General features: G+C 47.7%; 1 protein-coding gene and 1 pseudogene across 1 annotated transcript; both read right to left on the reverse strand.

Annotated features, from left to right (window-relative positions):
- Positions 1-13,768: 13,768 nt before the first annotated feature.
- Positions 13,769-26,581, reverse strand: LOC136578734 (forkhead activin signal transducer 3-like; annotated as a pseudogene).
- Positions 26,582-43,060: 16,479 nt separating this feature from the next.
- LOC136578735 (lymphocyte antigen 6E-like) lies at positions 43,061-46,720 on the reverse strand. The gene is made up of 3 exons (XM_066578907.1): positions 46,669-46,720; positions 45,801-45,920; positions 43,061-43,321 (listed from the first exon to the last, which is right to left on the reverse strand). The coding sequence occupies exons 1-3, from the start codon at positions 46,718-46,720 to the stop codon at positions 43,113-43,115; spliced, it is 381 nt and encodes a 126-aa protein (XP_066435004.1). The 3' UTR covers positions 43,061-43,112.
- Positions 46,721-72,089: the final 25,369 nt, after the last annotated feature.

Below are 72,089 nucleotides of genomic sequence, written 5' to 3' on the forward strand. Positions count from 1 at the left end.
GCACAGGCCAAGCTCCTGATCCAGGTGTGTCGCAGCCGACTGCTGCGCGATTAGGAGAGAGGCACGTTTCTGGCGTCCCCACATTCATCGCCCAATTAATGGGTCCACGCGGGAGACGGTTATTAGAAAATGAGCAGTGTGAGCAGGTCCTGTCCTGGATGGCAGAAAGTGCTTCGAGCAACCTATCGTCTACCCGCAGTTCTGCGCCGTCCACTGCTGCCAATCCGAATCCTCTGTCTGCTGCTCCTCCTTCCTCCCAGCCTCCTCACTCCACTACAATAACACCTGCTCAGGAGCGGGAGCACTCCCAGGAACTGTTCTCGGGCCCCTGCTTAGATTGGGCAGCAGCGGTTCCTCTCCCACCAGAGGAGTTTATCGTCACTGATGCCCAACCATTCGAAAGTTCCCGGGGTCCGGGGGAAGAGGCTGGGGACTTCCGCCAACTGTCTCAACAACTTTCTGTGGGTGAGGAGGACGATGACGATCAGACACAGTTGTCTTGCAGTGAGGTAGTAGTAAGGGCAGTAAGTCCCAGGGAGCAGCGCACAGAGGATTCGGAGGAAGAGCAGCAGGACGATGAGGTGACTGACCCCACCTGGTGTGCAACGCTTACTCAGGAGGACAGGTCTTCAGAGGGGGAGTCAAGGGCATCAGCAGGGCAGGTTGCAAGAGGCAGTGCAGTGGCCAGGGGTAGAGGCAGGGCCAGACCGAATAATCCACCAAGTGTTTCCCAAAGCGCCCCCTCGCGCCATGCCACCCTGCGGAGGCCGAGGTGCTCTAAGGTCTGGCAGTTTTTCACAGAGACGCCTGACGACCAACGAACAGTGGTGTGCAACCTTTGTCGCGCAAAGCTCAGCCGGGGAGCCAACACCAACAGCCTCACCACCACCACCATGCGCAGACATATGATGGCCAAGCACCCCGCAAGGTGGGACAAAGGCCGTTCACCGCCTCCGGTTTGCACCCCTGCCTCTCCCCCTGTGCCCCAACCTGCCACTGAGATGCAACCCCCCTCTCAGGACACAGGCACTACCGCCTCATGGCCTGCACCCACACCCTCATCTCCGCTGTCCTCGGCCCCATCCAGCAGTGTAGTTCAGCGCACCGTTCAGCCGTCGCTTGCGCAAGTGTTCGAGCGCAAGCGCAAGTACGCCGCCACGCACCCGCACGCTCAAACGTTAACCGTCCGCATCGCAAAATTCATCAGCCTTGAGATGCTGCCGTATAGGGTTGTGGAAACGGAGTCCTTCAAAAGTATCATGGAGGCGGCGGCCCCGCGCTACTCAGTTCCCAGTCGCCACTACTTTTCCCGATGTGCCGTCCCAGCCCTGCACGACCACGTCTCCCGCAACATTGTACGCGCCCTCACCAACGCGGTTACTGCCACGGTCCACTTAACTACGGACACGTGGACAAGCACAGGCGGGCAGGGCCACTACATCTCCCTGACGGCACATTGGGTGAATTTAGTGGAGGCTGGGACAGAGTCAGAGCCTGGGACCGCTCACGTCCTACCCACCCCCAGAATTGCGGGCCCCAGCTCGGTGCTGGTATCTGCGGAGGTGTATGCTTCCTCCACTAAAGCACCCTCCTCCTCCTCCTCCTCCTCTGTCTCACAATCAAGATGTGTTAGCAGCAGCATGTCGCCAGCAGTCGGTGTCGCGCGGTGTGGCAGCACAGCGGTGGGCAAGCGTCAGCAGGCCGTGCTGAAACTACTCAGCTTAGGCGATAAGAGGCACACGGCCCACGAACTGCTGCAGGGTCTGACACAGCAGACCGACCGCTGGCTTGCGCCGCTGAGCCTCCAACCGGGCATGGTCGTGTGTGACAACGGCCGTAACCTGGTGGCGGCTCTGCAGCTCGGCAGCCTCACGCACGTGCCATGCCTGGCCCACGTCTTTAATTTGGTGGTTCAGCGCTTTCTGAAAAGCTACCCACGCTTGTCAGACCTGCTCGTAAAGGCGCGCCGGCTCTGCGCACATTTCCGCAAGTCCCACACGGACGCTGCCACCCTGCGCACCCTGCAACATCACTTTAAGCTGCCAGTGCACCGACTGCTGTGCGACGTGCCCACACGGTGGAACTCTACGCTCCACATGTTGGCCAGGCTCTATGAACAATGGAGAGCTATAGTCGAATACCAACTCCAACATGGGCGGCGCAGTGGGAGTCAGCCTCCTCAATTCCTTTCAGAAGAGTGGGCCTGGTTGGCAGACATCTGCCATGTCCTTGGTAATTTTGAGGAGTCTACCCAGGTGGTGAGCGGCGATGCTACAATCATTAGCGTCACCATTCCTCTGCTATGCATCTTGAGAAATTCCCTGCAAACCATAAAGGCAGCTGCTTTGCGCTCGGAAACGGGGGCGGGGGAAGACAGTATGCCGCTGGATAGTCAGGGCACCCTCCTGTCTATTTCTCAGCGCGTACAGGAGGAGGAGGAGGAGCATGAGGAGGATGAGGAGGAGGGGGAAGAGACAGCTTGGGCCGCTGCTGACGGTACACCGGCTGATTGCCTGTCATCCTTTCAGCGTGTATGGCCTGAGGAGGAGGAGGAGGAGGAGGATCCTGAAAGTGATCTTCCTAGTGAGGACAGCCATGTGTTGCGTACTGGTACCCTGGCACACATGGCTGACTTCATGTTAGGATGCCTTTCTCGTGACCCTCGCGTTGCACGCATTCTGGCCACGACGGATTACTGGGTGTACACACTGCTCGATCCACGGTATAAGGAGAACCTGCCCACTCTGATTCCCGAAGAGGAAAGGGGTTCGAGAGTGTTGCTATACCACAGGACCCTTGCGGACAAGCTGATGGTAAAATTCCCAGCCGACAGCGCTAGTGGCAGAAGGCGCAGTACCGAGGGCAAGGTAGCAGGGGATGTGCGTAGATCGAGCAGCATGTACATCCCAGGCAGTGCAACAGTCTTTAAGGGCCTGGCCAGCTTTATGGCTCCCCACCAAGACTGTGTCACCGCTCCCCAGTCACGGCTGAGTCGGCGGGAGCACTGTAAAAGGATGGTGAGGGAGTACGTAGCGGATCGCACGACCATCCTTGGTGACGCCTCTGCCCCCTACAACTACTGGGTGTCGAAGCTGGACACGTGGCCTGAACTCGCACTGTATGCCCTGGAGGTGCTTGCTTGTCCTGCGGCTAGCGTCTTGTCGGAAAGGGTGTTTAGTGCGGCTGGGGGAATCATCACAGATAAGCGTAGCCGCTTGTCAACCGACAGTGCCGACAGGCTAACACTCATCAAGATGAACAAAGGCTGGATTTCCCCAGACTTCTGTTCTCCACCAGCGGACAGCAGCGATACGTAAGCAATACGTAGGCTGCACCCGCGGATGGAAGCTACGTTCTCTCTCACCATCCAAAACGGGGACATTTCTGCTTCATCAATCTGTGTCTAATATTCCTCCTCCTCCTCCTGCTCCTCCTCCTGAAACCTCACGTAATCACGCTGAACGGGCAATTTTTCTTAGGGCCACAAGGCTCAGTCAAATAATTTTTCAGAACAATTTTTAAAAGTTTCAATGCGCTTAAAAGCATTGGAACTTTAACTTGAACCAATTTTTCGTTACACTGGGCTGCCTCCAGGCCTAGTTACCACTTAAGCCACATTAACCAAAGCGATTAATGTGTTTCACCTGCCCTCTTGGCTGGCCATGGCCAATTTTTGGGATGTACATTAGTACTGTTGATACAGCAATTTTTGTGGGCCCTCGCCTACAGTGTAATCAAATTAATTTTTAGCCCACCTGCATTACAGCTGACGTTACCTCAGCTGTGTTGGGCAATGCAATGGGATATTTTTGTGTACCGCCGGTGGGTTCCAGGGAGCCACCCATGCTGTAGGTGCACACGGAGTTTTTAATACATCTGTACACTTCTAAAGAACCCCAGTCTGACTGGGGCATGCAGTGTGGGCCGAAGCCCACCTGTATTACGCACAACATTACTACCTCAGCTGTGTTGGGCAATGCAATGGGATATTTCTATGTACCGCCGGTGGCTTCCTGGCACCCACCCAGGCAGTGGGTCCACAGGGAATTATAAATGCATCTGTTTCCACTTATAAAGAAACCCAGTCTGACTGGGGCATGCAGTGTGGGCCGAAACCCACCTGCATTAACCCTTTCCAGTCCACTGTGTGACCTGTGAAGACATTAGGGTTTAAGGCTGTACAGCTCCGTTGTTGGTAGACGTCCGTCGGGGTTCTCTTACTGTATATTGCCAGCCTCTCTGCTGTCGGAGCCTATCCTACGTGTCAGCTCATGCAGTACTGGCTTTAGCCAGCATATAGCGCCGTTGTATAACGGCAGAAAAAGAGTAAGCCCCCTAGGAAAACCATATACAAATTGGATTGGAAAGGGTTAAGCACAACATTACTACCTCAGCTGTGTTGGGCAATGCAATGGGATATTTCTATGTACCGCCGGTGGCTTCCTGGCACCCACCCATGCTGTAGGTGCACACGGAGTTTTTACTACATCTGTACACTTATAAAGAACCCCAGTCAGACTGGGGCATGCAGTGTGGGCCGAAGCCCACCTGCATTAAGCACGACATTACTACCTCAGCTGTGTTGGGCAATGCAATGGGATATTTCTGTGTACCACCGGTGGGTTCCAGGGAGCCACCCATGCTGTGGGTCGACAGGGACTTCACAATAGGGAGTTGTACCTGCCTGTGTCTATGAATTAAAAAGCCCGGTCTGACTGGGGCATGCAGACACCTTGACAGAATGAATAGTGTGTGGCACATAGGTTCCCCATTGCTATGCCCACGTGTGCAGCTCCTGATGGCGGTGGCACAGGATTCTATTTCTCATTGCTTCTGTACAGCATTGTGGGCTATCGCTCCGCCACTTTTAAAGAGGGTCGCTGCCTAGCCGTGCCAACCTCTGCAGTGTGTGCCTGCGGTCCCTCGTCATGGCAGACGCAATTCTAAATAGACATGAGCGTGGTGTGGCATGAGGGCAGCTGAAGGCTGCCCAGGGACACTTTGGTGTGCGCTGTGGGGGGGAGGGGGGGCGGTTGGTCAGCATGTAACCCAGGAGAAGTGTCAGTGGAGTGTCATGCAGGCAGTGATTGTGCTTTGTTGGAGGTAGTGTGGTGCTTAGCAAAGGTATGCCATGCTAATGAGCGCTTTTCAGAAGTAAAAGTTGTTGGGAGGGGGGGGGGGCCCACTCTTGCCGCTATTGTGGCTTAATAGTGGGACCTGTGAACTTAGGATGCAGCCCAACATGTAGCCCCTCGCCTGCCCTATCCGTCACTGTGTCATTCCCATCACTTTCCTGAATTGCCCAGATTTTCACACATGAAAACCTTAGCGAGCACCGGCGAAATACAAAAATGTTCTGGTCGCCCATTGACTTCAATGGGGTTCGTTGTTCGAAATGAACCCTCGAGCATCACGGGAAGTTCGTTACGAATAACGAACACCCGAACATTTTGGTGTTCGCTCATCTCTATTCAAAGATCTTTCCCAACATAAAAGTCAGGCTCACAAGCCTGTAGTTTCCTGGATCCACCTTCTTCCCTTTTTTGAAGATAGGGACAACATATGCCCCAATCTTCTGGGACTTCTCCTATTCTCCAGGAATTTTCAAAGATTATGGCGAGTGAATCAGCAATTACCTCAACTGCCTTATTTAGTATCCTAGAATGTAATTCATCTGGACCTTGAGACTTGAATTCATTTAAGTTAGCTAAGTGGTTCCTCAGCATCTCCCTGCTTATAGAAAGTCTGCATTATTTTACTGTCCCGATAGTACAGGGAAGATCAGTTGATGTTACATTTACTTTCTGAGAGAAAACAGATGCAAAATAGGAATCTAAATCTTCGGCTTTCTCAACGTTATTCTTAACCAATTCACCATTTTCATCCTCTAAGCATCCAGTAGCATCTTTGATTTTTCTTTTGCCTTTGACATACCCCAAAATCCTTTTTTATTGCTTTTGGCCTCTGTAATCAATTCATTATTTAGCTTTTCTGTGACTTGCCCCACAGTTTCTGCAAACCGCATTATATTCCTCTTTAGATATTCCCCCCTCTTTCCATTTGATAAACATATTTTTCTTCCTTTTCAACATGTGTGCAAGTTCTGTGTTCATCCATCCTCGTCTCTTTAAATGCTTCCCATTCTTCCTTCTTTTAGGGATTGGTAATGATTGTGCTTTGATAATCTCATTTCGTAATATTTCCCAACCTAACTGGACATTTCTGTCCTTAAGAACATTCAGCCATTGGATTCTTCCTATCCTCTTTCTAAATTCATTAAAATCTGCCTTTCTGAAATCCAACCTTGAGGTCTGAGTTTTCTCAGGTCTTCCTCCCCTTTTTATCCAAAATTCAAGGATAGCATGATCACTGCCTCCTAAGGTCCCAGCCACCCTTACTTCCTCAACCATTCCCTCCCTGTTGGTAAGAATTAGGTCCAAGATAGCAGATCCCCTTGTTTTCTCTTCTACCTTTAAGAAGATGAAGTTGTCAGCAAGAGCGGATAAGAATTTGTTGGATCCATTACTTTTACCTGAGAGAGATTCCCAACAAATGTCTGGATGGGTAAAATCTTTTTTTCCGAACTTGGCCAATTGGAGTGTAAGGGAATTACTTCTGCATTGTGAATGTGGGACAGGAGTATCAGGAAGGCCAATTCTGATATCTGCATGGGGTAGTACCTTGTGACATTTTAGAACAACAGCATGAGTTGCGTGATACTTTGTCAAGGAAGGCGAGGCAATCCTGCATGACAGTAGTGGTTCAGATAAAGGAGACAGTATTCATTTGGATTGTTGTTGCCTGAATGGGTCCTACAAAAGCCTTAGTACCATGCCTTTAAATGGTGGTGCTCAGTTAATGTATAACCAGCAGGGGTTAACCACTACTTCATTTCCACTTCAACACAGCTATTAATAATCTACCAGGTGGACAGTTAATTTTGATTGGTTGCCGGCAGATTGAACTCTGATTGGCTGCAAGCCAGTGGGGTGACAGTTGGGAGGCAGTTGATTGTGCAGATCTGGGGAATGAAGAGAGAGAGAGGTAGGAGAAGAGTCGTGTCGTAGTAATAGTGAGAAGATCGTCAGTCAGTGAGGTTTCCATCAGATCAGAACAGTAAAGTGTGCAGAGAGTTTGACAGTAAGTTGGCTGTTAAACAAGGGAACCATACAGTTAGTCAGTGTGACCATGTGTGTAGTTGAAAGGAGGTAGTCAGACAAGTGAGAGTTACATAGTGAAAACCTTCGGGCGTCCATCAGAGAAAGGGACAGTGTTACTGTGTATAGAGAGTGAGTTAGGATTATGAATTTTTGGAAGTGAATAAAACGTCGCAATTCTAGGATGAACTGGTAACAGGAAATTGTGTTCCGTTTTATCGATTATGTTATATAGTAAAGCTTTATCAAGGATGGTTTTCAAAGCTTTATGGAAAATGTCAGTGGGATCAGAAGGTAACAGTCTATAGGTTGATTGGTCCCCCAATAGATCTTCACTAGAGATGAGCGAACATGTCCGTTACGGACACATCCGCACCCGGACACCGGCTTTGCCGAACACTGCAGTGTTCGCGCGTAAAGGTCCGGGTGCCGCCGGGGGGCGGGGAGATGCGCGGCGGCGCGGGCGGCAGTAGCAGGGAACAGGGGGGAGCCCTCTCTCTCTCCCTCTCCCCCCCCACTCCCCGCCGCACCCCCCCCCCGCGCTGCCACGGCGGCCCCCGAACTTTTTCGCCCGAACACTGAAGTGTTCGCAAAGTTCGGTGTTCGGGCGAAAAAGGGGCGGGGCCGAACGTGTTCGCTCATCTCTAATCTTCACACATCCTTACATATCCTTCACGTGACAATACTACTATGTTACCCCCTTTATCGGAAGCTTTGATTATGATGCCAGGGTCTCTCTCCAGATTTTGAAGTGCCTTCAGTTCTTCCATTCCCAGATTGAGGCCCCTCCTGACAGGTAAATCTTTGATTTCCTGTATTATGATTTTCTTAAAGATGTCAATGAAGGGGGATTGACCTTGGGGGGCACTTTTTGTACTTTTTAGTCGCAGATCTGTGAATGGGCCCTCACCCTGGATTTTGGCATTATCCTGTTCAAGTGCTTCTAGCGCCCTCAACCCTTGTAAACTTGTTGCTTTCTGACGGTCCTGAATGGAATAAAATTTTCTCCATTTTATTTTGCGGATGAAGAGGGCCATGTCCCTTGTCCAGCCGAACCGGTTGAATTGGTTCGACGGGACAAAAGACAGGTCCCTCTCCAACACACTGAGTTCCCCTTTTGAGAGGGACCGGGATTAGAGATTGATAACTCTCATCCGATCGTCTTCCCTTGTTGAATTCTCCATTGCCGTATCTGGTTAGGTGAATGTCCTATTACCTGCTGTATTGATTGGATTGTGGGAGTCCTCTATAGGGGGTCCCTCCGATCCCTTAAGAAGTACTGGCCGATTGTTTTTTTAGAGCAACCCCTCTGATTGGGCTGAGTCCTTGCCCTCGCCCGGCCCCTAGTGATGTTTCTGCCTCTGTTTCTCTCGCGAAAAGGGTTATGTCTTGTCCTTGTCCCTAAATCGCTTTCTGAAAAGTCTCCCTCGGAAGAACTGAGGTCAGTATCTGATCTATTATTTGTGACCCTATATGCTTTATTTCTCCCGAGATCTCCAAGATTTTAAGGATAATAAAGATGCTTTCTTTCCTTAATATATAAGGTATATTTTTCAATATTTTCTTGTAGAGTCCTTTCTTTCCCTGTGAACTCGGGGTCAGTAGTAAAGGCTTTAATCTTTTCTATGGCTTCGTTTAGGGATTTAGTGTTTTTTCTAGAGTGAGCTTTTCCTCTTCTAGGAGCAACTGCATTAATTTGAGAGAACTCTCTGTGGCTTCTTGTTCCCACTTGATGAGGAATTCGGGGTTGCGGCACCGAGCTGATGGGAGTAAAGGGGAACGTAGTCCCCTCGGCACTATTCTGTACTCCAAGTATTTTTGTAAACCTTGTACCTCCCACCAGCTATGTCTGTATTCCCGATAAGTACTTGTTAGGTGTTTAAAGAAGGCCTTAATAGTGGTATATTGTGTTTGAGGGTTAAACTTCCTGTCCGAAAAAACTGTGTTGGCTTCAGCCAACCATTAATTAGTATCAATATCTGAAGACAAAAATCCTGCCATTTAGTAATCAGAAATCACAGCTGCAGGGGAATCATCTGTAAATCAGTAGAATCATCTGTAAATCATAATTAGTTTTTATGAGGCCCTCTTCCTTTGCATATTTTATGAAAGTATAATTAAAAGTCACAAAAGAGCAACAGTAATGCACATGGTCAGATGTAGCCCTAAGAAGGACCGTTGGGGTTCTTGAAGACAGGATCCTACTCTAACATTTTCCCTATATCAGCAGCAGCACTTTCCCTAACCTCTGCCAGCATGTGTCTGAGGCGAGCTGCCGGCGGGACCGCTTTAAGTACTCGGCGGTCACTTGATCTCACCAGCCACTCACTGCAGGGGGTGGTATAGGGCTGGAACGTCACAGCAGGAAGTGGTAATGCCTTCCCCACATGTCTATTGGCTAGGAAATGGAGCTAAACATGCCGGGAAGGAAATGCAACTGACTCGAGTACCGCGTGGTGCTCGTCTCGAGTAACCAGCATTTCGAGTACCCTAATGCTCGAACGAGCATCAAGCTGGGATGAGTGCGCTCGCTCATCTCTACTAAATACGCATCTCACGAAAATTGCAAGTTCTTGCGTTGCGATGAGATAAAAAGGAGGATCCGTACGGAAACATGGGAGATAAAAACAAAACGCAGAAAGATGAAAGAGTGAACCAATTGAAAACCATTGGTTTCATAATTCTGCATTTTCACTCACTCTAGCAGTGCGGCATTTTATAACAAGTGTAAAGGCAGCCTTACGTACGATTATCGCTTAAAATTCATTCAAACGAGCGACGATGAGAGAGGTGTTTTCTGTGTGAAACGGAAAAAGAATTGCTCGCTTGTCATTAGCGGTTGTTTTAATATGACTGTTCAGTCGGCTTAATGAGCCCCGTTAGCGCTCGCTGCCTTAAGGCTCTTTCTCACAAGCGCATAAACCGCATCAGTGCTTTTACATTTTCACGCCTGCTCCATATAAGCGCCTGAATGGGCATTTTTCCGCGAGTTCTCGTCCATTCACACGACCATGAGAGTTGTTTTTAAGGAAAAATATGCCGCATCCTGGAAAACCTTCGCTCTGCCAAAATCCTCGTGATGCCTTCAAGTGCCGATATAGAGGCACCTGTAAGCTTTTCACAGCGTTGGACGTTCCTTAAATGCCTCCCCCCTCTTTCCCTGCTTCCATAGGAGTCTATGGGACCCGCCGGTGTATATTGGCCAAAACATAGTTCCAGAACTATGTTTTGGCTGAGCGTATATGTGCCGGCCGCATATATGTTCTATTTTTCGTTCTGCCAGCGTATTTACGTACCGTATATTCGCCAGTGTGGACGTCTGCATTGGAAACCAATGCATCACATGGGTACTGTTTATGCGCCCGGTTGTGAAAACTTGGCGTATATGCGCTCATGGGAATAAAACCTTACTGTGTAAAATGCTCAGCGCTTCCCATAGGAGGTGAAGCGCTGAGTGAGAAGCGGACAAGAAGCCGCCGAGCCGCCGGCAGGACTTTTAGTTTGGATGCTTCGCACGAGTGCTGAAGACCTTAGCGGTGACATCACCATTCCTGCAGTCGCTAAAAAGACTGTCGGCCATGTAAAAGGGCCTTTATTAGCTGCTGATATGGACATCGGTATCGCGGCTGATAAGGTTAGAGGATTGTCTGACCCCTGAATATTCAGTATCAGCAGTAGATATGGCTTACAAGCTCAAGTAGAGAAATATTATGGGGACTATTTATAAGCTTATCATTAGAGATGAGCAAGCATACTCGCTAAGGGCAATTGTTCGAGCAAGCATTGCCCTTAGCGAGTACCTGCTCGCTCAAGAGACAAGGTTCAGGTGACGGCGTGGGGGAGCGGTGAGTTGCGGCAGTCAGCAGGGGGGGAGAGAGAGATCTCCCCTCTGTTCCTCCCCGCTCTCCCCCGCAGCTCCCTGCCCGGCACCTGAACCTTGTCTCCCGAGCGGGCAGGTACTCGCTAAGGGCAATGCTTGCTCGAACAATTGCCCTTAGCGAGTATGCTCACTCATCACTACTTATCATCCATCATTATGTTCTGTTTACACTATACATGTAATTGTATATCTTCTGTATAGTGGATTACTGCGGAGGGGTCACATTATTGTATATGTGGACAGACCAGGATCGCAGTGCAGGGATGTGATGGGTAGACATAGCGGTGCCTACAGTTAGCGGGGTCGGCTCTGATTTGGCTCCTATACTTGTCTCCTGCAAACAATGTTTCTCCCCTTGTGTTGGAGGTAACATTCCGTTTAGTGGTTAATTTATACTGAAGACTGAATCCCCCCCCACTCACTCTACTGGCAGACCTTCTATGGATAGTGTGATGTCAGCTTGATGTACGCCCACCTTGGTTCCTGATTGGCTGGGAAGGCAGTGTCTCCAGACCTGAGGAGGGCGGGGTTATGAACACATAAGCCGGGGCATTAGCTGGCGGCTCCACTATTACCTCCAGCTAGCGGCTGAACATCATGGCTGTACGGCTCTCCACCCATTAGGGAAATAATGTCTAAAACTCCTGATGGAATACTGTGGTTATGCCAGCTAGCCTGGGGCCATTGTAATAAGAGCTCACTGGAGTAGCTACCAGACTCTAGAAGCTTGTACCAGTGAGGTGGCTACAGCCGGGGCTCCTTCATTCACAGTCACTGGTTTACAATAACCACCATAATATCTCTATCCTTGAGCTCCCAAGCCGTCCTAATGCTGATATTTATCTACTCAGGGGTCGGACCGTCCTCTAACCTCATCAGCCGGGAGGCGGCACCACGGACAATAAGAATAGGCTGCTCTGCACAGGGTCATCACACTAGAAGCCGCTTCCATCCAGCAAGGTGGCCGGTCCACTTAGGGTTAATGCTAGACCCTCCTGCGGTGGGCCAGTGAGGGGCCATTACATTAGGAACAAGCTGCTCCGAGGGATTTCTGGGTTATACCGGCTCATTGCAGCAGTTTGCTGGTTCATCTAGTCCAGTGTTTCCCAAACTCCAGTCCTCAGGGACCTCCACAGGTGATGTAATTATCGTTAGTCCTCACACATTAGGCCACAGGTGTGATCCTCTGACGCGTATGAATCCCCTTCCTGGGAATCGTATTTTCACAGAAGCCATATGGGGTATTTTTGAATGAAAAATGTCTAGTATCAGCAGGTAAAACGCAGATTAGCAAGCCGACGTCAAGCAGATATTGCGCTCGCCTGTGAATCCGGCTTTAGGAATGAATTTTCAAGGGTAAACCAGTCTTTACCCCCGGCGTACGGCCGGCCTTACGTGTTTATACCAAATGTGCGCTGATGCCAGGTTAGTGAGACCCATCTGGGTACACGTTGGGCTTCATCTGACCAGGCCAGGGTTTTCCGCTACTCAGTGATACAAGTTATACACTCGTTTGACCGCTAGAACTGTCTGTCTGCAGTTATAGCCCATCCGTGATAAGGAACACCGATTTGCGTGTTCAGACATGTTAGTTGGAGCGCCAGCATTGTGTTCAGCTGCTCTTTACTTGCAGCGCCTGTTAGTCAGATTCCTGACATCCTCCTCTGACCCCTTTTCAGTGATGAGTTGTTTCTGTCTATTAGATTCCCTTTCGCTGGATGCTTTTTTTAGCGCACCATTTTTTATATACACTCCACATTGCTGCACTAGAAAACCCCAGATGGTTGGCAGTGAGATCCTGGCGCTGATGACCGCGCCTCGCTGGAGTCACGCAGATCGCTGGATGATTTACATCTAATGTGGATTCACACTGAAACGGAGCCCAAAACTGGAACCCACAGTATTCTTAGCCACGCCCCTTACCGTATTGTGAACGCATCCACAATGCAAACCGACTGGGAATATTAGCGCCACCATACAGCGTCTGCATGTGGCGCTCCCTAAGGGCTCATTCACACTGACGGATGCGGGTTTATTTATGGGCCAAAACACGCAGTATTAATCGTGCTAATATATTTATAAATATAAGAACAGTATAAAACATCCGTGCCCTCACCCCGGACCGGCCTTGTGAGATGCTTTGGAAAATGTCCAGTATGTTCACATGTAGGGAATTTGGTGCAGATTTGTCTCAGCAGAAAATCCACTCCAAAATCTGTGGTATTGGTGTAGATTGCGGATCCGCATCAGACTTCAACTGAAGGGGTGAAATCTGCAGCAGGTCGACACTAATATCCGCAGTGCAAGATATGCTGTGAACTCGGCTGTAGGATATGTTACACGTGGCAGATATTGGTTCCGCAGCAGAGTTCACGCGGTCGTAAGCAAATTCTTGTCATTCAAATACACTGTATGGTTGTGCAGCTGAGAAGTGCTTGCGAAAGCATATTTCGTCGCCTCTGGGATGAATGTGTGTAAACACCCCGTGTGTTTGCGCACACAAATATACACAAAATTAATGCAATTTTGTGTATATGTGCGGAGTGGATATGCTGGATTCCAAATTTACACAAGCACAGAAAGAGTGAGTTGATTTCATTGGGTTCTTGCAGTGCACAAATGTGAGTGCGTGAAAAAAATGTGCTTATGTGAATGGACACATTAAAAGGTATTATGTATCACAAATCAGGCCATGTGAACTGGCACTAAGAGCCTGAGAGGAGCTAAGGACTCAATGTAAAATCAGACCCAAAGATTGTACCTCCACGGATAGTAACCCACATGCCAGTATCCAGAATAGCCAGCGGCTGCCTGTATACCGGTTGTGGGGTGTATCCTTCACTGGTGAGAAATGAGACACTGGTGGAGGCCTTGGGGCAATGGGTAGTTGTGATTGTAGGGAGGAGGGGTAGGCCTCCCTCGGGTTTTGGTAAGGGTGATTAGGGCAAGGAGGCGACATTGATGCAAAGTTGGGGTAAAGCAGAAATGGATGGATACTAGGAGGGGCAACACAGTTTGTGTAAGACATGGGCATGTTTCATAGGATCATTGGGTAAGACTGCGGGGTCCGGGGCAGATGAGCTGGCTGCAGCAGCGGCTTCTGGTTGTTCTGCTGGAGGATCTGCCACATTTATCAGGAGAGCAGAGTATTGGCACCGTATAGGGCGGAAGGGATGTCCGTGGACAATGAAGGGGGCCAGGTCTTGTGGATAGATATTCTGTCTGGTGACCGCCGTGTTCTAAAGTTTCATGGCATCAGCCGGAATCTTACTGACATCCACTGTCCAGTAGTTTCCTTTCGCCTGCGGTTTGTGCGGATCTTTCAGGACCTGAAAACAAAATGAAAAATAATTCAGCTGATGGCTTACTGGACAATTCTGGTTTACATGAAAGGCGAATGACAGGAGTTTTATTAATGATGACATCACTAATTACAGGCTGGTTGAACTCCGTCTTAGATGAATACATCTGCCTTTAGTACATGCGGCCTGGTGGCATCTTGTACTGCTGAGATGAATGTATGTAATGAGCTTTCTCCTTTACGGCATGTAGATGGAGCGGGCTCAGAGCTGAGCCCATGCCACATGCAATGGGAGTCAGCTGTAGTTGACAGCCGGGGTCCTGCTACAATGACTGGGATGGCAAAGAAGTCTGATCCCCACTGTTAATTTCTTAGATGCCCCAATCAATGTTGATTATGACATGTACAAGTCTACTGTAATAGAGGGAGGGGCTTACTCTGCCATCCTATCATGAAATACCAATAATATACCATGGCTTCTAATGGCAAAATGATATAGGGAATACATTGCAGGTCAGAAGAACTGCTGTGTATTATCTGTGCGATCATAGGATTGCAGGTTCAAGTCACCTACAGGGACATAAAAAAGGAAGAAAGAAAAACAAATAGTCAAAAAAAAATCTCCACCTAACTTTTTTTCAGCATTTTCTTTTTTTGTTTATGAAACGTGAATTTAAAAAACAATATATGTTTGTTATTGCTGTACAATACATTGAACACATCCCGCTGGGCAAACAAATCAATGATACAAAATCTAATAGCAATGATAAAGTAATATGTACACCAAAATGGTACCAATAAAAACTACAGCACATTATGCAAAAATCCAGCCCTCACAGAGCTCCATCCATGGCAACGTTCTGTGTTTTTGAATACAGTGATGCCAAAAGCTATATCTTTTTGTTATGCGAAATATGAAAAACCTAATAGTTTTTGTGTCGTCGTATTGACCTGCAGAATGTTTTGTGTCCTTTAGGGTGCATTCAGACAAGCGTGTTTATGTGCGTACATACGTGCGCTGCAGCAATGCAGGGGGGAAACACACCTGGCCACGACCAAATGCTGAGCATCTTGTCTTTATTCAGGCTTGATGAACAAAACAAAAAGTACTGGCATTCTCCAGATAACAGAAAGTTCAAGGAAAGTCCTTTTAAATAAGCAGTCCAGCAACAGTAACACAAAAGTCTTTGTAAACTCCAATAGGGCAAAGTAAAGCAAACCTTCCCAGCAGCGTGGTGCAGTGTCTCCAGCTCAGCACTCCGGGAGCCTCTGCTGCTCACACAGGACACACACCTCCTTCACCCATTTATATATCTCACCTGTCTGGGCCAGGTGGAACTGAGTCCTGGAGTGAGAGACGGAGCGGGTTTACATCACAGATGCTAGTTGTCTCTGCGATAGGTACCGTCCGTCCCACACTTTACCTCTCACTCTACTACAGCGCCCATAACCATGCGTCTATTAGAACCATCGGTTCCCTGTGGTGTGTTCACATGTCCCTGTTTTACAGGCATGCAAACGCGTGCACCATAGGTCCATGTAAATATTCCCCACAGGGAGTCCCCTCATCATTGAACACTGACAGCACTGTCACAGTGTTCAGTGACAAGGGGACTCCCCGTGGGGAGTAAAGAATCCGCTACCCCAGGTGTGACAGCTGTGGCAGAGAATCGCATAGCTCTCATTGATTTCAATGGGGCTACTGCTCCAGGCGGCCCCATTGAAAGCAATAGGATGCCAGCACCCTGGCAGTGATTTTTCAGGAAAGGGCTTTAAATATAAGCCCTTCCCTGAAAAACAATCTTAGTTGTAGTAAAAAAATAAAGAAAAAAAAACTATACTTACCTCTCCACTGCTGCCAGGGCTCAAGTACGTCTAGCTGCTTGGTTCCGTCATTGTAATGAAGTTTTTTCAGCAGGCAGGAATTTAAAATCCCCACCTGCTGAAAGGGCTGTGTCTGATTGGCTGATCGCCCAGCCAATCACAGGCAGCGCTCAGCCATTCATTAAAGGACAGCTGAGCGCTGCTGTGATTGGTCACAGTGCTCAGCCAATCACAGGCAGCACTTGGCCATTCACTGAATTCAATATGTCCAATTCATCCTTACCGGACATCATGTGTAGAGGAAAAGTCAGGAGGCTCCCATGTACATACAACAGTCAACCACCAGTCGAAACTGAATTATTGGGTTCAGATGACATTTCTGCAATGCATATCGAGGACTTAAAGGAGTTTTGTGGATTTGGGAAAAAGCTGTTTCTGCAAACGTAGCAGACCCTTTATTCTAACTCTGGACAACTTCTTTAAGAAATGGTTGTATTTTTTAAAAGTAATAAATTAAAACCCGTATAAGGGTGCGTTCACACATGTAGCTGATTTACTGTGGATTTAAGTACATATGTGCAGCAGATTTCACCCCTTCAATTTGATTTCAAAATGTGTGCCAAAATCTACAGAAAATCAGCAACATATTAATGCACCCTAAGGCTGCATTCACACAGGGCGGATTTGCCGCGGTTCTGCCGCAGCAGATCCGCCCACGGCAAAACCGCCCGCGGCTGCTAATCTCGGGATTAGCCAGCCATGTGGATGAGGTTTCTCAGAAACCTTTTCCACATGGGACGGCTAATCCGCAGCGGTAAATCCTGTTGAAACCGCGGCCGCCGCAGCCGCGGTTTCCAAGGATTGAGCATGTCTGTTTACCTTCGTTTTTTTGTTTATTTATGTCACGGCCGCGCTCTCCTCTATGGGAGCGCCGGCCGCAACGGAAACGCATGCGGCCGAGCCGCTTCAAAGCCACCGCGGCTTAAACCGCGGCGGTTCTCCCGGCGGAAATCTCGCGGTTTTTGCTGCGGCCAAACCGAGATTTCCGACGGGAATCCGCCCTGTGTGAACCCTGCCTAAGGGCTTTTACCCATCAGCGGGTTTTTTTTTTTAACACTGCGATATAACAGTTTTTTTTCAATGGGACTTTCTAATGTTAAAATTGCATCGCACAAAAATCGGAAGTTTGTGCATTTGCGATTTTAACATTAGAATGTCCCATTAAAAAAAACACAGCAATATTGCAGCGAGAGAAAAAAACGCTAGTGTGTAAAAAAGCCCTAATGCCTCCTTCCCACGAACGGATTTCCGCCGCGTAATTCGCGGCGGAAATCTGCTGCGCTGCCCGCAGCTATTAGGTTCTATTGAACCTAACAGCTCAGTGCTCACGGTGTGGAATTCCACCGCGGAATTCCGCGCCGTGAATTCACCCGTCCTCACCCGCGGCATGCTCTATTTGCCGTGGGTGTACATGCGGACGGCTTCCATTGCAGTCAATGGAAGCCGTCCGTTCACGCTATCTCCCGCTGTAGCACAGCGGAAGATAGCGTGAAAACGCTTCCCCGCCCACCACCGCGTCATGTGACGCGGCCGGGCGTGTCATGTGATGTGGCGGAGCTGTGCAGGGAAGCGAAATGCGGGAGCGAGGACGCGGGATCCGCAGATAAGTATGGGGTCTCCTGGGGACGCCGTGACTGGCTCGGAATTTCGCGGCGGAGCCCATCACAGCCGTGTGCAGCAAGCCTAAATTTGGTATTGCCATATTTATACAAACCCACAGAATAAAGCTAACATGTTGATTTTGCTGCACTATGAATATTACACGGCGCAATTGAGCTTTTTTCTTTTTCATCCCTCTTAAAAATGTTTAAAGTTTTCAATGGTACATTAAAGAGACTTTTCAGGAGTAGGTGAGAGAGTCTATGAGCTGAAATTAGGTGATCGGCCGATCCCGGATGTGAAAGGCAGACAAAGGGAAGGGGCTCCTCTGTCATCCATAGGATCATTGTGATATGATTGTGGAGCCCCGATGGGTTGCCATGGCACCTGAAGGCTTGGGTATAGCCTTAGAGTCTGCCAGCTACGGTGGCCAATGAGGTTCATCTTCTGGCCTACCTCATACGCTTTCTAATGCTTGCTAAACTGAAGTATAGTAGTGTATTAGATGATTGATGAAATAGGGTGATATTCAAGTCCACTTGTAGGACAAAAATTAAAAGTTAGATAAAATAGTAAAGATAAATACATCAAAATCCCACTTTTCTCCCTTTTAGGGCTCATGTCCACGGGCAAAATGTGATTTAAAATCCGCAGCGGATCTCCCGCGCGCGGATCCGCACCCCATAAAGATGCACTGACCACCCGCGGGTAGATAAATACCCGCGGATCGTCAATAAAAGAGATTTAAAAAAAAATGGAGCATGAAAAAATCTGGACCATGCTCCATTTTCATGCGGGTCTCCCGCGGGGTCGGCTCCCGCGGGCTTCTATTGAAGCCTATGGAAGCCGTCCGGATCCGCGGGAGACCAAAAATAGGAATTTAAAAGAATTACTCACCCGGAGCGGACCGTGAAGCTCTGCTCTTCCTCACGGCCGCATCTCCCTTGCTTCGGCTCGGCGGATGTGCCCGGCACATGCGCGCGGCACGTCGACGATGTGCCGCCGGCGTCAGGAATTCATCCGCCGGCCGAAAATGAAGATCCGGCCGTGAGGAAGAGCCGCCCGCTACGGACAGGTAAATGCTTAAAATTGCTATTTTCAGCCCTCATGTCCGCGGGGCAGGAGGGACCCGCTGCAGATTCTACATGTAGAATCTGCAGCGGATCTGATTTTCCCCGTGGACATGAGGCCTAAGGGTGCCTACCCACTAGCGGTTTTTTTTTCTGCTGCGAATTCGCTGCCTTTTTCTTTTCCAACGCACCAAAAACGCAAGGTGCCGTTTTTGCGTTGTTGGTGCATTGTGTTAACATTAGAAAGTCCCATTAACAATTGGAAAAAATAGGCAGCGAATTCGCAGCTGAAAAAAAAAAAAAAAACGCTAGTGAGTAGGCACCCTAATATGGTGGTATCGCTGCAAACGTTGCAAAAAGGATAGAATTTCTTACTGAAAATTCTCTTTTTCCGAGTCATCATGACGGCAGTACCTGGAGGTTGCCCCTTGACCTTGTAGGGACAGGAAGCAAGAGACTTCAAAAGGCTCCTCCTGCTTCCCATTCTCCAGTGTCTTCCAAATTACTTACATGGACATACCATGGAGGGTACCTTATCCGAACCTTAACAGAGATGATATGCCATAATGTCGCATGTACATTATGTATAGTAGTCTCTGGATATACATATCTATATACACACACGGATATACACGCATATGTGTGCTTTTTTTTTTTTTTTTATATGGGAGGGAATAACGTGCCGTCATGATGACTCAGTAAAAAGGAAACTTCGGTAAGAAATTCTATCCTTTTCTCCGGCGTCATCATGACGGCAGTACCTGGAGTTATACCAAATTACTTTTAGGGGGGGGACTATTGCCTGCAAGACCTTCCTACCGAACAACAGGTCCGAGGAGAGGTCGGTGTTTAATCTATAGTGTTTTGTAAATGTGTGCAGGCTAGACCACGTGGCCGCCCTGCATATCTGATCCGGCGTAGCCATGGCCCTTTCTGCCCAAGAGCATGCTACTGCTCTCGTCGAGTGGGCCTTGAGTCTATCTGGAATCGGCCTGTTGCTGAAAGAATACGCCTGCTGGATTGCTGTTTTTATCCAGCGGCTAATGGACCTCTTAGAAGCCGCCCTTCCTCTGCCCGGCTCCAGAAATTGAAAAAAGAGATGGCCAGTCTTTCTAAAGGGGGGTGTTTGTTCCAAATAACACAGGATGGCTCTTTTTACGCCCAGACTGTGGTATTCTCTCTCTTTATCGTTTTTGGGGTCCTGACAGAAGGATGCAAGGACAATCTCCTGCTGCCTAGGGAACTTTCAGGCTACCCTGGGTAAAAAGAAGGTCCATTTTTAATATGATTTTATCGTCCAGGACTAGTAAATATGATGTCTTACATGAAAGGGCCTGCATCTCACTAACCCACCTTGCCGTCATAACTGCGACTAAGAATATTGTTTTGAGGGTTAGCGTTTTTATCGATGTTTGATCAATAGGCTCGAAGGGGGGCCTACAGAGGCCTTTGAGTACTAAGTTTAAGTCCCAGGGGGGTACTGTACTACGGGATACCGGTCTCATCCTCTCCGCTGCCTTCATGAATCTGCGGATTAACCTATGATCGGCTAACAGTTGGTCCAGCACGGCCGAAAAGGCCGAAACCTGAACTTTAAGGGTCTCTGGTCTTAAGTTTTTATCCAGACCCTCCTGGAGGAAGTCCAATATCTCCGCCACCGATGTGTCTAGGTTGGAGACTTCCAACCCTCTCCAGGAAGAGAACCTCTTTCATATCTTGTTATAGATGGCGGTAGTTACAGGTTTGCAACACTGGCGCAGAGTTGATATTACCCTGGCGGACAGACCTTGTCTTAGCAGCACCTGTTCCTCAACATCCATGCTGTCCATTTCAGCCTCTGTACGTTGGGGCACAGAACTGGGCCCTGCGATAGGAGATCCTCTCTGGCTGCGAGGCGGATAGGATCTGCAATGGCCAGTTTTAGGTGCAAGGGAAACCACGCCCGCTTTTCCCAGTACGGGGCGACAAGTATGACGGTCGTACGGCTTTGCCGAATCTTCTGTAAGACTCTTGGGATAAGGGGAATGGGAGGGAAGGCATAGGCCAGACCGATGTCCCAGCTCTGAGAGAGCGCGTCTATCCCCTTGGCCCTGTCCCTTGGATTGAGGAAAAACTAATCGGGGCATTTTGTGTTTGTGCTGCTCGCAAGGAGGTCCACTCGCGGCCTGCTCCAGATGTCTATAATATGCTGGAACTCCTCCTTGTTCATGGACCACTCCCCTGGGTCCATGCATCTTCAGCTGAGGTAATCAGCTGTTGCATTCTGGGACCCCTTGAGGTGGACTGCTGTCAGGGACCGCACCGTGGCTTCGGCCCACCGGAAAATCCGGGCTGTCAATTTCAGGAGATGGTAATTCCTGGTGCCTCCCTGGTGGCAAATAAGGGGGACCGCAGTCACGTTATCTGAGAAGACCCTGACGTGTTCCCAGATGGCCATGAGCTCCCTGAAATTTGAGGTTTGGTCTCTAGTCCTTGGGCCCCATTCCCCTTGTAACAGGCGCTGTCTTACTTGTGCTCCCCAGCCGAGTTGGTTCGCATCGGTGACCACGCAAATGAATGGTTCCGCCACCCACGGGGATTCTGCTTTTAAATTACGCGCTGACTGCCATCAGTGAAGGGACCGAGTCACCGATAGTGACAGGGGCATCCTGGCGTCTAATGAGGTCGCTGCTCCATCCCAGTTGCCCAGGACGGCCCTCTGCAATGTTCTTGAATGTGCCTGGGCCCATCGTATGATCTGGGCCTCATGACATTGTGCATTCAGGAGTCTCATTCCGTCCCATATCGATATCTGCCTCTTACCTATATCTGTGGATTGCCTGTATTAGGCTCTCCCTCCTAGGTGGCGGTGAGGATAGGGTCTGTGACTCTGAGTTTATCCGCACCCCCAGGAATGTTTTGTGAATTTCGGGAAGGAGGCTGGACTTCTGGAAGTTTATGATCCACCCCAGCCTCTGGAATAGGGTGATGGCCCAAGTGGTATCTTCCTTTAAGGCTTCTGCCGAGGGTCCTATTAGTAGGAAGTCATCCAGGTAGGGAATTATATTAACGCCCGATACGTGAAGGTGCGCGACCATCTCCACCACGATCTTTGAAAAGACTCTGGGTGCTGTGGATATGCCGAATGGTAGGCACTGGAATTGGAAGTGACACAGGCGGCTTTCTATCTCGACCGCAAAGCGCAAATACTTATGATGTTCCTGCAAGATCGGGACATGGTAGTACGCTTCCTTCAGGTCAATTGTGCACATGTAGTCCCCCCTTTTTACTAGGGTTACTACTGACCTAATGGTTTCCATTTTAAATTTTTTATAAATGATATGCCTATTCAGGCCCTTCAGATTGAGGATCATCCGGTGCACACCGTTCGTTTTTTTTAACGAGGAATAGGGGAGAGTAGTACCCTAGTCCCTGCTCTACCGAGGGAACCTGTACTATAACCCCCATATGCAGCAGATTAGCGATCTCCTTTCTAAGGACATCCTGGAGGGCGGAGGATTGCGTGGAGGTAATCGTGAAGTTGTTTGGGGGGGCCGGACGAAAAACTCTATCCTGTACCCCTGGGATATCAACCGGAGAACCCACGGGTTATCTGTAATGCGCCGCCACTCCGCCCCAAACTTTAGCAATCTACCCCCCACCTGGGAATCCTCTACTGGGGTAGTGATTTCTTTAGTCTTACCCCTGCCGCCCTTGGGGTAGGACCAGCGGCCCGTCTTCCCTTTCCCCCGATAGGGTCTGTAGGCTGGTTGTCGCCTGGGGGGTAACGTGGTTCTTGCCTGGTCTGGGAAGCCGTGGGTTCTGTCTGCCGCTTTCTTCAGGATTTCTTCCAGATCTGCCCCGAAGATATGCTGGCCGTGGAAGGGAATGTTGCAGAATTTACTTTTGGACGCGGCATCCCCTTTCCAGGTCTTCAGCCAGATCGCCCACCTAGCCATATTGGAAGCGTCTGCCAGGAAGCCTGTTGCTAGTTTCAGCAGGGGTATGCATTCATGTATCTCTTCCCTAGATGCTCTCCGCTTGACCTGGTCGTCCAGCTCCCCCAGCCAGAGGAACATAGATCTTGTGATGGACGTAGCTGCGACATTCAATTCCAGGGTATAGGCTGCCGTTTGCCCTGCCCGCTTCATTAAGATGTCCACTTTATTGTCCATGGGATCCCTTGGTGTGACGAGTCCTCAAAGGGAAGCGCTGTCTTCCTGGCCATCCTGGCCACCTGCGCGTCTACCTTTGGGACATCCTCATAAATCCGCACGTCGTCCTCCGCGAACCGGAGCCTCTCTTTGTATTCCCGTGGCAGATACAGATGTTTATCTGCGCAGGCCCACTCATCGGCGATTACCTTCTTCAAGGTGGGATTCACCGGGAACACGGTCTTGTTTCTCGCTCTGAGCCCGCCGAACATATCGTCCTAAACGGATCTCGGCTCGACCGTGTCTTCTATCTTCATGGTGTCTCTCACCGCCTTTACTAGTTGGTCGAGATCACCTGACGAAAAGTAATACTTTTTATTTTTGTCTTTAGCGTCGGGGGGAAAGTCGAATAACTCGCCTTTGGAAAATTCACTCAATGACTGCTCTGAGTCTGAGCTCATTAGCGGCGCATAACTGGGCCTCTTGGGGGCTCTTTTTTCCCGCTGGGCTGGGGGAAGGCTTGAAATAGATGCCCGGACTTCTTCCCTAACAAGGGACCTTCTGTCCTCCATGAACGCCGACTGTTCCTCTTTGAGGATTTTTGCCGTGCATTCTGGGCATAGTGCTTTTTTTTGTACGCCTAGTCTAGTTTTTTAAAACACAGGGAGCATTTCCTGTGCCTTTTCTTGGGATTCTGTTTCGTTTTGGCGGATTCCCTGTTCTGCAACGATACATGCATATGCGTAAAAAAAACCCCGTACGCTGCGCCCCATAAAACCAATTTTGTACATATTGCACCCTTTGGTTTTTAGATGGAACACTCACGGTGTGTAGGGCCTCCACATCGGTCTCTCTGGTTGTCATGATGCCGGGAGGGGAGCTTTAAGACAGACCTGTGCCTGGGTGCACCTTCTGTAAAGGTGTCCTGCAGTGGAGGCTTGCTGGGGGGATTTTTTGAATTTCCCAGGCTCTACTTCCGGGTTTGCCCAGCGTGTGACGTCACCGCGTCGTGCCGTCATTAGCCACGCCCCCTATCATCGCGCGCGGCCGCGCTGGAGTCTGTTGCCAGTAGGAGAGGGGTCTTGGAGCTTCTGGCCTGCCACTCTCCCCAGGCACGGTGGTGGTGAAGAGGGGGGGGGGACGGGACACAGTACCTGTGGTCCACCGACCCCCGGACCGCGATGGAAGAGAGGTCTTAGAGCCTCTGGCCCGCCGATCTCCTCGGTGCTGCGGTGGTGTATCGGGGAGGCAGAGCCTGAGGCCCACCATTCCCCTGGACCGCGGATAAGGAAAAAAGGAGGTAAGAATGGAGGTGAACCTGTGGTCCGCACTCCCCGTCAACTTTTCAGCTCCCTGGAGGGAGCTCTCTTGCATGTCCCTGTAGGGACAGGAAGCACTGGAGAATGGGAGGCAGGAGGAGCCTTTTCAAGTCTCTTGCTTCCTGTCCCTACAAGGTCAAGGGGCAACCTCCAGGTACTGCCGTCATGATGACGCTGGGGAAAAGAAGACCTATTTAAATTTGGTATTGATGTAATAGTCCTGGACTGCAGAATTAATTTACCATATCGATGCTGTGCGGTGAACAGTGTTAAAAATCAAGCAAGAATTGCAGATTTTATTAATTTTGCCTTTAGAAAAAATGGAATAAAAAGCAATCAAAATGTCAAAGGTTCCCAAAATTTGAATAAATGAAGCCAACGTTCATCCTGCAAAAAACAAGCCCTCCTAGGGCTAGTTCAACAGAAAGTGTATAGCGTTATGGCTCCTGTAATGAGACAATGAAAAATACTGAAAAAAAATTGATTGGTTATGATGGCGCAAACCGGCTTTGCCACTAAGAGGTTAATAAATCTCCCAACTAGATATGGAAAAGTCAGCATCACTTATAAGAGGTATATCACTCCCGTAAATTCTACCACCGCAGTCCATTATTGGGTCCTTTATCTTTTCTGAAGCATTCGTTAGAAGACAAGTTGTGTCTGGAGTCTTTCCATCCCTGGTAATCTCCCTTGAAGAAGGGAAATATGTTGCTGACCTATTGAAAAATCTAGAAAAAAAAAAAAACAACAAACATTCAGTCCTGGAGTCTGTTAATAAACTACGGTGCAGAAGTACTGCTATGTATTATCTGAATAGGATCACAGTTTTAAGTCCTTTACAGGGATATCAACAGCGATATGGTATCAAGTCATCTAAACAATAAATTGAACACACTATTTATCTCGCAAGGCAAATGCCCAATTGTGTTTTTTTTTTCATTTTGCCTCCCAAAAATGCAATAAAAGCGATCAATAAGGTATTACATGCTCCAGAATGTTACCAAGAAAAAAGACTACAGCTATCTCACACAAAAAAAGGCCTTAACAGCATCGTCTATGGAAAAATGAAGAAGTTTAGGGTTTTTAAATGCAGTAATGCCAAAAACAAATTTCCACAAAATGGTTCTTATTGTGCAAAAGAGTAAAATCCTAAGAAAAACCCCATCTAATTCTAGTATCACCATAATTGTATCGACCACCAGAAAAAAAATGTCATCATGTTATTTATATTGCATGGTGAATACCTTAAAAAAATGGCAGAATTGATGTGCTCTTTCACGCTGCCCCCTCCCAAATAATAAGGTATACATTATATGTACCCCAAAATCATACCACTAAAAACTACAACTCGCCATACGAAGAGCGATCCCTCATATGGCGTTGGCTGAAAAATGAGTTAATTACTTTTGAAAAGTGAAAAAGCAAAAAAACATCATTGCATGTTTAGGGTGCATTCCCACGAACGTATATCGGCTCGGTTTTCACGCCGAGCCGATATACGTTGTCCTCGTGTGCAGGGGGGGGGGGGAGGAGGATGAAAGAGCCAGGAGGAGGAACTGAGCTCCTGCCCCCTCTCTGCCTCCTCTCCGCCCCTCTGCACTATTTGCAATGGTGAGAGGCGGGGTGGGGCTAATTCTCGGCACGTAGCCCCGCCTCCACCCCTCCCCATTGCAAATAGTGTAGAGGGGCGGAGAGGAGGCAGAGAGGGGGCGGGAGCTCAGTTCCTGCTGCTGGATCTTCCATCCCCCCCCCATCCTGCACACGAGGACAACGTATATCGGATCGGCGTGAAAACCGAGCCGATATACGTTCGTCTGAATGCAGCCTTAGGTAGGCGTCCTTAAGGGCTTAACAAGAAGTTTTGAGTACTTTGTATCTGGATAATGGCTGCAGCTGTTGGTCAGTTCCTACTTGCCAATCACTCCCCTGCGTTTCCAGGTCATTAAGCTCTCTTACCTGGGACACCTTGAGCTTCTTTTCTGGAGAGCCTTGTATTACCAGTGCAATCATGGCCAGGTAGGAATATGGAGGCTTGGCGTATCGCTGGTAATTCTTTTTCTTCCCAGGGGTCTTCTCTATCTTCTTAGAAGCATCCATGGGGTCTGCATCATGCAGAAGACTTCTCCCTTCCCCTGAACTACTCTCCCTGTTGGAGTCCATCTGCAGCATCTGCTCCATGCTGGGCAGGTCAGTTGCCGGCACGTAGGTTGGATCCCAGGGATGGTATGGGTAGGACATGTCCCGCTCTTGTGTTCACCAAGGATGGAAAGCGAAGAGGTAGAGTCCACTGTGGTCTTCACTGGTCCCAATGCTATATCTGATGTGACACTGGGCCCCATTGAATAAAACCTCGATAAGTCATTTCACCCCAACTCCAGCATTGCTATGTAAATGCCTTCAAACCCATTGCTGGTTACCCCGCATTATTATTGTTATAGAAAAACCTCTATGCTTACAGACAATAATATTGAGTCTACACTTTAGTTTCAGTCCTTGGGTGTGATCCATCCATGTGTTGTGTGTGTGTGTATGTATTATATATATATATATATATATATATATATATATATATATATAAAAATAAATATGGATGGGGCTACTCCATTGTCAAGTGATGAGATGTTGGATGGGAGTGCACTATTTCATGGAACTAGGGTGGTGTAAATGATAGGATGAGGGGTTTAAGTGTGATGGTGGAAACTGGCAACACCTACATCACAACAGACATACTCAACCAGTCCAACCAGCAGTCATTCAACTGCTCAGGTGTCAATAGATCTATCTAAGGGGAGGAGACTTTGGACAAACTGAAGACTGGGTAACTGGGGTGTGAGAATCGATTATGCCAACCCCTCTAGCTGTCAAATCTGACCTAAAATGTCCTCCTGAAACACAGTCCTGTTTCTCTAATCTCCCGAAGGATTCACGAATGACCATTATCAGATTGTCCACCTCCACTGGACGTCTCCTACCAAACATCTGGGTACAGTACAATACTTGGTCAATGAGTTTCAGAAATAGGGACCCTTTGTATCCTGGTCGGATGTATGAGGGGCCTTTGCCAGGATCCTCCTCAGTGACTGTTCTCCTTAGTGCTTGATGATGTTCTATATGAAAGTTAAGAGAAACAAATTAAAAACTTGACAGTTCTACGAAGTGAAAGTGCTGTATAAAGTTATGATCTCAAAGTTTCAATGTATTTCTAAGATCAATTAAATTTAAAAAATTGGTTCTGATATTTGTGCAGTGAAGCATAGGAGCTCCATTGGGCTATAACAAGAGTGTTCATGCAAAATTTTCAGACAACTGTAGTTGGCCATGGTTAGGATCATCAGTACTTTTCATCCTTTTCACTTTTGATATACTGTTTTACACCCATCTATGTGCTGCTGCAGAAAATGGCCACTTCCACTTCAAACTCAGGCTAAAGGGGCGTGAGCACTCAGTAATGATGTTTGCATGTCATTACCACTCAAGCCTCGTACACCAGTATATCACAGGCTGCATTTTGTTTCCATTGGGAGTGTGCATGACTTCACAGCCAATCAATGCTGTGTGAGCTAAGCCTACCTCCTCCTTACAGTAGTGCTGCTCCTGGAACCACTGTGGTTATAAGTAGTGCTGTACATTATCCTACAATGGGGAACATGCATAGTTAGGCCAGGCTCATATGAATAGGTCAGATTCTGCATGCGGATTTCTGCAGCAGATGACCTGCAAATGGTCACTTACACGTGCTGATGCACACGTATGGACAGCGTATTGTCCGCGTGAAAGAAAGAAAGATCACAAGTTGTCCCACACCCTAGTAACACCTTTCTATCACTCAGGCAACCACCTAGGTGACATTCTCTTGTGCTGTTACGGTGATATTCTGAGAGCCTTCAGAACGGAATACTGTTGTCTGGCCTTGGCTGGTTTTATACTACTATTTTTGGAAGTAGTATAAACTATTTGAAAATCCCCCACTTATGCTTAAATGAATATTGCTTTTCTATAATTAGAATACTGCTAAAAATCCTGAAGCAGAAGTCATCAGACGAGATTTATTTGTGTTCTAGTTGGCTTATCTTTGACCTTACAAGATACCTGACTATGGCGGTGGAGGAACGTCTTCTACTTATATTAAGGTTAGTATGAGTGCTGACGGGCCCTTTTTAGCTGCCGGACTGCAGTTTAGCATTTATATTTGCACCAAAGTTCCTTGCCGTAACCCAAGTGCTTTATGTAAAAAAAAAAAAAAAAAGTTCTCGATATTATGAGTCCTTCTTGAAGCATCTGACCTCACAGAAACTGCCATTTTAAAGCTCCCCATTAATTTGCCTTTTTTCTACAAAATCATGCAGTGCGTCTGGATGGCGTGCGTCGTTGTCTTGAATGCACAATCTGGCAGCCATGGGTACCTTCTGGCCACTGTTGCATCTTAACAGCTGAAATGTTACATAACCAGCTGCACAGTGGTTTGATGGGCTGAAAAACGTCCCTTTACTTGTTTTGGGACTTCCTTCTGTTCTTCATTACCCCCCTTCTTACTCTAAAAAGACCAAACCCGACATAATAGGCGCTCAAATGGCTGACTGATTCCTACATAAGCATCAAATCTGGTCGCACATGAGACCTATATGCCTCCGAATTCCATCTCCCTAACCTTTTAACCCCTTCCTCACTTACCCCACAAGCATTCGCCATTGTAGCTGCTCCTATTCGGAAAGAATGAGTTTCGAACTCCCTTGAGTTCAATCCCAGTTTTTTTTAACGCTAAACGCAACACTGCTGCAAATTGAAAATGTGTTCATGTCAGACCCGAAACGTGCGATAAAAACAGTTCACATCCCACGTGCTGGGCCAAATATTTAGCTAAACCGACAGCGCACCAACCCAAACCCAATGCATTGTTGGGCAGCCACTCACCTCACCCATAAATATCAGTTTTTGACTTTCTCACACAAACTTTTAAGGCTTTGTCTGTCACCACTACATCTGCGCGCAGCAAACCAACTGACTTATACTTGCTAACTGGCACCAGCTCACTAATCCAGAGTGCCGCAAAAAAAGCCAGCGCAAAGCCTACCCTAAACAACGTCTCCGACTGATCCACATGTTTCCTCTAGCACACCCAACAAATGGCCTAAAATGGAAAAGGTGATCGAGTGGTGAGGGTATACCCGCCCCCACTCCTTGCAGCCTTTCACAATTTGTGCAAAAATAAACTCCTTAGTCACATCCTCCATTGTCAGGGGAGAGATTGCAGAGCCACCCGTGACAACCAGCTTTAAATCTCCGTCGTCTCATCCCGCAACAGCCCGGTAGGCGGCCCGGTTGCCACAAATGTCCTACGACTCATCATGCGCATTAGTGCTGTACAGATTGAAATGTACTGCAACAAGGTACACACGGACTACGCTACTGCAGATCTGGCTCTGCCGTGTTCAGGGGCCCAAAACCAGCAACACTGACATAAGTTGTGTTTCACTAATTGCTAAAATGGCTTCTTCTAGAAAAGTAATTAAGTTTAGAATCGGGCAAAAGCGGAAAAGAAAAGTAAAAAAATCTGAAGAAAAAAAAAAAAAAAAAAAGATATAAATAACTCTAGTATTTACCCCAGCACAATTTGCACTCTGTCATCTCATCAACAATATTTTTTTTTTGCAATCAGGTACCGCAAAGCATTCCAAAATCCAAGTACTTTTCTAGTGCCCAGCACCCGCCGAAAACAGAAAAGGGGCAGCAACTTGGCGAGACATAGCAGTGCTCCTAGACAGGTTCTTGCCGAGTACTAAAAACTACATGACTAGGGTAGGTCAGAGTCTCTCTAGCTGTGGCTCCCTCAAACCTTACCGAAATAAAACACTGCGCGCATTTTTGGATTTAATTGGCCACAGCAGCCTTTTATTATTAAATGCACGAACAACACTACCATTTTCCAAACAACGAGCCGGGGGTCCTTAGAGCCACAAAATCTGGTGCATAACTCTTTCCCTCCATTGACCTTAACAGTAACGACCGGCTCAGGGGCACCACCAACCATCTTAATTGGCCGATATTGTATAAAATCCAAAGGCCTGGAGGGACTCCCCCCCCCCCCCCCCCCATAGGCCATGTCCCCAGCACCAGACAACCAATTAACATAAGAGGAGGGAATACTAAAGGTGGGGCCGTACCCACCAGAATCCCCCCCCCCCCCAACCACTATAAAACCGACTCCAAGGACCCCCCACCCGCCACAGCTAGCACGGCTTAACTCCTAAGCCTGCGCAGCCCCCACCATAAGCAGAGCCCTTTCAACGCCCTCCTGCACTGCTAAAGCCCACAGGTCAATTCCAATATCGTTTAGGTGTACACCGTCCGCCAACCAGTAACCTCCCTGACCTGACTAAATCCACATGGTGGACACTGACCCCCCTCTCCCCCGTTGTGACAAAGGCAGAAATGTGTCCATTTGAATAAGGCCAGAATTAAATTAATCTCTCAACCGAACGCGCCATCCTCCAGCATCTACGAGGTATAATCTCAGACCACACTATTACTGTCTTAGGATAGAGCGTGTTCAGCCGCAAAATGTCATATTGAATGTCCCTCCGCAGCTCCCTTGCCGGGCGGCTGCCAAGGTCATTTCCCCCCCCGCATGTATTACTAAAATGTCAGGTACTGTATCCCTTTCAACATACCCATTTACTTCAGGCAAAACTCTGCACTAACTCATTCCCCGAAAACCCAAACAACGGATCACAGCCTTCTCCTTTTGGATTCCAAGCTGTCTTCCGTTATGCCGCAACCTTGCTCTTCTTTCTGCCCAGTATGCGAACGAGTGGCCAAAAATCCAAACTAAAGCTGGTGCTCTGCCTCCTAAGGTAATGGAAAAAACACGTAATTACCACCAAACATTCCACTAAAACCCTGCCCCCCCCCCCCCCCGGAAACCCAAGAACACTCCGACCCCTCGTAACCCCTAGCCCGAATTTTTGATCTCCCCTGCTCTTGCTTCCCCCGTTATCGGGCGGACATACGACCTGTACCGTTCCGATTTCCATCTCCCGATCTGCTTCACCACACTTGGACTTAACCCCCTCTCCACTGCTTCCGTTGCCGCTCCTATACGAAAAGAGTGTGAAGACAAACCTGCCCCTTTTAATCCCAGATCTGAAACTACTAATTCTAATACCCTCTTAAACTGAAACTTTGACAAGAAGGAACCATCACGATGCCTAAGCAAAGGCCCACCTTTCTGATTCCCCCAGGCCCGATACTCCCCTAAACATTTCACCGGACACATTTCCGACCCATGTACCTCGTTCAGATTTATCCTCTTTCCTTTACCAGACCGGTCGGTCTTTGATTGGCGCAACCAAATCTCAACCCCACCATTTCCCGACAAAACATCGCCTGATAACAGCCCACCTTCTCTCGTCGTACTGGGTGCGACCAACTCACTCAGGCGAAAAGCTCCAAAGAAAGCTAAGGAAAAAGCACAACGAAACAACTGCGCCTCGAATACGTCAGTGCAAATTCGCCCCTGTGTCTCGCCCATCCGCACAAGCAATTGAAATGTCACTGGCCGTCGCTTGTCACCGCTCACCTCGACATTCCGAAAACCCCTCAGGGCCTGTCTCACTAAAAAATTTTTAGTGATGTCCGCCAATCCTCTCATTTTAAAACCAAAAGCTAAACCCGCTACCAATCGGTTAATTCTCGATATAGACCACCCTAGCACAGACAGCTCACCTAACAGTCCCAGTAACGCTTCCACTTGCTCCACTTCAGATCGCACTCCCCCCCCCCCTACCAGACACCCAACACTCCCATTCCTCCCATGCCGCCTCATAACCCCTCCAAGTGCCCCGTGCCAGCGAAGCTCTAATCAATCTTTCCGCCGCACGTCTTCCACGTTCCAAAGATGAGACGGGCATGGACAACCCTCTTCGTCCGCGTCCGGAACCAGTGACCGAAAACGTTCCCACTGGAAACTAGAAAGAGAGTCTGCTATAGCGTTTTTTACACCAGGCACGTGTACCGCCACTACCCACGCATTTAACCTTAGACAAGATAAGACTAAAAAACACAGTAAGTCCACAACTGGAGGGGAATGCGCCAAAACCAAATTAATTGCCTGCACAACTCCTAAGTTATCACAATGAAACCTGACCTTTTTGTTCCTAAACCACTCCGCCCAGATTGTCACAGCTTCCACAATGGGGAACAAGTCTAACAGCACCAAATTCTTAACCAACCCCGCTTCCCCCCAAGTAACCGGCCAACAATCCACGCACCAATGACCCTGAAAAAAGGCACCAAAACCAGCCCTCCCGGCTGCATCCGTAAACAACTCGCAATCAAAACTATCAACCACATCCGCCATGAACGACCTCCCGTTATATTGCTGCAGGAAACGCCAACCACACATCCAAGTCCACCTTTGCATCAGCCGAAACCCGAAGAAAACGATGCAGAGCCTTAGCCCCCACCGTCGAGCTTGCTAGCCTTCTGCAAAAAACGCTACCCATCGGCATTATTCTACACGCAAAATTAAGTTTCCCCAGTAGGGACTGAAGATCTTTTAGAGGCATCTTTTTAGCACCCCTTGCCGCAATCAAATCCTGCCGGAGTGAATGCAATTTGTCTTCTGGAAGTCGACACTCCATTCTCTGGGTATCAATTGTGATACCCAGAAAATTAAGACAAGTCGTTGGTCCTTCCGTTTTTTCCGGTGCCAGTGGAACTCCAAAATGATTGAACACCCACTGTACCGTGGCTAACAGTGACGCGCAAACTCCCGACTTTGCGGGGCCTACACACAAGAAGTCGTCTAGGTAGTGAATCACTGACTTCGAGCATGAAACCTCGCAAACCACCCATTCTAAAAATGTGCTAAATGCTTCAAAGTATGGGCATGAAATAGCGCATCCCATGGGCAGGCACAGATCGACATAGAACCACCCCTCCCAAAACATCCTAACAAACGAACGCTTTCCAGATGAACAGGGAGTAATCGGAATGCCGACTCGATGTCGGTTTTTGCCAGTAATGCCCCGTTTCCACAGCGACGCACTAACCTAATCGCCGCATCAAAGGAAGTGTAGACCACTGAGCAAAGCTCCGGATCAATACCATCATTTACCGATAGCCCTTTTGGGTACGATAAATGATGAATGAGCCGAAACTTGTTTGGCTCTTTCTTCGGGACGACTCCTAATGGGGACACGACTAAATCAGGCATGGGAAGGGAACTGAAAGGACGCGCCATGCGACCCGCGCCTACTTCCTTCACCAATTTTTCGCTAACTACCTTTGGATAAAACCGTGCTGATTGTAAATTCTTTTTAGAAAATGGAACCTGATGGGCCGGAGCAGGGATGCGAAACCCCTCTGTAAATCCTAACTTTAAAAATTGTGCCTGAGCCGCATCCGGATACCTACTTAAATACAGCTCCATCTCTAGAACTTTCACTGGTGTCCTCCCTCTGCACCCCACTACTTGCCCCTTTTCCTTTTCCATGCTTAAAGCACCTAGACGCACCGTGTGACCCCCCCCCCCCCCCATTGCAAATGGAACAGCAGTGCTTGAATTTGCACCCTGCCCCGAACTTGCAAGCTCCTTCGTTAAACTGCCAGCATAAACCTGGCTTTTGGCCTGCCGACGATCTGGAGGATCCAGCTGCATTAGTGACACCAAATGAGCCGGCTATGCCGGCTCCCCCCTGAAAAGGCTGCCCATAACGTGATGGTGCCATAACCCAATATCCTTGCGGTTCGGCCCAGTATCCGGTGGGACCACTTTTCTCTGCCGGAATTGCTCATCGTAGCGAAGCCACGCCTGTCCCCCGTATGTTATGTACACTTCTCCAATGGAGTCCAAGTAGCAGAACAACACCGAGCAATTCTCCGGCGCCTTCTCCCCCATTACGCCTGCTAAGATTGCATACGCTTACAACCAGTTAGAAAAAGTCTGCGGTATCAGCCGCCAGCGCCTCTTTTCTTCCTCCTCTTTTTTAAAATCCATCTTTTTTCCTTTATCTAGATTAAATTTTTCTAGGGGGAGGAGGGAAAAGATTTCGACGTATTCGTCCTTCCAAATCTTTTCCCTAACCTCTTTCTTTAAATGCGCCCCCAGCGGTCCCTCAAAACAGCCATAGACTTCCCCTTTTGCCTCGTCATCTAGCTGCACAGCTTCGCCGTTCTTCTCAGTCTGTACCCCCACCGTCACACCCACTGCACGCTGCACTTCGCTACCCCCTATCCCGCTAACTGACGCGCTAACTGCTGGAAAAGAACTAGGTGTTGCAGGAGGAATCCACGCCATAGCCGGGGATGGAGCTGTACCTACTTCCTTGCCCCTACCTTGCTCGCAGCACTGCAACAACTGCCTAACATTCCTTAACAATAACTGAAAATCATCCTGAATTCCCCCTGCACTATCACACATAACACCCGCACCTCCCCCTCCCCTCCCGACACCCACATCAGACAAACCCCACAGTAAATTAGTCTCACCAAGCTGCATGGGTGCTGTGACCCCACCAGCCGGGTCCATTGGATCCTGCAGCTCCTCCTCACTCTCGGTCTCCAATTCTCCTGGTGCCAAAGCGATGCTTGCCACAGTCGTCTCGTCCTGACTTCTCACGCACCCCGGGCCAGTTCGCCGCCCGTCCCTGCCTGGAACATGCACCGTCGACCACAGCCGTGGGGCCCCGTGCCCTCTCTCCATATGCTGGACCGACAGCCCATTGGTACCCTCTCCTGAGGTTACCGTGGCTCTGCTGCTGCATCGCCCATCTACCGGCTCGCCCCCTGGCTGGCCTAGCCTAAGGGGACACTGCCGTCTCTCCGCTCGTACCCGGTCTCTCCATGGTGCTGACTCCACGCTCCTCCTCCGTCCTCCCCTGATGACCACGCTGTCTAGTCCTCTCCAGGGTCGGTTCATCGCTGGGAGAACCGACTGTCTGCCCCATGAGTGTCCTGTCGCCCGATGCCACAAGCCCCGCCCCCCGACCAGCATGGGGCTCGCCGCTCACCGTCGCACCCAGCGGCCTGTGCGGACTCCTCCTGCTCTGCCGTCCCCTGCTCTGAGGTGTAGAGCTGGGGAGACAAAGCAAAGGGTCCAGGGAGAGACTCCTCAGGCGGCGCCGGGCACGGAGGAGTACCTTCCTCCGCGATCAGGCGTGTGGGTGGCCTGCTCCTCCACGGCAGATGCTCCCGAGCCGCTCCTACCGTTGCTGTCCCCGGAGCACTGCTGAGCAACCCTGCCACACAGTCCCTCAGCCAGCTAGCACCATGAACTCCCGCGGCAGCTCCCTGTCCTAAGCTATGGCAATGTTACTCCCAAAATGGCGCTCACCTCCCTACTCCTTCCCTTCTTATAACCTCATACTAGCCCGCCTTCTTCAACTAGCCCCCGACCCCTCTGTATATTTTCAAACCCACCTATAACCATCCTACTCTCTCCTACCTAAATTCCACCCCGATTAACCTCTTCCTTTCCTACGTTCCCCCACCACCCCAGTCGTGTGGCTTCCACTTAATGTAACCCGCGGTTCCTGCACCGGCCCCTACTTTAGGCTGCATTCCCACGAACGTATATCGGCTCGGTTTTCACGCCGAGCCGATATACGTCGTCCTCATCTGAACTATTTGCACTATTTGCAATGAAAGGAGGCGGAATGGGGGCGGGGCTAATTTGTGGAACTTAGCCCCGCCCCCGTCCCACCTCTCCTCATTGCAAATAGTGCAGAGGGGCGGAGAGGAGGCGGCAGCTCAGTTCCTGATCCTGGCTCTTCCATCCTCCCCCCCCCCCCCCTGCAGATGAGGACGACGTATATCGGCTCGGCATGAAAACTGAGCCAATATACATTCGTGGGAATGCAGCCTTAGAGACTATACAAAAGCTAACATTTCCCATGAGGTAAAAAAAAAAAAAAAAAGAACCCTTGCTTCAGGCAGCCCTGGGCGGTTACACAGACTTAGGAAGCTAGTAGTCTATGTAAAAGCTTTAGCGACAATCTGCAGTTTTCAGAGATGTAAAGAGTCAGCGATGAAATGCCCGTGTGTACACGAATACATTAATTCTCCGCTTGCACTTACAGTTTGATGTATGCCGTTGGGCGCGCTCTTAACCACTGGTCGCCAAAGAGTTCATCCGCCACCTCTTCCCATCCGTCTTCACAAGAACTCCTGACGTGATATTCCTCCCTGCTGTTATCCCAGAGATTGGGGCGCTCCTCCACCAGAGTAATCATCCTATCTTTGGCAGTAGGCATTGTGGCAGGCAAGAGGTTAATTAGAGCTGCTTGTATGCTGACCACAAAATGGCTGCCTAGCCTTCCTCCAGGCATCAGGATTTTAGCTCAACCCTGCCCCACCCAGCAAAGGGCCCTGCATACCCTCCCACAACATTAGCATAAATCCCCATAGTTACGGGTAAAAAAATCACAGCGCTGCAAAAACGTAAGTTTTTGCAATGCGCTGCGATAATCCGATGACTCCATTTGAATACATGAAAAAAAATTACAGCATGGCCCTTATTTTTGAGATATCGCCCGCTGTATTCAATGGGGCCCAATATCGCTCAGTGTATTCACAGCCCAATATCACCCTTGCCAGTGCGAACACCCGTAAGGCTCCATTCACTCAGGGTGGTTTTTGTATGGTGAAAACTGTGCATTGCTGAGATCATGTGTGTTTTTACTAAAATGTTGCAAAAAAACGCACGCAGGTCTGCAAATGCACTTTTTAGTGCAGTTTTAATTGCGACAGAACTGCCCCGTGTGAATGGAGCCTAAGTGAGTGAGGGACTGCTGCAGCACCTCCCTGGGTAGGAGCTTGTTATGGTTTGATGACCCTATTCAGAGTCACGGATCCCTATTGTAATGGTGCTGCTCTTGGTTGAGGCTTTTAGGGCTCCTTTCCACTGGCGATCGCGATATCGCTGCGAGAAACTTACGGCAAAGTTGCAACTTTGCTCATGAGTTTGTTTATTCACTTGTGTTGGAGGTAACATTCTCTTTAGTGGGGGGGTTATACTGAAGACTGACAGACGTTCTATGAAGTGTGTGATGATGTCATCTTGATGTACGCCCACCTTGGTCTGTGAGTGGCTGAGAGAGCGTCCAGAACTGAGGAGGGCGGGCTTATGAACACATAAGGCCGGGCGTTAGGCGGCGGCTCCACTATTATCTCCAGCTAGCGGCTGAACATCATGGCTGTACGGCTCTCTACCCATTAGGGAAATAAGTCTAAAACTCCTGATGAAATACTGCGGTTATACCGGATAGAAACCCGTTGAGTCTTCATACTTTATCCCAACCCCGGCATGAAGATCCCCCAGTCCGTGCTTGGAGTGTTTTATAGCCTCATTAGCTGGGATATCAGTGTTCTCCCAGCAGCTAGCCCGGTGCGGGGGCCATTGTTATAAGAGGCCCCCGGAGTAGCTACCAGACTCTAGAAGCTTCTACCAGTGAGGTGACTACAGCCGGGGGCTCCTTCATTCACAGTCACTGGTTTACAATAACCACCATAATATCTCTATCCTTGAGCTCCCAAGCCGTCCTAATGCTGATATTTATCTACTCAGGGGTCGGACCGTCCTCTAACCTCATCAGCCGGGAGCCGGCACCACGGACAATAGGAATAGGCTGCTCTGCGCAGGGTCATCACACTAGAAGCCGCTTCCATCCAGCGAGGTGGCCGGTCCACTTAGGGTTTATGCTAGACCCTCCTGCGGTCAGCCAGTGAGGGGCCATTACATTAGGAACAAGCTGCGCCGAGGGGCTTCTGGGTTGAACCAGCAAACTGCTGCAATGAGCCGGTATATCTAGTCCAGTGTTTCACAAACTCCAGTTCTCAGGGACCTCCACCGGTGATGTAATTATTGTTAGTCCTCACACATTAGGCCACAGGTGTTCTTACTATAGGATATCCTGAAAACATGACCTGATGGGGTCCAGGAGGACTGGAGTTTGGGAAACGCTGATCTAGTCAATGGCTCATAAATGGTCACCATAATATTTCTCTACTTGAGGGCGCATTTAGACCACCGTATATCGGCAGGGTTTTCACGCCGAGCCGATAAATGCGTCCTTCTCTGCAGGGGGGGTGGGGAGGATGGAAGAGCCAGGAGAAGGAACGGAGCTCCCGCCCCATCTCCGCCTCCTCTCCACCCACCTGCACTATTTTCAATGAGGAGAGGTGGGACGGGGTGGGGCTAATTCTCAGAACTTAGACCCACCTCCTTTCATTGCAAATAGTGCAGAGAGGTGAAAGGGGGTGGAGAGGAGGCAGAGAGAGGGCGGGAGCTCAGTTCCTGCTCCTGGCTCTGCCATCCCCCCCCCCCCCCTGCAGATGAGGACATCGTATATCGGCTTGGCGTGAAAACTGAGCCAATATACGGTGGTCTAAATGCACCCTAAGCTTATAAGCTGTATCTACTGCTCATACTGAATAGTCAGGGGTCAGACCGTCCTCTAACCTTATCAGCCAGGATACTGATGTCCAGGGTGTCGGCAGGGAGCCAAGAGCCGGCACCCCGGACAATAGGAATAAGTGACTGAATAGGGTCGTCAAACTTAAAGCGGCTCCCATCTAGGTCGGCAGCTGCAGCAGTTGCTCACTGAGGGGTAATAGTAATCCAAACGCCATCAGAGCTCGCAGGATGTTGTATCTTCTGATTTCTCTCGGAACGCCTCACCCATTTTTGTCCGTCGGACCTTATAAGACCTCGCATGATGTGATCAGTGGGAAACACTTGCGATCATCAAACGCGCATAAAACCCATTCCTGGGGATCGTAATTTCACAGAAGCCATATGGGGTGCTTTTAAATGAAAAATGTCCACTATCAGCAAGTAAAACGCACGTTGACAGGCCGACATCGGGCAGATATTGCGCGCGCCTGTGAATCGGCTTTAGGAATGTATTTTCAAGGGTTATACCAGTCTTTGCCGCCAGCGTTAGGCCTGCCTTACCAGTCTATAGTAAATGTCCGCTGATGCCAGGTTAGTGAGACCCATCTGGGTGCACGTTGGGCCTCATCTGACCAGGAGATGTTTTTCTGTTACTCACTGATACCATTTTTTGCGTCGTTCTGCCCCCTAGAGTCTCACCTTTCTGTTTCTCTAAGACACGATGGTGCTAGAACTGTCCGTCTGCTGTTATAGCCCATCCATGATAAGGAACGGCAAGTTGTGTATTCGAACACGTTAGTTGGAGCGGCAGCGTTGTGTTCAGCTGGTCTTTACCTGCTGCGCCTGTTGGTCCGAACGATTCCTGACATCCTCCTCTGACCCCTTTTCAGTGATGAGTTGTTTGTCTATTAGTTCCCCTTTCGCTGGTTGCTTTCCTCATTGCGACATTTTTTATATGCTCTTCACATTGCTGCTCTAGAAAACCCCAGACGGTTGGCGGTGAGATCCTGGCGCTGATGACCGCGCCTCGCTGGAGTCACGCAGATCGCCGGATGATTTACATCTAATGTGGATTCACACTGAAACGGAGCCCAAAACCGGAACCGGCAGTATTCTTAGCCACGCCCCTTACCGTATTGTGAACACATCCACAATGCAAACCGACCAGGATTATTAGCGCCACCATACAGCGTCTGCATGTGGCGCTCCCTAAGGGCTCACTCACACCGGTGGGTGTGGGTTTATTTACGGGTCGAATCACGCAGTATTAATCGTGTATTACATGCGGACAGGAAGGGGTTTTACACGTGAAAACACTGCGTATTTATGTGCACAAATAACAAACGCCTGAAACTCCATTGATTCCAAGCACAAATATTCAGGTTTTCTGCGTATTTTCGCAGTCCCAGTGACTTCAATGGGCTCTTTTGGCGCGTATTATGCAGCAAATCAGGACATGCTGTTTTTTTTCTTGCAACCAAAATTCATGTGAAAAATCAGCAGATGTGAATAACCGCGATGACATCACTGGGTTTATTATCTGCATGGTGCGCAGCGTATTTACGCCGTGTGAACGAGCCCTTAGAGCTACCTCCGTCCTTGCTGGATGTCTCCTCTGAGGGGCTCATTCACAAGTACAGAACCGGGACAAGAGTTGTTTGCAGAGAAAAAGCTTTATGAAGCATTAAAAAAAAAAAGACACAAACAGCAAAGATTAACCCCTAAAAGACCGGACACTTTTTAAAGGAATTTTACCCATCTGGCGGTTTTACTGCCCTATTTTTTTTCCTTCAGCATCCAAAAACATTTTTGCTGCTTTTTTTTTTTTTTGTGACACACTGGTCTATATGATTGTCTATAGCGGCTTGAACTGTGGGTCACCCCCGAGGTTACACTACGCGGATTCCACAATTCAATCCTGCTCGTGGACATGAGCCCTTAGGCAAAGCACCAAGAAGGTGAGTGAGGAGACTTATAAGGACATTTATGCTCCTATGGGTAATATGCAAATAAAGGAGATGAAACAATATCCCTGCAGCGCCCCCTATTGGAAGGCAGAATTCCTGAAAGTCAATGTTAGACTCTTTATACAAGTCTTGTAACAATGACCAGGAATTGAAAGCCAATCCAGATACCATCCACAGACAGCTGTTTTGGGGTGTTTGCCCCTCATCAGTGTACAGTTTCTGGCTTGGCTAGTGAGAGCATTCCTGACCCACATCCCAGGCCTATCTTTTCTCAGGTGGCGCTCCAGAGGTATTGTTCAATTTACTTTATTTGCATATAAATTAAGCCATCATGCTTGTTTTTTTGTCTTCCAGAGGATAAGGCGATTAAGAAGATCATCTCTTACAGAGAAGGAAGAAGTTTGATGGCCCAGTTGTTAGCACTATTGAAGTTCTGGGTTCAAATCCAACTAAGCACAACACCTGGATGGAGCTTTTCAAATTAATGTTGTCCTTGATGACAGCACGGTAACAATGCTAACCACTGAGCCACAGTACTGCAAGGTAACAATGCTAACCACTGAGCCATATTCACTTAAAGGAGATGTCTCGAGGAAGCAGTTAAATTTTTTTTTTGCCCAGTCCCCCCCATTAAACATACATTACTAATTACCCCTGTAAATGACATTTCTAGCTGGTTCGTACTTACCGTTCCAGCGTTTCAGCAACTTATAAAAGTTTCCTCAAGATGGCCGCCGGCTCTTTCCCCGTCGCTCGCTGCAGCCCGACGTGCGCGCTCCCGAGACGCCGCCAGCTGTGTCTCCATGGCAACCGGACGCATCGCAGCCGCCGACCAGACAGCAGGTAACCGGCGCTAGCCCCCGGCTCCCCAGCGCTAGACCCTCAGCCCAGGTGAAGGCCCCGGAGCCCAGCGCTAGGTTCCGGAGCCCAGCGCTAGTTCCCTCGGCCTAGCGGCAGCCCCCCCCGGCCTAGCGACAGCCCCCCCCCGGCCTAGCGACAGCCCCCCCATCGCAGCGGCAGCCCCCCCCGGCCTAGCGCTAGTTCCCCCATCACAGCGGCAGCCCCCCCCGGCCTAGCGACAGCCCCCCCATCGCAGCGGCAGCCCCCCCCCGGCGCAGCGACAGCCCCCCCGGCGCAGCGACAGCCCCCCCCCCGACAAATCACTTACCTGGGAGGCTTCTCGGGGCTGCTGGGCTGGGCTGGGCTGGGCTGGGCTTCTCCGCTGGGCAGCTCCAGTTTCTGCACCTTCCTCTAACAGAGGATGGTGCAGAATGGCCGCTGCAGCGCGCTCCCGAGCAGTGACAGCTCGTCTGCGCATGCGTAGAAGAGCTGTAGCGGGGAGCACACTGAAGCGGCTCGTGCTGAATGGAGAAGACCGGACTGCGCAAGCGCGTCTAAAAAAGCAAGCTGCCAGCGAATTTAGACGGAACCATGGAGACGAGGACGCTAGCAACGGAGCAGGTAAGTGGAATAACTTCTGTATGGCTCATAATTAATGCACAATGTACATTACAAAGTGCATTAATATGGCCATACGGAAGTGTATAACCCCACTTGGTTTCGCGAGACCACCCCTTTAAGAGCCACCACAAACCCTCCAAAGTACACTAAAAATGGAAGCATTCCTTCTAAAACTGGATCAGTAAAAAAAAATTTTAAAAAGCAGAGCAAAGCCTTAAATATTAGCTAGGTAGATAAAGTCAAAAGGTGGATTGTATGCCAACCAGGGTATATGGAAAGCTATATGGAAATGATGAATGGAGGACTTTGGGGAAATTTGTGATATTGCACAGCTTCATCTTCACACAGCTGAGGGTTTGCCACAATTGAGGTAAATACATCAACAGCAGCACAAACCTTCCTCCTGTTCTGATAGGTTGTTCCTTTGTGAGGTAACCAGCTGATACATTGTAACATCTGGATACTAGGGATGAGCGAGTATACTCGCTAAGGCACTACTCGCTCAAGTAATGTGCCTTAGCCGAGTATCTCCCTGCTCGTCCCTAAAGATTCGGGGAGCGCCGCGGCTGACAGGTGAGTTGCGGCGGGGAGAGAGGCAGAGAGAGATCTCCCCTCCGTTCCTCCCTGCTCTCCCCTGTAGCTCCCCGCTCCGCGGCGGCACCCGAATCTTTCGGGACGAGCGGGGAGATACTCGGCTAAGGCACATTACTCGAGCGAGTAGTGCCTTAGCGAGTATACTCGCTCATCCCTACTGGATACAATTGTAAGAAATCTCATCTGTGAGAAGTATTCAGTCAGAGCAGATTTTCAGCCTCTATATGTGAGTGAGAATATTTCCATTCACTGACAGCAAGTAGAGATCTTAAAAGCATAACAATAATGACTGACACATCAGTAAAGTTACGGTCTCTTTATTGCTACGTTCTGCGCTGGTGTCACATCTCTGAGGTTACAGCACCGAGCTCTTCAGGATGATCAGGACGGATCCCAGCGCCAGGATGATGGCGGCACAGCTGGACCTGATGCTGGCACTGCCGTTGTAGTTACACAGATCAGTTCTGCAGCAGGAGACGGAGGTGGAAGAGATGATGAAGCTGCTGTTGATCGGAGTGCAGGACACAGCACACCACTTACTGATGGTGCCGTATGACAGCAAACCTACAACGGAGAGAACCTAAATGTGAGAAATGTCCCACTGAGGAGACGGCGACCGGAGATACCGCTGTTTCCACGAAAGGCTCCCATACTGCTAATCCAGGTTTCTCACTGGGCTTGGGAAGGCTACGACAATGTGGTGTCCGGCTCTTTGCTTTTCCCCTTAGACTCAGGACTGAGGCGGCTTCACATAGGTGATACAATTGCACTAGATTTGTGTGTTTTGAGTCACACAATTCTTGCACAAATATGAACCCCATTCATTTGAGTAGAGTCATACACACCAGCAATGTTTGCCCGCATGGCACCACGATGCAATGTGGTAAACATCGCGGAATGTCCTATCTGGCTGCGTGTTCTTGCATCGCGGCCAATTGTTTGCTTAATTGAAAGCAATGGGAGAACTCCACAAGCCTCGACAGACTATGACAGGCCGGCAGAGGATCCCTGCACCCCTAAAGTGATGCATGGTTGTTTTCACATCCCTTGGTATTTCACATAGTGGGGGGGGGGGGGGGGGCACGATATTGGGGTGGAATTCACGGCCCCATATCGCGCTCACCCGTGGATACCTTCCCTTTAGCCAGTTGTAGACACTTGGCGATCTCCTTTCTGAAGTATCTAGGACCCAATAGGGGGTTATATAGACTCCTGGGGTCCTCCAGCAGCAGAGAGCCGAGATGCTCAGTAACACTGAACCCCAGGGCTTCTTTAGCCTTCTGGTTTAGGCTCTGTGGTTCTCCATGACAGTCAGCTCAGCCGGTACAATGAGGATATTCAGTAGCCTGTAGAGTCGGAGACCTTTTTTGTCTGAGTGGAAGGCACATTTCAGGTTTTATGTAATCGAGTATGCTGATTTCAAAAATCAAGATTAAACATTTTTCTAAAAACCAGAACCCCTCCCTCTTTACACTTGAAAAAACGAAAAATCATTTTTATCAATAATTTTCATATTTTATATATTTGTTGTTTATTTATTTTATGCCCAAAATAAAAGAAAACATTTGTTATTAATTAAAACCAAAATACATGAAACATTATAACCGTATTATTTGTTATTTATATTTCTGTACGTACAGTACAAAAAAACCATTGCAATCTTTACAGCAGTCATCTACTCATTAGCCGACTCAGTTCACTCATATACTATTTAGGAGAAGGATGGTTGGTCTTTTTTTGCATCAAAACATGGCAGTGAATTTTTCCGTTTTTCCGGTCATTTAGGGAGGGGTTCCGGTTTTCTGAGAATTTTATCGTCTTGATTTTTGAAAGCAGCATAGTCTATTACATAAAAGCTGAAATGTGCCTTCTAGAGATGAGCGAACGTACTCGTTTCGAGTACTTACGCACCCGAGTACCGCCATTTTCGAGTACTTCAGTACTCGGGTGAAAAGATTCGGGGGGCGCCGGGGGGTGGGGAGAGGCGTGGCGGTGCGGGGGGGGGGAGCAGCGGGGAACAGGGGGGAGCCCTCTCTCTCTCCCTCTCCCCCCTGCTACCCCCCGTGCCGCCACGGCGCCCCCCGAATTTTTTCGCCCGAGTACGGAAGTACTCGGAATTCGCGGTATTCGGGCGAAAAAGGGGCGTAGCCGAGCACGTTCGCTCATCTCTAGTGCCTTCCATTCAGACAAAAAAGGTCTCCAACACTACAGGCTGATATTCAGCCATCAGTAAGTAGAAAACACAACATATAACTATCCTGTTGAGGATTCACCCTTAGGGCGCATTCAGACGACCGTATATCGGCTGGGTTTTCATGCCCAGCCGATATACGGCATTTCTCTCTGCAGGGGGAGGAGGCTGGAAGATCCGGGAGCAGTGCACTGAGCTCCGCCCCCCTCTCTGCCTCCTCTCCACCCCTCTGCACTATTTGCAATGAGAGGAGGCAGAACAGGGGCGGGCTAAATTCCAGGATTTAGCTCTGCCCCTGCCCCACCTCTCCTCATTGAAAATAGTGCAGAGGGGCGGAGAGGAGGCAGAGAGGGGGGCGGAGCTCAGAGCACTGCTCCCGGCTCTTCCAGCCTCCTCCCCCTGCAGAGAGACATGCCGTATATCGGCTGGGCGTGAAAACCCAGCCGATATACGGTCGTCTGAATCCAGCCTTAGGCCTCCCTCACACAGGGAGTTTGCAAAACGCTGTGTTTTCAGCACAGCCGAAAACACTGCCCATTCATTTCAATGGCAGACTCAGATGAAAATGCCCAAAGATTGAAAAACGCTGCATTTTGAAAGTGCTGCATGTTCTAAGCAGTGTTTTCAGCCCTGTGTGAGCAGCCCCATTGAAATGAATGGGAGCCTTGTACAGCGTTCAGCACAGGGCTGAAAACGCCCCGTGTGAGGGAGGCCTCAGTAGTGACAACACTGGGTCACCACACCCCAACTGCCCGCCGGTCACATGATATGATCACATATGTCACTGCAGTCGGGGGCCCGGCTGATGAGGAGAACTCCAGGGGCCTCAGAAATCCCACATGATGAACTCACCGATTCCCGATGATGTCACCGTCGTCTCACAATACGTCTCCCCATCAGCGCAGCGCATCGCTGTCAGGCAGTTGGCGTTTTTAGTTGCTGCCAGACAGCTGTAACATCTGAGAGACTGAACTGCAGACAGAACGGAGAATACAGATTACACACCGCTGTGTATCTAATTCAATCGTGTGATACTGTCTGCTGAGCCGTGTATCTAACCCTATCATGTGTGATACTGTGTGCTGAGCTGTGTATCTAATTCCATCATGTGTGATACTGTCTGCTGAGCTGTGTATCTAATCCCATCCTGTATGATACTGCCTGCTGAGCTGTGTATCTAATCCCATCATGTGTAATACTGTATGCTGAGCTGTGTATCTAATCCCATCATGTGTAATACTGTATGCTGAGCTGTGTATCTAATCCCATCCTGTATGATACAGTCTGCTGAGCTGTGTATCTAATCCCATCATGTGTAATACTGTCTGCTGAGCTGTGTATCTAATCCTATCCTGTATGATACTGTGTGCTGAGCTGTGTATCTAATCCCATCATGTGTGATGCTGAGCTGTGTATCTAATCCCATCCTGTATGATACTGCCTGCTGAGCTGTGTATCTAATCCCATCATGTGCGATACTGTGTGCTGAGCTGTGTATCTAATCCCATCCTGTATGATACTGCCTGCTGAGCTGTGTATCTAATCCCATCATGTGTAATACTCTCTGCTGAGCTGTGTATCTAATCCCATCCTGTATGATACTGCCTGCTGAGCTGTGTATCTAATCCCATCATGTGTGATACTGTGTGCTGAGCTGTGTATCTAATCCTATCCTGTGTGATACCACCTGCTGAGCTGTCGGGCAGGTGTAGGGTCTTACCTGCGGCCACACAGAGGGCGATCACCAGGAGGAGGCTTGTGTACGCTGCCATCGTGCGCTGTGTGACCCGGGAGGCTCGTCCTCTCTCTATATATACATACTGGTCTGTAATTTCCCGTAATCTCCTCCTACCTGTAAAGCGAGCAGCGATGTACGGCTGGAACCGCACGAGCGTCACCCAATACCCTACACTTGTGTGGGCGATACCTGTCGCTCCCCATTGTGTGACACCTAAGTTACCGAGCGCTCCCCTCACCCCATGACCACAATATATAGTATGCCATACAGAAACCATAGAAGGGCAGCGTTGAATGTAAGACCCTGACTAACAGGACCATATATAACAATCCGGTATTAGAGCTCTGTATATAAAGTGGTGATATTCTTGGGCGGTATATAATATTTCAGTATAACATGACTGCATGTAACACCGCAGACTAACAGGACCGGATGGAGCATCAACAGAACTTTACATTTTACTACGTGAAACCACTTTTTGCATAAATCCCCCTGATAATAACTTTCCATGCTTTACCAGACCGATATTTACATATTTCCCAAGAATTAAAGGGGTTGTCCCGCGGCAGCAAGTGGGGTTATACACTTCCGTATGGCCATATTAATGCACTTTGTAATGTACATTGTGCATTAAATATGAGCCATACAGAAGTTATTCACTTACCTGTTCCGTTGCTGGCGTCCTCGTCTCCATGGTTCCATCTAATTTCGCTGGCGGCTTGCTTTTTTAGACGCGCTTGCGCAGTCCGGTCTTCTGCTCTGAGCACGAGCCGCTTCAGCCTGCTAGCCGCTACAGCTCTTCTGCGCATGCGCAGACGAGCTGTATCTTCTCGGGAGCGCGCTGGAGCGACCATTCTGCTACCATCCTCTGTTAGAGGAAGGTGCAGAGCCGCCCAGCCGTGCCGAGAAGCCGCCCAGCAGAGCCGCCCAGCCCAGCCGCCCATGTAAGTGATTGGTGACGGACTGACGGGGGTGACGCGTGACTGACTATCGCTGTGGCCCCGGAGCCTACCGCTGTGGCCCCGGAGCCTACCGCTGTGGCCCCGGAGCCTACCGCTGTGGCCCCGGAGCCTACCGCTGTGGCCCCGGAGCCTACCGCTTGGCCCCGGGGCGTAGCGCTGGGGAGCCGGGGCGTAGCGCTGGGGAGCCGGGGCGTAGCGCTGGGGAGCCGGGGCTAGCGCGGGGGAGCCGGGGGCTAGCGCGGGGGAGCCGGGGGCTAGCGCGGGGGAGCCGGGGGCTAGTGCCGGTTACCTGCTGCCTGGCGGTGGGTGACTGGTCGGCCGCGTTCAATCCCGGGGTCCGGTCGGCGGCTGCGGGGCGTCTGGTTGTCAGGGAGACACAGCTGGTAGCGTCTCGGGAGCGCGCACATCGGGCTACACGTCGGGCTACAGCAAGCGACGGGAAAAGAGCCGGCGGCCATCTTGGGGAAACTTTTTATAAGTTGCTGAAACGCTGGAACTGTAAGTACAAACCAGCTAGAAAAGTCATTTACAGGGGAGCTTAGTAATGTATGCTTAATTAGGGGGACTGGGCAAAAAAAAAATTTCACTGCTTCCTCGAGACATCTCCTTTAACAGTGACTGCACATATTATTGCAATACATCCTGTTAATGTATAATATCTCCACTTATGAGACCCCGATGTCATTTTGTACCTGGATATAACACTGTAACTACTCGGAATCTCTGCACTCACATGCACTATGAGGCAGGAGAGGTATTGCTTCTGACTAAGGCTTGGGTCAGTGGGTCGTTTGTCAATGGGCCCTAAATACATTAATTGTAAATAACAATCCCACCGCGAGAAGTTGTCATTTTGCTGCAAAAGTCAGCATGCAGTAACATAGCACATAAGGCTAAAAAGAACACATGTCCATCCAGTTCAGTTTATTAACCCCCCAATGTTGAGCCAGAGGAAGGCAAAAAACGCCCAATGAGGTAGAAGCTAATTTTCCTCGTTTAAGGGAAAAATTCCTTCCTGACTCCAATCTGGTAATCAGAATAATTCCCGGATCACCGACCACTCGGAGTAATCAGCGATATAACATGTAATATTGTAACACCTTAAGAAAAGCGTCCGGCCCCTCTTCTACTCCTTTATCAATTTTGCCATCACCATGTCCTCAGGCAGAGAGTTCCATAGTCTCACTGCTCTTGCAGTAGAACCCCTTTCTATGTTGGTACAGAAACCTTCTTCTTTCCTCTAGACGTAGGGGGCCCCACAGTCCTGGGTATAAGTAGATGATGGGAGAGATCTTTGTACTGACCCCTGATATATTTATACATAGCTATCAGAATGCCCCCTTGTTACACTCCTTGGTATATCAGGGGACAGTACAGAGATTTCTCCCATCATCTAGTTATAGCCAGACCGTAACAAGGGGGCGCTCTAATAACTACGTATAACTATGGTAGATGATGGGAGATCTCTGTATTGTGTCCTGATATATTTATAAATAGTTATTTTAGAAAAAGGAAAGCTGAGGGGCGAACTAATAAATACCCCAATTTTGATAACCTCTCTGGGTATTGTAGTCCGTCCATTCCGTTTATTACTTTAGTTGCCACCTTTGTACCCACTCAGGCTCTGATATGTCCCCCTTGAGTACCGGTGCCCAAAACTGTCCACAATATTTCATGTGTAGTCTAACTAGTGACCCCTCCAGTACTGCCCCCTGTGGTATCCCACTAGTTTGTACCATTTTATAACCACCCTCTACTTTCTATCACTGACCAGTTACTTACCCACTTATACACATTCTCACCCAGACCAAGCATTCTCATTTTATTCAGCACAGTATCAAACACTTTGGAAAAGTCCAGATACACAAGATCCAGTGACTCCCTGGTCCAGTCTAGAACTTACCTCCTCGTAGAAGCTGATCGCTCTTGTCAAACCAATCTGATCTTTCATAAACCCATGCTGATATGGAGTTATACAGCTATTTCCTTGAGGTACTCCCGTAAGCGATTGGTCTGATTTGCTGAGGCGGTGCTTGATGAACCAGCCATTTATTGAATGACATCACTGAATGGCTGTGATTGGTTCATTGAGCGCCAGCTTTGATTGATTGCTCTGATTGGTTCACAAGCACCGCCTCAGCCAATCACTTGCTGGAGGTGGAGTATTCAAGCCCCGTTATCAGCAAGAGATGATTTGTCAGCATTGGGGACTACACAGACGCCTACCGGGGCCAGCAGGGGGACCTGGACGGCACCTACTATGTGAGTATAAGACACCTGCCGAAAATAAGACCCTGTGCCTCTTTTAGGGCAAAAATTAATATAAGACAGGGTCTTATTTTCAGAGAAACCCCATATAAGAAACAAGGGTCTGTATATCACATTACTCAATTCCTATAAAATAGGGTGTGTATGCCATCGGGGCCCGGCGACATATCTTTTTAATATTTTAAAGGTGGCTCTGCACTTCTTATGGGTTAAACTGGTGACCTTATATTGGAGAGTTTACATTATAACTCTGCATCTCATCTGACACTTCATTTTCCTCTGTGAATACACTGGAGAAAAAACGATTTAATAGATTTGCTTTCTCCTACATTATTTCCTAATGTAGGATCAAACTTGGCTTTCCTAAAGTTTAGTATTTTCATAGCTCACATATTAAAACTCTCTTGAAGGACACGTTGAAATGTATTATATTATGGTCACAAATTTCCAGATATGCAAATGATGAGAGTTGTGGTGTTATTAGATAAATGGTCTTGTTACCTTCGGCCCTAAAAGTGGTTCCCCTCTTGACCTATAAAAGGCTCTTGGAGGCTCCTTGTGTGTAGTGACCTCTTCTGCATGTTGATTGCTAGATGCCTCTACAATGCAGAGAAGAGATTTCACCCCATTACCAGAGTCTGAGAGGGGCGCATTATTGGGATGTGATAAGCTGGATGGTCGTATCCATCTGGGCCGTTCTGAACAGACTGTTAGAAGATGTTGGGACGAGCGGATGCATTGGGACACACAAAATGACTGGGCTCAGGACACCCTCGACAGATCACCAGTAGAGAGGGTCATCTGACAAACATGAGCAGCTCCAACTGTTTCATTGTCCAGCATCCAGAGGCAAGTGGCATCATCAGCCTCTGTGCCTGTTGGAGCCATTTACAGGCTGAAGGACATTTTGTGCCCATTCTGTGTACTGCCTTTTATACCCACCTACTGTCGCCTCCCTTTGCAGTAATGTTGTGAAAAATGAAACTGGACGCTATGGAGTGGAACCGGGTTGTCTTCAGTGATGAATTCAGCTTTAGTTTGGTCACTGACGACGGTCGTGTTCATATCTGGAGACCTCGGGGTGAGCTCCTCAATCCTGCCTTTGCTGTGGAGCAGTACACAGCCCCCTGCTGGTGTGATAGACTGTCGTATGTGATGCCCCCCCCCCCCCCCCGCAGACCGTCACCCCTAGTAGTGGTACGAGAGACAATGACAGCTCAGCGACATTTTCAGGTCATCCTTGTGTTCCTCTCATGGCAGCATCTAAAAGGCATTTCGATCAGGATAATGCTTGGCTGCACACACAAGGGGGTCACAGGAAGCCTCCACAACAAGGGGGCTTGTACATATTTCCTCCCAGCTGCGCTCCTTTACAATTTTGTCGTTGAATTATTCATGATTTGTATCCCAACCTGCAGGAAAGTCTTCCATGAGCACCACCAATTTGCCCATGTCGAACATGTTGCCTAAAATGACCACCACAGCTCTTTGTCTGCAGTACACAGCCCTTTCCCCACCATTATTTTTTTGACAGTGCTGCAGAATGTTGATGTTATAAATGTTGGGGAAATTATAGACACATCAAATGTTGGGGAAATTATGGACACATCAAGCTAGGAAAAATAATTTTTGGGGACACTTTTGGCACTATTACTCTTGGTGGTGTTCTCCTTTGCACTAGGGGGCATTCTTGTTGGAAAAATATTTTGGGGAACAGACTCTGTGACTGCTTACTGTTATGGGCACAATCCGAGATACTATACAAGCTTTCTGATACAATTATTACCCATATATTGGCCACAAAATATTATTGATTGAGGGCAGTATATGATGGGCAGAATCATTGGGAGCGCTATCTGCTTGGTAGGGTTACTGCTGTGGATACTAGCACTTTTGGGCACTATCTGCTTGGCACTATTATTTTCCAGAGCTCTCTGTGTGTGGTATTTTACCATTATCTCTGTAGTACTGCAGCTGAGGGCACCGGGCAGCACAGCAGGCAGCGGTAGGACAACACAGTTAGGACACCATGATGGGAAGCTGAAGGTGAAGAGGATGATGGGAAATTATTTCAAAATATCCCTGTAACTCCCCTCATAACCTGTACACCATTTCCCTCATGGTTCTGTCCAACTTGGCACCAAAGGTCTTAAGACCCTCTCAAAGTTACTACAGTGTATTTCCACCACTCTAAGGCCTCTGGACCATTGGCTTTTGGTGTTTATAATGGGTCCATGTGCTGTCCATGAATTGTCTATGGGGCTATACACACTGCTAAATTTTTTTTAGTCCACATGAAAAAACTCATAGTATTTCCTATTCTTGTCCATATCACAAGTGTCCATGTGGTGTCCGATACAACGCAGACACACGGCAAGTATATCGGAGGCCTATGGTTGTCTACTCTGCAGAGAGACAGTGAGGAGGAAGGAGTGATGGAGGCCGCCAGTACACATATATGGACCAGTTTTGCCTGCTTCACAGATCGTCTTCTGGTAGGTATTACACTACGCTAGTGTAAAGTCTTCATTATAGTGTCACTGCAGAGTCTGCGATTTGGGACCGGATGCTGTCTTGGGCCAGGATGCCACTTCTGATGTCTGATGGGTGAGCAGATCACAGTATGGAGGTTGCAGAATGTGGAGACACTAATCAGAACCGAGTTATATTTTATTAGCGGTTGGCACAGGATTGTTGTTGGGGGGTTGCAGTTCTTCTGAGTCTGGGGAACATCATAGTAGCTGCGGGCACCCTTTCTGGAGCTGCAGATGGCAATACTGTTGAAGCTTGTGTCATACTGAGACGACCATTACTGCAGAACACGACTGACCTTCCTGAACATTCACCTGGAATGATAGGAAGGTTGTCACAGTCCGCTCGTGAACGGGCATATGATCATCTTTATAGGATACCTGCATCCAGGATGGGACACTTCATCTTACTGAAAGTCTAACAGAGAGATGACATGCGCTGCCCTGAATCTTCATACCCTGGGACTAGGCACAGTGGCTTGCTGGTGCCCCCATTGGCACCCATCACCCTGCCAGCTACAGTAGTCTCTGCCATTATAATGATGAACTAAAGGGCACAATTACACACAGCGGTAAGACAGTCAATATACAAGTATTGAAAAGTCTATTATTGCATTCCAAAGTCCCTTTTAAATATCTCATAAGACGCTGGACTTTCAGTAATTGAATTTGGTTCTTTGTTCTCAGGTTGCAGAACTTTTCACACATTCATCATTCCTGAAATCTTTGGCACAGAGAACAATAGAACATAATGAATACAAGGCAACTGGCTGATAATTAAAGTATCTCAATCGGATAATTACTATTTTCCTCTTGTGTGCTATTCTGGTAGTAGTCATGGAAATAAGCATCGAAATGGGGCAAAGACGCCAGACAATGACCTAAGAATGCATTTGTGCCAACATGCCCCTCACCCAACTGTAGGCACTACTTGTGTAAATTAGGATACTCTGTTGTCACTGTTTGACATACTTTTTGCACATGGTCGTACAGTACACAGTGCTTTTTGCACATGGTCGTATAGTACACAGTGCTTTTTGCACATGGTCGTACAGTACACAGTGCTTTTTGCACATGGTCGTATAGTACACAGTGCTTTTTGCACATGGTCGTACAGTACACAGTGCTTTTTGCACATGGTCGTATAGTACACAGTGCTTTTTGCACATGGTCGTACAGTACACAGTGCTTTTTGCACATGGTCGTATAGTACACAGTGCTTTTTGCACATGGTCGTACAGTACACAGTGCTTTTTGCACATGGTCGTATAGTACACAGTGCTTTTTGCACATGGTCGTACAGTACACAGTGCTTTTTGCACATGGTCGTATAGTACACAGTGCTTTGACACTTAGGGCAACATATGCGCAACACATGGCACGTATCTGAGTACTGTAAGGGGAAAATATGTCACTCAGACTGCTTGTATTTAGATACCATCTGGCTGCTACCCTTCCATAATATCTATTAACAGAAGCAATCTGACAAATCCATGTTGATTCAAGTAGGGTAGGCCACAGCTTTTATTAAACATTTGAAACCATCAACGTAAAACAAACCTTTTCCATGCTTTAATCGTAGGATGAAAGCCACAATGTTATAACCGTCCACAACTTAATAAAACTCTCTGAGATCCACGCTTATGGCAGCGTGCTTGAAGATCTGTATCTTGCAAACAGAATGCTGGCATGGAAAAACCGCCATGACGGATGCAGCATAAACCTATGCTGTACTCTGCCCACCCAACTCGCCAGCACCATCACTTTTTCGAAACCTTCCTGTATTCCCACCAAAAAAATATCCAGTCCAATTGGGTAGAGATGAACGCCACCCCTCAATACTAGTTCGCATTATATCCTTCTAACTCGCGATATCTGACGGCTATATCACCCATGGACTATACCAATTTGGAGACTCGTGTTTCGCACCCTCCTCGCCTTTTAAATTGCCAAATTACTCCGCTCCCCCTTCCAAACTTGTTTGGGCACTATCTCCAACCAGACCACCACTGCCCTGCTAAACCAAATCTGCTATATGATCAAAGTCATGCTTTATTATAGCGGTCAGCTCCCCGACTTTTACTTTAGACATGTCATTACCCCCCGATGTGCAATAATATAATTACCGGGCCTGTGGACATTCCACTGATCTTAAACAAAACCTCTGGAAACAACTCTGGCCCCATGCCAGTTTACCTCCGCATTAGATAGCCCCAATGTATGACCACACGGGCGCTGTCTTGCCCTCCGCTCGACCCAAAATATAAAAGAGTGGCCAATGATACAGATTGTGGGAGGTTCAGCAGCTGCAACGAGAAAATAAAAACAAAACACGCCACTCTATTATCCCAGAACACAGACTCTCCCAATGCTTCAACCCTCTATGCCTATTCTACCACTAAATCCGGTCTGACATATCTCATATAACAATCCGACTTCCATCAACCTAGCTGCTTTACCCTTTCTAAACCCAAACCACACATCTGCTATATTCGCTGCGCCTGGAGTTTAAACTCCTGTGCGATTAAACCCAATCCTTGCAAACCCGATATGAAAAACTGATCCAAATTGAAATAGTGCATGAGTCGGGTTCCCCTTTTGCGCGAAGAATTTCCTGTCACCACCCCGAAAATTCATGTAATTCCCCACTAACTTCACCGGGCACCAGTCCGAACCCAGCTTGTTTACCGGTATCCACGAACCTCTGCCTAACATGTACATTTTAGACTTCCTAATGCACACTTTTAAAAACCCCTCTAACTATTAACACGTACCCAATCATTAAACCCCTTGTTTTGTTTTGCTCACTGGGAATCAACTCGCTAATTTGCAATGCCAGCGCAAATGCTGCTCTAAATACATGGCACTCCCACTGATCTGAACATAACATATCCGAAACTTCTAATAAACGGACTAACAACATGAAAGACACCGAACAACTCCCGTCTTTGCAGGGCTTTTCCTTCTTCCACCCTTTTACTAACTGTCTTACTACAAAATCCTTGGTGCCATCCTTCTTACTGTGTAGCCGCAATAGAAAGGTTATACCTGACAGATGTTTCTGTACTGCCCACGCCCCCGCTCCCTTTACCTGCAACCCCGCTAGGAAATCCAACAGCACTTGTAACAACTTAGTCGCCCTCCAGTCAACCCCCTTTCACCCACGTTATGATATAACTCCATGTTGATTGTGCCACTGAATTTTGAACCAGCTTTAATATTTCTCCTCTGCCAGTTCCCATAAGAAGCTGGGGCAACCCTTCCTTTACAGCTCGGTCGACAGATGAAGATCCTGGAAAGCAGTCATCTGCAAATCAGAGAGCGGATCAGCTACTGTATTTTGATGGCCCGGAATGTGTTTTACTCAAACAGACATCTGGTGCGAAGATGCCTACAGCTCAACGTATGAGTAAAGCAAGCACTGGTAGAGAAGATGATTGTTTATTAGAGATGAGCGAGCACCAAAATGCTCAGGTGCTCGTTGCTCGAGTCGAACTTTCCGCGATGCTCGAGGGTTCGTTTCGAGTAATGAACCCCATTGAAGTCAATGGGCGACTCGAGCATTTTTGTATATCGCCGATGCTCGCTAAGGTTTTCATTTGTGCAAATCTTCAAAACGTACGAAAGTGATGGAAACGACACAGATACGGATAGGGCAGGCGAGGGGCAACATGCAGGGCTGCATTTCAGGTTCCCAGGTCCCACTATTAAGCCACAATAGCGGCAAGAGTTAAGCCCCCCCCCTCCCCCCTAACAATTTTTACTTCGGACAAACCCTCATTAGCAAGGCATACCTTAGCTAAGCACCACACTACCTCCAACTAAGCACAAGCACTGCCTAAGGGACACACCGCTGCCTCTTCTCCTGGGTTACATGCTGCCCAACCCCCCCCCTCCCGCGCGCGCGCACGACCCTGCGTCCGCAGCGCACACAAAAGTGTCCCTGCGCAGCCTTCAGCTGCCCTAATGCCACACGCTGGCTGCATAGCCACACCACCCTCATGTCTATTTATAAGTGCGTCTGCCATGAGGAGGAACCGGAGGCACACACTGCAGAGGGTTGGCAGGGCCAGGCAGCGACCCTCTTTAAAAAAAGGGGGGGGGGGCGATAGCCCACAATGCTGTAGAGAATCGATGAGAAATTGACGTTCGATCTTCATTCCAATCCTGTGCCACCTCCATCAGGAGCTGCAAATGTGGCATGAGTTACATAGCTATGGGGAATCCATGTGCCCACACAGTATTCATTCTGTCTAGGTGTCAGATAGCTCAATCGACACCGCAAGGGGAAAGCCATCTGCACCCTGCCCCCTACCCAACTCAGTCAGTGTCTTTGTGCCAGACAGGTCAAACACCGCAATGGGAAGTCTGTGTGCACCAACAGCATAGGTGGGTCCTAGGCAACCCAAGACATGAACAATGAAGAAATCAGAGTGGCCAAACATGGCAAACTTACACCGCGCCGACGACATAGGCCTTGGGCCACAGCTTCAGAAATCGTAGGCATGAAGCGGACTTCAATGCTAGTACACCTGTGAAGGTCTCATTAAATCCGTTACGTTCTCTTTCACCACTCCAAAGACTGGATTAGCCAGGAAAAAGTTCCACAGGCCCAACCTGGCGCAGTTGCAGTTCCCCCGGGACATAGGCCTCGGCCAACAGCTTCAGCAATCGTAGGCAGGAAGTGGACTTCAATGCTAGTACACCTGTGAAGGTCTCAGTAATGCAGTTATGCTCCTCTCCTGTGGCCCAAATGAGTTTCTCAGATAACTGTGGTAACACGAGAGAAAATACATGATGCGCAATGCTGACCCCCTGACCCCAAGCAGGAGGAGGAGGTGGCCTTACAAGGCCCTGAAACCATGACCAGGACCCGCTGTAGCCTGTGCTGAAAGGATGTGAGCGGGCCCTTGGCCAGGCTTGATCCCAGCAAACACCTTGTGTGGCCCAAGGTGCTGCAAGTGACATAGCAATGGGAACTCCATGTGTCCACACACTACTTATTCTGTTTGGGTGTTGGATACCTCATCGACAACGCAAGAGGTAAACCATCTGCACTCTGCACCCTACCCGAGTCTGTCAGTCTTTTGAGGACAAAAAGGTAAAACACCTCTATGGGAAGTCTGTGTGCACCCACAGCATGGGTGGGCCCAAGGAACTTAAAGACAGTACACATAAAGAAATCAGAGTGCCCAAACTTGGCAGATTTTCACTGCGCCCATGACATAGGCCTCTGCACAAACCCTCAGCAATTGCGGGCATAGAGCGGACTCACGTTCACAGCTACGCTAGCATCACTCATTAGCGCTGTATCGCTCCTCTTGTTTGTCCCAATGCAGTGCCCTGGATAGCTGTGGTAACGTGAGAGAAAATGCATGTTGGCTTTGGCCCACACTCCATGCCCTAGTCAGTATGGGCTTTTTTTTAAGTGCCAGGCAGGTACAACTCTGCTATGGGAAGTCTATGTGCACCCACAGCATGGGTGGGTCCCAGGAACCCAGAGAAGGTATATAAAGAAATCCCATTGCAGTGCCCTGGATAGCTGTGGTAACGTGAGAGAAAATACATTTTGGCTTCGGCCCACACTCCGAAGGAACCCAAAGACAGTAATAAACATGAAGAAATGATAGTGCCCAAACATGCCAGACTTTCACTGTGCCGAGTACATAGGCCTCAGCACATACCCTCAGCAATTGTGGGCATAGAGCAGACTCCGATGTTAGTACAGCTGTGAAGGTCTCATCAATGCAGTAACGCTCCTCTTCTTTGGCCTAAACCAGTGTCTCAGATAACTGTGGTAACATGGGAGAAAATACATGATGCCCAGTGCTGATCCCCTGACCCCAAGCAGGAGGAGGAAGTGGCATTACAAGCCCAAGACACCATGACCAGGACCCGCAATAGTCTGTGTGGGAAGCACGTTAGCGGGCCCAGGTTCAGGCTCTGTTCCAAGCCTCTACCTTTGTGACCCAAGGTGCCCTGAATTACACAGCAACGGGAAATCCATGTGTCGCAATATAGATAGCTCAACACTGGAAGGGGCAGTCTTTGAGTTCCTTGGCCTAGCCTATGCTGCAAGTGCACAAAGATGGTATTACACAGGAAGAAATCGGAGTACCCAACCGTGGGAGAGTTTTGCCTCGCCAAGCAACTTGGCCTCGACCAGCAATTCTGGCCTAGTCAGTCACTGTATTATTTGTGCCACATGGGTAAAACACCGCAATGGGAAGACTTCGTGCACCCATAGTATAGACAGACCGCTGTAACATTCCTGTAGCAAAGGTATAAACAGACCCCAGGAACATTTCTGTAGCAGCAGTATAGGCAGACCCCAGTAACATTTCTCTAGCAGCAGTATACGCAGACCACTGTTACATTTCTGTTGCAGCAGTATCAGCAGACCCCTGTAACATTTATGTAGCAGAAGCATATGCAGACCCCCAGTACCATTTTTGCAGCAGCAGTATAGGGTGTGAGGAAGGAGGAGCAGCAGCCAGAGGATTCAGAGTTTCAGCAGTGGACTGCGTACAAGACTGGGTGCCCGATACATTGCTGGATGCATTTTCTGCCATCCACGACAGGACCTGCTCACACTGCTCTGTTTGCAATAAAGGTCTACCACGTGGACCCATAAATTGTGATATGAAGCTGGGGACCCCAGAAACTTGCCTCTCTCCTAATCCCGCAGCAGCCGACTGGGATACACCTGGACCAAGAACTCGGCCTGTGCCCACACCCTCACTTGGAACTCCGCATCCTCTCCTGCGTCCATATCCTCGACCCCTACCCCTACCCCTCAGCATGGTGGATTACGAATAGAGCAGACACAGACTGCTGTAAATTATGGAATTATATGCGTACACTTTTACGCAGAGAGCGGAATCGTAACGCTAACTCCAGGCAGAAAAAAATGGAAGGAAGGCCGCAAACAGGCCTAGCAATGCAATAGTGATGCACCAAAACTCCCACCAGGCACCCAGTAAAATGCAGACGGTTAGAGGTAGCCCAACCAAGGAGCTATATGGTTTTTTTTTTTTTTAAAAAGAAGACAGGCTATATACTGAGTATATCACTTTCCCTCTATAAGTTCCTGTGTTAGCCGTATACTGAGCGCCAAATTCACTGCAGACACAGGCCGGTGCAAATAATCTTGGAATTATGTGCGTAGTCTTTGTCGCTGAGAGCGGTATAGGAAGGCAAACTCCAGGCAGAAAAAAATAGTCAGGAAGGCCGCAAACAGGCCTAAGTGCAATAGTGATGGACTAAAACTCCCATCAGACACCCAGTGAAATTTAAACGGTCAGCGGTAGCCCTAAGAAGGAGCTTAAATATTCGGGGGTCACTTGATCCCGGCAGCCACTCACTGCAGGGGGGTGGGATAGGGCTGGAACATCACAGGAGGAAGTTGTAATGCCTTCCCTGCGTTTCTATTGGCCAGAAAATGGCACAAAACTTTCAGGGAAGGAAATAGAATTGACTCGAACATCGCGTGGTACTCGTCTGGAGTAACAAGCATCTCGAGTACCCTAATACTCGAACGACTATGCTCGCTCATCTCTATTGTTTATCACTTGTGCTGCTGCTGCATTGTCCAACCAGATAATTATTCTTCTGTTCGTCATCAGCGATCCCGAAAGATCAATCACCACCATGATAGGGAAAAATTCCAGTAGCGTCATGTTCTTTGTCGATCCCCGATCCGACCACTGCGCTGGCCAAGGACACCTGCACCAGCGTTTTTTGAATATAATCCCAAAATCATCCACGTCAGAAAATAAACTAAGTTCCGCATTGTCTACTTCTAATTCCTGGCATATTATCCTTCAATTAAAGGAAAGGAGGTACGTCTGCCACGTTCTCATTTGGCTCTTATACCTTTAGACACTCTTATAAAGTGGTATGGTTTTGTTACTCCTGTCGTTGCCAGTGACACTCTTCACGAAAAAGCTCTGCCCATCGGCATTACCTTGCATGCAAAACTGAGCAGTCCCACAAGAACCTGCAATTGGTGTAGTGTAATTTCCTTCAACGCTGCTACATTGCTAAGCGACTATTAAATGGTATAGTTTGTCCTCTGGAGGCCTGAAAACCATCTCCTGGATATTGATTTCGATACCCAGAACAACTAATTGCGTAGTTGGGTGTACTGGTCCCAGAAGAAAAAACAGTCGGCCCAAGTGCTGCATTAAAATACGGTACATGTATGTAAAAAAAAAGCACAAACTGCAGAATCGACAGGGCCAATAAATAAAAAATCATCCAGGTAGTGCAGTACTGATGTAATGCCCATCTCATAATGCACCATCCACTCCAAAGACGAACTAAGCATTTCAAAATTGTCAATGGGATGCTCCATCTCATGCCACTAACACTAGGTTGCCAAGTGGATAGTCAGTTTTTTGTAGACGTAAGTGGAAACACTCAGGATGGAATGGCAAAAGACGAAAAGACGATTCGATATCGTATTTCACTAACCAAGCCCCCCGTCCTGCGTGACACACCAGAAAAATTGCTCTATCAGACAACATGTAGGAGACGGACGCTTGTTCCTTTGTTATCTTGTCATTATCCTTCCCAGTAGGTGACTCGGTTAAGTGATGAAACATCCTGAATAGAGATGAGCGAACGTACTTGTTTCGAGTAATTACTCGCCCGAATACCGCCATTTTTGAGTACTTCAGTACTCGGGTGAAAAGATTCGGGGGGCGCCGGGGGGCGGGGAGAGGCGTGGCGGTGCGGGGGGTAGCAGCGGGGAACAGGGGGGAGCCCTCTCTCTCTCCCTCTCCCCCCCCACTCCTACCCCCCGTGCCGCCACGGCGCCCCCCGAATTTTTTCGCCCGAGTACGGAAGTACTCGAAAATCGCGGTATTCGGGCGAAAAAGGGGCGTGGCCGAGCACGTTCGCTCATCTCTAATCCTGAAAGTTCCTGTCTCTTTCTTTGGGTCCGAGCCTAAAGGGCAAACCTGCAAATTACTAAAAGGAGGGTGCTCGAAAGGGCCTGCCATCCTTCCCATAGCCACCTCCTTCCATAAATTCTCCCTCAAAATATCTCAATTATCTCTCGCCGATTTTAAATTCAAGCAGAAACTCAGGGCTGTTTGCGGGGCATGTGGTATATAGAAACCTGAAGCAAAGCCTTCACTGAGGAACTCTGCTTCTGGTTTCCTGGGGTATAGATAGTAGTCATTCCTGCAGCTCTTGGTTTCTCACTGGTGTGCGGTGCTGTGCCGTCCGCAGCCACTGGCTGCCATTGTATTCGCAAGCACTGTATTGCTGCATGGTCACCTCTGCATATTTAACACGTGTATAAATTTACACGATGCATAGAATCGGCAATGGCCCTCGTTGTAGAGCCAGCAGGAACCATTTGGTTTATTTGCCACAGCCATTGGTTGCTGACCAACCACTGTGCCACCCCTGGAAAGGGTTCTGCTGTGGATACGGAGCCAAAATTAATTGTACCCAAACATCCATGGCCTTCGACACCCAATCAATCGTTGAGGAAGCAGATATCAATCACTTAAAATCCTTGTCATACCGCCACCAAGCCGAATCTCTGTGCAGCTTGTGGGCATTATATATGATATTTATTTATGCGATGAGCTCAGGACCTATTGCTGGCTGAAGCTGGCACAAAACATGTGCCATTGCCAGAAAAGCCTGGAGCCAATTTCTGAAAGCCTTAGCTACCTTCGGTTTTTTTTGTCCAAACCACGCTCTACAAAACGTTCCTTATCTACCAAAATATGATAGGAGTATGTAGACATATGGTTTCTGGTATCTATCAGTTTCCTAATTTTCTCTTTCACCTCATCTAAAAAATCCCCGCCCAGAGGGGCCACTCCGCAAAACATGGCGTGGCGTCGTCCCGCTCCTCTGCTCAGTGTCAGCATGTCACTCGACTAGAATATGTACAAGAAAATATTGGGGTTCAGCTGAGGAACACCAAGTTTACAAACTGAGCTACAAGCACCTTCAATGTTGAAACAAAATCACTTATCAGACAACCCCGATACTGCAAGTGTAGCCCATGCATTTTGACAGCTGAACTCACCATCTGGTCCTCTAGTTGGCGCTGCTGACGTTGGAAGTGGTTGTATTGGGCTTCATGAAGGCGTTGACGTGGGCTGTCACACCCCCCATCTTGTCTGGCAGTGGAAGCCCTCCAGTTGGAGGTGTCGTAATCTATGTCAGTTCTCCTGGAGCAGCTGGACCTCCTTGATGGGCTGCATCCACGCCGTCTATACCAACCAATTCAATGGTGGTTCAGACAATTACCAAACAATCTCCTTCTGGTTTTGGCTCTATTAAGGCATTTTGTATTGTGGTGTTTGCAAATGTATATATGTTTTCGGGCAAAGCATATTCCGGGTTGTGAGAAGAGAGTGATTCAGCTGCCGCATTGTTTGCAGCTGGAGACGTTCAGGAAACTTCTCCTGACGGCAGATGATGAAGGGGTACGTTGCCCTCATTTCTTATGGAATCTGGCAGAGAAGAGCTGCTGAAGTTGGTGCATACGTCAGTCGTGGAGGCGACTTGGATAGGTTACATTGCGGTTTGGTCTGCATGGTTGACTTATACTGGTGAAAGCGTTGTGGATGGAGAGATAGCCCGGATGGCAACATTAGGTGTCTTTTAGCCGCTCTGACTGAAACTCCTTTTAACCATAACGACGCTTACAAATCTATCAGGAGTGGTGTTTCTGTTGCGGTTACACGGGCAAGTCAACATGATGAAGGGTTTCATTTTCAGACAAATCATTAAACGATGGACGAAGGAGGGGGGGCGGATAGACACTCACCGTCCTATCACCTTTACCAGGTTATGTGATTTGTTGGAAGTATTGGCAGTGACGTGTGTCGATGAAAGGGAGACATTATTATTCAGAGTGGCCTTCGTGTTGGTGTTTTTCGTGGTGTTAAATTTACTTGCCAGGACTAATTTGCTTATTCTTAAGACAGGTGGTTTGAGGCGTGCGGACATGGTGGTGACGGAAGGGGCCCTAAAAGTTTGTGTTAGGAAAAGAAAAATGGATCTTTACAAACGGGGAGAGTGGTTAGAGATAAACAAGTTAGGTGCAGGTTGGTGCCCCGCCAGTTTGGTGTTACAGCATATGGCACTTGGTGCCAGGTGAACAATTGTTAGTTCACACCTCGAGCCTCCCGTTGACTCATTTTCAGTTTGTGGCAGTTTTGCGTTCCGCCTTGCGTAACTTGGGTCTGAACCCAGCGGAGTTTGGGACTCATTCTTTTCGGATCAGGGGCCGCCACAATGGTGGACACCTGTGGTATGCACATGGAAGGCATAAAACGTTTGGGAAGGTGGAAGTCCAAGGCATATAAAATACAAGTCATGCGTGCGGCCATATTTAATGATTTGTTAGCATATGTAATTTTGTTCATGTGTATTTTAATTTTGTTTTGTTTTACATGGATTTTCGAAGCGATCTTTTACTTGTGAGTATTTTTGTTGCAGTTGCTGAACCTGAACCATGGACTATTTGGATCGTCGGGCACTCGTACGTGTATTGGGCAGAAAAACGTTCGTTAGTTCGGCCAATGTGGAAGAACCTGGGCTTGAATGGAGTCACGGTGCATTGGCACGGGATAAGAGGCTTTCAATGACCCAGGCTACTGCAGGAGGTCATGAGGATCAGCAGGTGGACCCCCCCCGAAAAGTCATCCTGAAGTTCATGCTGGGGGAAACGACCTAGGCAAATTGAAGATGGGAGAACTTCTGGTATTGATGCAACAAGATATGTTACGCTTTTGGAAATTCTTCGACCAATGAGTGCTCGTATGGTCGGACATTGTAGCAAGGCATCCGGAAGCCATCGAGCGGGTTTGGAAGTTTGTCAATCTGAAGATGACGAAGTTTGTGCAATCTTTGGGCGGTATAGCAGTTACGAGGCAATAAATATTGGATCAGGGAACGGTACTCTTGTGCCTTAAGTCTTGTAGTAAATCTTATTACATGCCCTTGTGGTGTATGTTGGCAAAACCACAATGGAGGTCGGCTCTCGCATAGTGAAGCACAAGAGTACCATCCGTACTAAGAATAATACTTTACCGCTGTCCAAGCATTTCATTTAAAAAATCATGCAGTGGTAGCAGAAAAAACTATGGACCTGCGCAACTTTACTTATCAAAGACCTTTCAGATCTCAGAAATATATAATAGTCAGTCTCAGATAAGAGACAAAAGAATTTATTAGTACATACAATAAAAGAGGTCAAAGCCTCATATGATGAAAATACAACACCTGGTAAATCCTAGCAATGCGTTTGGCGTATTATATGCCTTTCTCAAGCCTTGAGAAAGGCGTATAATACGCCGAAATGCGGAGTATTGTTGCGATCTGCAGCTCTCCAGAGATCTGGATGATATTGTTTTAATGATCTATCGTTCTGCTGGATAAAGTAACTGAGATAAGCCTACCTGGACATCGGGTGCTGACATGATCACCTCAGGGTGACATGTCTGGCACCAGGTGAGTGATTACATTTTATCACATCAATCACCATTTAAAAGGTGCTTGGCGCTCTCCTTGATTTTGATCTCTTTTCATTTAAAAAATCATGCTATATGCCAATTCAAGCATTGTGTGATAGATCATGCCCCTGTACCACCTAGAGGTGGTGATAGAGTGTTACAACTAAAGAATAAAGAACTTTATTGGATTTATGAGTTTGACACTATGACGCTGAAGGGACTTAATTTGGAAGATGACTATGTGCCCCATATTTGATTCTATTTATTGCTAATTATCACTGGGGTCCCCATGTGGACCATGTAAGGATAGGAGATGCAGACTGTTTTCCTCTGAATTGTATTTTTATATTATGATCTTTGTTGTTGTTTTATCTTCTCTTTTCTTCTTTTTTGTCTTTTTTAGGACTGTATTATGTTCTGTCCAGCGTTATCGTACCCATCCCTCCGGTCATAACAAATTAATATGCTCCTGTTATCAGGATTTAATAAAATCTGCATTTGAATATGCATTATAAAGTGCATCACAGAAGGGGGGAATATAAAAAATTAAAAACATCACAGAAAAATGGCCGTTACTTACTGACTGAGGAGTGCATATAGATGCATCCTCCTCTCACCATGCAGGTAGCTGACTACCAAATGGAGGAGCCAATAACACCTGTGCAGGACACCGATGAGACAACCACTCACACTGCCTCCTGATAATGAGGGGGGTGGATGCTTGGTGTACACTCCCACACATAGTGGATACGGGGTGCCAGACCATTCTGATTATATGTAGTTCACCATACAGACCAGCAACCTATTAATGACTCCATGATAATTTGGCGGGTTGCCCTGCATATCCATCAGTGAACCACATTGGTACTGCCACCCTGGGCTCCCCCTGGAATCTTAAAGCCACACTGCATGTGAATGATAGATAATAAATGCAAGGCATTGGTTGGATGTTGGCCAAGATACATGAGCCCACTAACCACTTCACGGTTCCTTGCGTTGTAGTGGGTCCCTACACTAATATAAATGCATCACAGAAGGGGAAATAAAAAAAAAATTTAAAACAATCACAGAAAGCGGTCGTTACTTACTGAGTAAGAAGGGCATATATTTCCTCTCATCTATCGACTATCAAAAGGAGAAGGGGGAGAAGAGGGGGAAAAAATGTACGTTAAAAAGACGAGAGGAAATCCCTTGACGAAACAGTGAGCACCGAGGATCGAAAGGGTATATTAAATATCTCTGATTATTTATTAAAAAGGAAAGCACTGAATGCACTAGCAGAGGGCCTTCTGTTTAGCCCCCCAATAGGAGCTAACCTGTTTGATCTATTCGTAGATCTGAATACCTTTATCAGAAAGATCACGATAATAAGGCATTTTGAGATGAAGAAACACTCAGGGTATAAGCCACCAATGAATGAAGTTCTATTACAAGAACCCGAGACGGAGCTAATAAAAACTAGCCTGAAGCCAAAGTGTACATTCTACCCACTTGAAAGCAAAAGCTGTTTTATAGAAACATTTTACCAAAGAGTACTCAGTGATTTAACAAAAATGGGTAAAATCTATCAGACCAGTGGAGATAAAAAACTGAAAAATGCCCTTTTTAGCTTAGCCTACAATGAGCATATTCTCATCAAGAAAGCGGATAAGTTAGGGGGGGGGGACAGTTATAATGAATATAGAACACTATGAAGCGAAGGCAAATAAAATTCTAAATAATACAGAATACTATACGAAACTAAAAGAGAACTCCTTAAAAAGAATCGAACCTGAATTGTTTTCACTTCTAGAGGAGGGCTTAGAAGAGAACTGCCTAACAAAAGAAGGAGTGAATTCTATTCATGTCAAACAGCCGGATACCCCATATTTTTATTTCCTGCCTAAAGTGCACAAAAATAAAAGTTATCCACCAGGCCGCCCGATAATAGCAGGCATCAATTCTGTCACCTCCGGATTGTCTGAATATGTAGCCCTCCAACTCCAAAGGATAGTCACCACCCTACCAGCCTATACTAAGGATACAGGGGAAGTCACTTCATCTATTACATGGGCAGGTAACTAAATTAATAAAGCTATATAAATATTGTATAGTTTGTATATTGTTTATGTACTTGATGAAGGCCAAACTGCTGTAAGGCCGAAACGCGTCTACTACCTAATAAATTGTGGAACCATTTCTGCTGTTGCCGACGGTAATTTGCCACGCTTGCTGGGACTGTGGGGGCGTCTGTACAAGGACGCCTCCGTGAAGTAAGTCCTTTTTGTTTCTTCTACTTTCACTACTTCTCCTGCCACATTGTACACTTTTTTGAGTGCTGAAGACTTTTTCTTCTCTTTGTTTGCATTTAACTCCACCATATCCATGATTGGAGCTTCCTCAAGCTGCTCTACAGCGCACTAGCTGCCTGTATAAATTGGGCATAACCAGCACCTACTAGATCAATAGGTATATTTCCATCATTTCACCGTAAGCCATAATGACGTCTTCGGATATCTGAATAAGTGAGCGCCACCTATCAAATACACAGATCGTCTAACGGACTCCTATGGAGACTTCCGGTACTATTTTTCCACAGGTTGAGCGCACCCTATTGGATTCCATAGAAGAAAAATGTAGAAATTCCCCTGGAAGTGTGAGCCAGTCTATTCAATCTGCATTAGCCATTAAACCAGATGATCCTGATGCAACTAAGTTGTATTCGTTTAACAACTTTGAGAAAAATTGGGACAGAGATGTTATTACTAAATTGGTATTTGATGATTTGAATGATGTTATCTCGGACCAGAATAAAACAAAAAATAGTTTAAAGACTTACATTGAGAAACTTTGGCGACATGCCCTAGATTGGCTTATGCTTTCCATCTATAGAATAAATAACATTGCCCCAGAGGATTACGTATCCCGATTAAATCAGCTTTTCCGTACGACCCTAAATATACGGGCGAATGGAATATTATGCTGGGCACCTTTTCGGATCCTTTTCTGGGCAAACTCATAGATAAATGCCAGAGTTTGAGCAATATAACCTTACAGAAGGTTTTATATTTAGGATCCAAGGGTAACAATGACCTTATTGAATGGACCATCAAATTCATTGAATCCACATTAAAACCATCTCTGGCCGTAAAATCAAAAAACTATATAGAGATTTGAAAGACAAAAAAGAGAAAAAATATTTTGTCTGGGAATATAAAGGTAAAAACAGGGAGACCACTGCCAATAATAACACCTCAGTGACCCCCCCTACTACGAGTCAACACCCTCCAGATGATACTAGAGAGGGTAAGAAATATTACCCACCACCTTTGAATAAGATGGAAATCGTGCTTGTATTGGGGTATAATTTTAGACTGTCTTGATTTTACCATCTGTATAGGCACCAACCTAATAATAATTATTACCATGGTACCACTTGGGGAAATGGACAAAACTTTAGGAGAAATGTTAGGGGGATGACAGGTTTGGTAGTTATTTCTATGTATAGACAATATGGATCGACCACCTCCACTAATGCCTTACAATTGGAAACAACTGCCCCCTTGGGATCATTTACCACACAGACAGTACTCTAGAACCTATAGAGGGAATTATACCCACAATTTCAGAGATCGACCTAACAATTAAAATCTGCATAAAACACATTATCCAAATAAGGGGAGAGTCAGAAGTAATACTACTATCTCTACGTATACATCTAATAGGAAGACTTATGAGTCTCCTTCACAATCGATTCCCATTATGGGTAAAATCGACAACATACAGAAAGAGGGCCCTTCACCTCAGGATACCCAATCCAATCTGAATAACACTAGTTCTAATACACCTTTCACCTCCAAAGAAACAATGAACTTAAAGGGGTTGTCCCGCGCCGAAACGGGTTTTTTTTTTTTTCAACCCCCCCCCCCGGTCGGCGCAAGACAACCCCGATGCAGGGAGGTAAAGGAAGCTTACCGGAGCGCTTACCTTAATCCCCGCGCTCCGGTGACTTCAATACTTACCGCTGAAGATGGCCGCCGGGATCCTCTGTCTTCGTGGACCGCAGCTCTTCTGTGCGGTCCATTGCCGATTCCAGCCTCCTGATTGGCTGGAATCGGCACGTGACGGGGCGGAGCTACACGGAGCCTGCATTCTGCACGAGCGGCTCCATAGAAGATTGCAGAAGACCCGGACTGCGCAAGCGCGGCTAATTTGGCCATCGGAGGGCGAAAATTAGTCGGCACCATGGAGACGAGGACGCCAGCAACGGAGCAGGTAAGTAAAAAACTTTTTATAACTTCTGTATGGCTCATAATTAATGCACAATGTACATTACAAAGTGCATTATTATGGCCATACAGAAGTGTATAGACCCACTTGCTGCCGCGGGACAACCCCTTTAATATTTCTAACCATACATCTTCCAACAACCCCCCGTTTTAGTTAATATTTCTGGGAGCCCAACAGATTTGATAGGTTCTTGGTTTTCCAAAAATTCAAATACTACAAGTAATTCAACAAACCCGACTGGAGTGACCAATTTAATTTCCTGAAAACCATCATCTAATACCACCCTTAAGTCTTTTTTAGAGGAGACTATCTCTCAGTCTCCCCGGGCCGAGAGATCCACTGTCAACGTAAGAGTCACTCGAAGCTCAGTTGTAACCAACACCAAGGGAAGAACAGTCCCACTCAGAACTCCAATGACCAATGGGACAAATACTCAAAAGATCACTCAGTTTTATCAATCCCCGAACAGACTCACCCCCCCCCCCCCCCCCCGACCTCAGAGAAGTAGAAGAAGAGGAAAACGGGGTGGTCGCAAAAACAGGAAAACTTCCAAAACAAATAACTATGAAAGTAATGCACAAACCACAGTCTCCAACGATGAGGCGCTGAGAATGGGAGTCTTTAATATCTCTAAATATACACTCACTCGGGGAGAACTAGACGTTCTCTTGAGAGGTTTGTCATATAGCCCATCCAAGTGTCCTGATTTATTCGAACTATTCGTAGATCTGAATTCATTTGTACGAAAATTTACATTAAAAAGACATTTCAATTCACACAAGGACAATTCAAACCATGAAGATTTAATGATAGACCCAAATGACACTACAGAGATAAAACCCCTATACACTGATTTAAAGCAACCTAGCAAGTTTTATCCAATTGAATCAAAAGGACCAAATATTACCATGTTCTATAATGAGGTACTAACCGGCTTTAAACAGTTTATTGATACCCTGGGTACCAAACCCAATAAGAAAAAGAGGAACTTAACAGCTACCCAGTTTAAATTAATTAAAAAACTAGCAAACGAGAAAGAAATAGTCATAAAACAAGCTGACAAGGGGGGGGGGGGGGGAGGGAATAGTCCTTATGGACAAATCTGATTATTATTTAAGATCCGAGTGGCTTCCTCTACATAATATGAATTATAAACCTATACCAGCTGATCCATCCACTGATCTAAGGATGAAGCTATCCCTTCTAATTAATAAAGCATATGAGGATAATTATATTTCTAAAAATGAGAAGTCATTCTTATATCCCAAACACTCAGAAACAGCTTACTTTTATTTTCTGCCAAAAATACATAAATCCATAACTCAACCTCCTGGCAGACCAATAATAGCCGGGTTTAACTCCCTCACTAGTAATCTGTCACAGTACATTGATAAGCAACTCCAAAGGCTGGTGACACAATTACCAGCCTACCTTAAAGACACTACACATATTCTACAATTATTGGGAAATATAGCATGGAAAAATTCGTTTATTTGGGTCACCCTTGATGTCAGTGCCCTATATTCAAATATCCCCCATACTCAAGGCCTTCAGGCAGTTAAACACTTTTTAGATAAAGATCATCTGATCCCAATGCGACAAAAAGAATTCATTCTTGATAGTATTCATTTCATTCTCTACAACAATTATTTTCAGTTCAATAACCAATTTTATTTACAGACACGGGGAACCGCTATGGGTACAAAATGCGCCCCATGCTACGCCAATTTGTACATGGGGGCATTTGAAGAACAACTGTCAGAGCCGCACATCCACTTTTACAAAAGATTCATTGATGACGTTATCATATGGGATGGGACTATTGAGGAGGTCACAAATTTCATTTCTCAGTTAAATTGTAATTCCTGGAACCTTGAATTTACAGGTTCCTTTAGTTGTACCCAAATTACCTTTCTGGATCTCGATATATATATCGAGGCGGACACTATCCAAACTAAGACTCATTTTAAAACAGTAGACGCTAATAGCTTCCTGGATTTCCGGAGTAACCACGCCAAGCAGTGGAAAGTAAACGTCCCTTTTGGTCAATTCAAACGCATTAGGCGTAATTGTTCATCCATTAAAGAATATGACATACAATCTAACATCTTATCACAGAGGTTTAGAGATAAAAAATATCTGGAGATATTAATCTCTAGCTCTTCAAAGAGGGCTAAATTAGGAGGGAGGGATATTAACCCCCCAGGTCCAGAAATATGCCATGCTAAGGATAAACGTCCATTACGGAAATATGATTGTAATTTCATAACCCGTTTCAACTCTTATCACAAAGAATTAAGGGACATTATCAAGCAGCACTGGCATATCTTAATGCTGGATCCCTTGTTGCTAACAGAATTATCTCCACAACCCCAAACACTATTCAGAAAGGGCCGCACATTAGGTAACATCTTAGCCCCCTCTCGTCCCCCACCAACTTAGTTCCAAAACCAGAACAATTAAACAGATCCATCCTTTAATATCCTCTGGTACATATAAATGTGTTTCAAACATAATTGTAAAAGTTGCCCAATAATTTGCCACGAGAGGAAAGAGGTGGAACCTCTAAATGGCAGTGCCCCTTTTCAAATTAAACACTACTTAAATTGCGGATCCAATTATGTTATTTATCTCATTGAATGTCCCTGCCCACTGAGATATATAGGACGTACTATAAACCCCCTGCGATGTCGAGTCAATCACCATAGGTTTAATATCAAAAATAGCTACTTAAAACACAGTGTATCAAAACATTTCACACATCATAACTCTAATCCATCCCTTCTAAGAATCACCCCAATCGAGCAAATTTCCGTCGGCGAATTTTCCAAACTCAAAACCAAAGAAATGTTCCATATATTTCATTTCAATACCCTGATTCC

Source organism: Eleutherodactylus coqui, chromosome 9 (genome assembly GCF_035609145.1).
Source record: "Eleutherodactylus coqui strain aEleCoq1 chromosome 9, aEleCoq1.hap1, whole genome shotgun sequence".
NCBI classification, from domain to species: domain Eukaryota; kingdom Metazoa; phylum Chordata; class Amphibia; order Anura; family Eleutherodactylidae; genus Eleutherodactylus; species Eleutherodactylus coqui.

Excerpts from the sequence above, each read along its gene's own strand:
- LOC136578735 (XM_066578907.1), bottom strand. The coding sequence starts at position 46,720 with ATGGCAGCGTACACAAGCCTCCTCCTGGTGATCGCCCTCTGTGTGGCC. Across the intron at positions 45,921-46,668 it reads CGCCCTCTGTGTGGCCGCAG|TTCAGTCTCTCAGATGTTAC; the intron begins GTAAGACCCTAC and ends TTCTGTCTGCAG. Across the intron at positions 43,322-45,800 it reads GGTGACATCATCGGGAATCG|GTTTGCTGTCATACGGCACC; the intron begins GTGAGTTCATCA and ends TCTCCGTTGTAG.